This window comes from Cupressus sempervirens, chromosome 3, assembly GCF_028749045.1.
Source record: "Cupressus sempervirens isolate cs-2001-9-10 chromosome 3, ASM2874904v1, whole genome shotgun sequence".
In the NCBI taxonomy this organism is placed as follows: Eukaryota; Viridiplantae; Streptophyta; class Pinopsida; order Cupressales; family Cupressaceae; genus Cupressus; species Cupressus sempervirens.
Genome location: NC_143120.1, coordinates 63,931,351 through 63,994,547, shown reverse-complemented (window position 1 = coordinate 63,994,547; position 63,197 = coordinate 63,931,351). Strand labels below are relative to the sequence as shown.

Genomic DNA, 63,197 nt, shown 5'->3' with positions numbered 1-63,197 from the left:
GTCAAGGAGGGAAAATTTCTAACAAGAAGAAGCATTGGAAGTAGAAAACACAATCTGAGATGCAATAGTCTTCCTCACAGCAAGGCAATTCTTCTTCCAACAAGAAGGGAAGTAATGAAAAGAAGGACAAACTTATTTTTGCATACTATAAAAAGCCAAATCATGATGAGCATCATTGCAAGACTAAAAGAATTGATGAGTTGGAAAACCTACGTAGGAAGAACAAAATTCAAGTGCCAGGTACTTCCAAGGATTCAAATCCAACCTCTTCAAAGGGAAAAGGGCAAGCACTTATAGCAAACACAAGTTCTTCTTCGGAATGGATACTTGACTCCAATACCTCCTATCATATGGGTTCTTCAAAGAGAGACTTTTCTTCATTGAAGCAGTAAAAGGTAGTGCACATCCTCATGGGAGATGACACCCAAGTGGAAGTTGAAGGGAAAGGACATGTGGAAATGGAAAATGGGGAATTTAAATATGTTCCAAATCTTAGCTCCCATATCCTATCAGTTTACCAAATCACTCACCTTGGAGATGGTCACAAAGTTGAGTTCCTTCCAGATTTAGTGATGGTGTGCAATCTAAGAGATGATTCATTGGTTGCATTGGGGAAAGTCAATGATAACAAGAGGCTTTATTCCTTCTCCCACTTTGTGCCCAAGTCTCCTTCTCAAGCCTTGTTGACTAGCATGAGTGGTTTGGTCACCTTGCCTTCTGCTCTCTTCAACAAATTTTCTCAAAATACATGGTCAAAGCTCTACCAAACATCAACTTTTCTAAGGGTGAGTGTTCATCATGTTCTTTGGATATGCATCTCAAGGATAAGTATGATAAAGGGAAGTCTTCTAGAGCACTAGTTGTTCTCTAGTTGATTCACCTAGTTTTAGCAGGTCCTTTTGCAGTGACTTTAGTCAGCCAAGGCTACTACATCCTTACTTTTTTTGATGACTTTTTAATATTCACATGGTTCTACTTCCTTCATCATAAGAGTGAAGTGGTTCATAAGCTTCAAGCCTTTAAGACTCATGTTGAACACAAATCAAGGAAAGCCATCAAGGTTCTATGGGTGGATAATGAGAATAGATATATGGATAGAAGACTTAGAAACTTTTGAAAACTTGAGGGAATTGATCTTCAAAATCCACTAGCATTCAGTTGGCATAAGATAGATGTTGTAGCTATGAGGATTAGGGCTCTCAAATCCATGAAAAAATGCATGATAAAAGCCAAGTCTCTTGATCCAACACTTGAAGTTGAAGCCATTAGCAGTGCTACTCACATACTTAATAGGTCTCCTCATAATGCCCTAGACAAGAAGACTCCTTTTGAGGCATGGTGTGGTAGAAAATCAGTTGTGAGTCACCTTTAGAGTCTTCAATTGTCTCACATGGTCAAAGTTATCTTCCAGGGGTTGTAATCCATTGGCACTTAGGCCTTGTACTTTCATAGGATATAAAGACAATGTGAAGGCATATAGACTTATGGATCCTGAGACACATCAATTTTTTGTGGAGAAGGATGTTCACTTTGAGGAAAGTTCACCTAGCTTATCCTCTACTCCTCTCCACACATCATACATAGTGGAAATTTATAGTGATACTAGCAATAGTGCTTTGATAATTTAGACACATGGGGTTCTATCAACAGTTCTAGTGAGAGGTCATGTCATCAATCTAGTCCACATGCTTATATTGTCATAGTGATATGTCTAGCATAGTATGGTACATCTCATCTTCCAACTCTAGCTTCACTTGATGACTACATGGTAGACATTTTAGGTTTTCTCATGGAGTCACACACCACAGACTTAGGAGACAACCTTGAGGACTTACATCTTCTCTTTGATGAAAATGATCCTTCTATAGTTTTTGTGAGGGCTCACTTTGACCCTCATGTCCATTCTCTACACGATCAATCTTCACAGGTTGGCGTGATTGTGGGTCCTTATGTACAGTAGTTGCTAGAGGTCTCTTTATCAATTTAGGAGACAGATGGTTCATTGGAACAGGTTCAACAGACATCCTTACCACATCTGTATTCATTCTTTTCAGCACAATTGGAAGGGGAAAGCATCAGCATCAACAGAGAGATACTTGAGCAGGTTTTAGGACCAACATACATCTTAAGGATTGCACCTTTGCCATTGTTTCTTCCAAAGGGGAGCAATGTCATTCTGCACTCTTAGACCACCTTCTTCCTTCAAGCGACTTTCACTGACAGGCATTGTTCATTTGGGGGGAGGGGGACTTTTTCCTCTTATGAGGTTTTGTCTTTCTCCTTCTTCACTATTGTATATACTAGATGTATGTCATAATGGGGGGATCTTGATTACTGCATCCATCTATGCATCCCCTTTTATCTCTCTTTTTGGGGGAGCATTTTTGCCATGAGGTTTTCCCTCTTTCTCCACTTTATGAGAGATTGCATTTTCATTATGTACATGGGTATGTAACATGGCCTAGTAGTCGGGACCCATCATGCATTTCATCCTAGTTTTTGTAAGCTTAAGGGCATTCCCCTAAGTTACACTTAAGGGGGGGTGTTGGTGTAAATACGTATTCACTATTTACACTTACTTAAATTTACTTAGGTTAATGCATTATTTTATTATTTTATTTTGTGAGACACTTAGGAGTTTGCGCACCTTTTTGAATTGTAATGTTAGCAACACAAAATTACACAATTCTATTTCAACACATGGTGTCTACAACACTAGAGCTTGCATCATTCACTGAGTTGTCATGTAGACAACACAGTTATTCACACTCCCTTTTTAGCACATGTTGTCTACAATACTGATTTGCATGTTACACCCTTGTAGGTTTATCCTCTCATCATCACACTTACTTCCGTGCTTAATGGAGGATAACCCATTTCTGGTGGACATGTGCCTGGTTGTATGACTTATCATGATGCTGATTTCGAGGCATTCTAGATGTACCTTAGAGGCCTTTATATACAAGCACTCCTAGTGTACTCTCAACACATATTGAATGAATATATTATCATTCTGATCATACTCTCTCTTTCTGATCTACAATTGTGCTAGTGTTTGAGTTCTTAGTTCTTGGGTGAATTTTTCCCTAAGGAAAATTTGTACAATCCTCATATAAAGTACATCATAATAAAAAATAATAAGTTCTAACATGAAATTCTTAGAGCTCTTATGTAGCTAATATGTAGTCCTCTTCACTCCATGTGAAGATGATAGGGATCCATTGTCTTGTTGGGATTGCTCCTAAGATGCATCTTCATGTTGTTTCTTCTTATGAGATGTCGTGTCTCCACCCTCCTATATATTATTAAAAAGTAAAATGTGAAGAAAATGTGTATTTAATCAAAGTGATTTTCATAATATAGTTTACAAAGAAATTAAATAATAAACATTTTAAAAAAAATTCCATGTGACTATGCTTGCCTTCAATGAGATGAAGAAGTGCACTCTCATGGCCACCAAAAGTAGTAGAAATCAAGTCCTGTACAAATAAATATTATAAATTTTTGATAAGATCCCTGTAAAATAAATGTACATGTGATCTAGACATAATACTAACTACAAAATCAATTTAATAATTGGGACTTCAAAAGATGATGTGGATGGCTGCATTTGGCTCAATCCCATAGTCGCACCAAGACTCATGTTGATATCCACCTAAACATCATTTATATAAACCATGAATCAAACTTGTATATGCATAAATTATAAAGTGCATAAATACTACAAATTTATGAAATTAAAACATAGATATCATACTTGAAGTGTATCCACAACCACAAATAGGTCGAGATGTATGCTTGGTGCATCATCATCTAGTCCAATAGCCTAAAATTGAAATAAATAACAATGAATAAGAGTTGCACATACATTAGTAAGAACACACATATAAACACTTAGAATTAATGTTCTTGAAAAACATACAATGGGTATTTTAGGTTGAGCTTCACTAGTGGATGGACTAGTGCGCAAAGAAGTGCCTATCTCTGTAGCATAATGAGGAACCCTACAAAATTACACAAAAAGAATATATTAGTGCATGATATTAAATTTAAGATCCAAAATATTTTATTTTAAAGTTAACTCAATGTATTTACATCAAAGTGCATATCGTGCAAGGGATGCCAACACCTCTGGATGTCAAGGTAATATGATGACAATCCCTAGAAGGAACACTATCATCCATCCTCTGTTAAAAAATCAACATGTTATGGTTCATATGTACAAATATGTGGGATGTAAATAATTATACTCTGAATTATAATTAAATTTATACATCTTCCTAAATATCATCCTCTGTACTAAGAAGGTCAACATATGAGGTCATATCAAAATCCTGACCAACATCACCATGGGAAGTATATGGATCATCTAGATCACTCTAGGTACCCCTAATTATATCCCCAAAAATCATGAAAATGTGTGATGTGTTGGGAATTGACCTCACCTGAGTCCATTTCTCTAACAAATTGCTCAAAAGGTCACTCAATGAAACAAGAGTAGATGTCACTACTTGATAATGGACAAGTAGAGGAACAAATCTTGTAGGAAGAATAGAAAGGGATTTTAGAAACTAATTTTTTCTATTTGTATCACCAATTTTTACCCCTAGCCTATCCTATGGCATACCTCTGTCGAGCCCCTGAAATGATTTGATGTCAAAATAATTGGGCTTTTTACCAAATTCAAATTCTACCCATAAATTTTTAAGAAAATAGAGGGGCACCTCATGATTAATATGTAGTGGATTGTTCAATATCATCCACCACCACTCCCCAAAATGCTCACATATGCATGATTGTTGACACCATCTTATATATATATGGAGTTTCTTTTCATTTATAGTTTCACCCATCTTTGGGTTCTCAAAGTACCTTTTCAAATAATATTTTGAAACTTTTAAGTCATGGAACTCTTTAAGTGATGTCATCAAAATAATAAGTACACATGGAATCCTTCGATGCATGAAATCCATCAATCTCACTTCCAAATGTTTGGACAAAATCTACAATACCTTGCATACTATCTACAAACAAAGTAGCTAAGGAGAGGGGTGATGATCGTGTCTAATGGGGTCAATGTCCCACATGAGAGAAACAATATTAAACATCGTACTTTCTCTCAACTCCTATGGAGCAGGTAGAGGAGGAGGTGTAAGCTCTTGTGAAGATGGGGGCATGGATAGAGGGCATGGAGGTGGGGGTGGCTCCTAACCTAAGAGGTAATATAGATTAAAATTATCCATCACTATAATCTAGATATTTATACAACATAAAAAAATTTAATTACTATTTAATTGAAATAAATAAAAAACATAAATATAAATACATCTTTAAAACATCTAAACATATAATACATCCAATCATACATTACTTTAATTACAACAATGCCACATATAAACTAAATACATCTAAACACCTAAAACATAAATTAAAATGAAAGTTTAAATATCAAAAAAGGGAGGAGAGAGAAATAGAAAGAGAAGAGAATGAAAAGGAGGAGACAGAAAGAGAAGAAAGAGAAAAAGAGAAGAAAGAGAAAGAAAGAAAGAGAGAAGGGAGAAAGAGAGGAAAGAGAAGGAGTAAGGGAGGATAGAGAAAGAGAGGAGAGAGGAAGAGAGAGAAGAAGAGTGAGAAAGAGAGAGGAGAGATAGAAAGAAAAGTAGGAGAGAGAAAGAGGAGAGAAATGGAAAGGGATGAGAGGAAGTGAGGAGAGAGGAGGGAGAAAGAAAGGGATGAGAAAGAAAGGGATGAGAAAGAAAGAGATGAGAGAGAAAGAGGAGAGAGAAATGGAAAGGGATGAGAGAGAAAGAGATGAAAGAGGAAGTGAGGAGAGAGGAGGGAGAAAGAGAAAGGGATGAGAAAGAAAGAGATGAGAGAGCAAGAGAGGAGAAAGAATGAGAGGAGAGAGGAAGAGAAGAGAGAGAAAGAGAAAGTAAGGGAGAGAAATATAGGGATAACGTGATAAGAGAGAGAAAGAGAAGAGAGAAAGAGATAGTATAGTAAGGGAAAAGAGATGAGAGAGAGAGAGAGCCATCTAAGTTCATCTAAAATATAAATTAAATACATTTCCAAAAATCTTAAATATTATTTTTATTTATTTAAATATAGCTATAAAATAAATTAAATGTACATACATTATATATATATATATAACTTGAGAGGAGAGAGAGAGAGAGAGAGAGAGAGAGAGAGAGAGAGAGAGAGAGAGAGAGAGAGAGAGAGAGAGAGAGAGAGAGAGAGAGTGAGTGAGTGAGTGAGGAGATTGAAAGAGAAATGAGAGAGAAAGAGAAAGAAGGAGAGAGTCAGAGAGAGAGATTGAAGAAAGAAAGTTGTAGGGGAAGAGGAGTGGAGACAAAAGAGAGACAAAGAGAAAGAAAAGGGAGAGAGTAAGGAGAGAGAAAGAGAGTGATGAGAGAGAAAGAGAAATGAGAGAGAAATAAAGAGAGAGAGAGAGAGTGAGGATAGAAAAAGAGACATGAGAGAGAAAGTGAGGAGAGAGAAAGAGAGAGGAAAGAGAGATGGAGGAAAATAGGAGAAGAGAGAGGAGAGAGAGGAGAGAGAAAGCTAGATGGAGGGGAAGAGTAGAGGAGAGAGTAAGGAGAGAGAGAGAGGATAGAAAAGAGAATGAGAGAGGGAGAGGAAGATGAGAGGATAGAGTGAGGAGAGAGAAAGATAGAGAGGAGAGTGAAAGAGAGGGAGTGAGTAAGGAGAGAGATAGTGGGGAGAGAGATGGAGGGTAATAGGAGAGGAGAGTGAGGAGAGAGGAAGACAAAAAATTGTGAAAGAGAGGAGAGAGAAATTAAGGAAAGAGAAAGAGAGATGATGAAAGAGGAAGAGGAGAGATAGAGAGAGAGTGAGGGGAGATGAGTGTGAGTGAGGAGAGAGAAAGACAAAGAGTGAGTGAGTGATGAGAGATAGTGACGAGAGAGAAAACTTGAAATTATGAGAGAGAGAGAGAGAGAGAGAGAGAGAGAGAGAGAGAGAGAGAGAGAGAGAGAGAGAGAGAGAGAGAGATAGTGTGTGAGAACATAGAGAAAGAGAAAAAAAAGCAAGTGATGAGAGAAAGTTTCAAGTTTTTAATTTTCTAATTCTAGAGTTTACTCTCTAATTTTTGTTTTCAGTAGGTGTACAATAAGTTTTACATTTTTTTGGGATTTGTACTCACATTTTATTATTTTTTGTTTTTTGACCTAGGCTTGACATTATTATTATTATTTTACCTAATGTTTATGTTTTTGTATTCTACCTACAGTTTACACTTGTGTTAGCCGTGGTTAGAAATTTTAACAATCTTTGAAGTTTTATGTGTTCTACGTACTATAAAATAATGATTTCTGACAAAAAAAACATTTTTTTTGGATCTGTAAAAGGTTGTAGCCAAGATTAATTATTATTATATATTGTGACTAATAATAATTATTTATTTAACTCCTATTGCGTTGTAGACTCTTGCTTGACAAAATTCATTTTTTAAACTAAATGAAAACAAATTATATGTCTAATACAAAAAAATATTATTCAAAGGGAAAAATAATAAAATAATACATATTTGTTAACAAAATAACTCAAATATTACGAGAAAAATAAAATAAATAGTTGAACATACCTTGTGAGAAAAAAAAAATGGGTAGAGGGGTTTGACAAGGCAATGGAAAATGATCACTTGTCACCTACATATTGTGATCCCATTTCTAGTGAAGTGAAAATGAGCCAAAAAAGGGTAAATTCTTTTTACATAATTTTAGAAAAGGGTGCCCTATTTTTACAAATTGAGTGCCTTCGTTCAGGCACCCAATTTATAAATTGGGGGTCTGATTTATATTCACAAATCAAGCCACCAAATGTAAATGAGTGCCCATTTCTAGAGACATAATTTCTCAACCTGGGAACTTCCACATATTTGAGACCCATCTCCTTGATTCCACCCAAAATAAAATAAAAAATAAAAAATAAGGAGGGTTAATAAACATGTTAAAATCCTTACTTTATCTTCTAGGGGTATATCTTGTACTACTAAATCAATGCACTTGGAACCTTTAATTGGTAAAGTATATAACTGCAATATTAGGAAGTTGTCTATATAATGTTGGAACTAGATGTCTATGATTTCAAAACCGGTCAGCTAGAAAAGATGAAAGATGTGAACTATAATTGATGTTCACTTTATGGTTTCATACCATAATAAAATCTTAATGCAACTGCTAAGATGTTGAACTGGAAGTCGTCCATAATTATGAAACTAGATATCTATGATTTCACCGCTAATCTTCTAGAAAAGGTGCAAAATATAGACAACTTACTGAAACTAAGATGCTAAATTTGAATGACCACATGCATATGGTCTAATGTGACCCAAGCATCAAATATAATTTTATGATAATGCTCAGATAACCTATGGATTCATGCATTCTTGCATCAATTCAATTCTTGCAAAGTGGGACCATTGGCCTAAGAATAGTTTTGATAAGGTTCTCTTCCTAGTTATAAATTCTCCCTTCCAATCTTTTTGAACAAATTCTTATAGTACTTAGTTTGAGATATAAAATTTCTATCCTTATTCTAAGTGATTTGCAAACCCAAGAATTATTCTTTTCCCCTATCATTGACATCTAAAATTCACCTTTCATCTCATCAACATGTAATTCATATCATTATTACCACCAAACATGATATCATTAACACAAACTTCAATAATCAATAGAGGTAGTCCTTAAGAATAGATCTTTGAAGATTGATAAGAAACCATCGGTGCATTGTCACTAAGTATAAGGTATTGTTATGGCTTGATTGTGTTCCTTTTTGATAAATGGTTTGACTTAAATAAATATTAGGAATTTTAATATTGGTTTCTTGGATAAGAAAGAGATAGGATTTCATATATATTATTCTACTACTAAAGAAGAATATTTCATTGATGTAATTAATTGTACTCAGTTTGTACGTATGAGAAAGATGTTGAAAGATATTGGCATTGTAATTAATCGTCTATTGTTATTCATTACACAATAATACATGTATAATTAGCATGTCAAAGAATCTAAGAAAAATTCACTGTGAAAATTGTTGACAATTAGGAGGATCTTGGAGATAGTCAAAGTGGATTGGGTAAAAGGACTAGGTCCAACATCGTGAAATTGGCTTGTATGGCTATGGAGAAGTTCAAGAAAATTAAAATGGCTATTGAAAATATTAATCAACTTGAGTTGTAGGTGGTGGAGCTTCTAAAGAATGTGCCCTAATCGACCCTTTCATGTTTTGCGATCCATTCTTTGTCTTTCCTTCGTTTGGTTAAGTGTTGTCTTTTGGTTGCTATCCTTTGTTGGCTAGATTTTAGTTTCTATGCCAACTCATTCTATTTTGTCTAGTGGGCTCAATGGTTTAAATATTTAGCTGATTGGTACAAGGTTTCAAGGCCCTTTCAAAACCTATTTGGTTAATAAGAAACACGTCAAAGATTCCTTTATTGCATTCAAAGACTAAACATGCATAAATCAAGTATCATTTTTTGAGAGAGAAAGCTACAAAAAAAGAAGTGAAGTTAGAATATATAAGCACAAAGAAATATATATAGTAGATATTTTTACTAAGCCTTACCTAAAGAAACCTTTTATTATCTTAGAGGTACGCTTGGAGCAATGGCCCCACCTTGCAAGCATTAAACTATGTAGGAATGCATCAATACAAAGGTTATCAAAGAATTATCATAAGTCTGTATGTGATGCTTGGGTGTTTCTCCTCAAGGGAGTAGTCCTTGTGATCAGAGCTAAGCCTATAGAGCTCTTTGAATTTTTTTAAGGAAAGAATATTTTGTGATCAAAGAACTTGGTTTGATTTGTGGCACTTGATTTTCCTTTGGGTAGAATGAATGTATAATCCAAGAAGTATTTCTGATTAGAGGAATTGTCTAAAGCTGAGATTGTTTTAGAGTTGGCATTACTCATAACCCTTTACCATTGATGTGAAAGGGGGAAATACTATGTGAAAAACCTCTATTTGAGGGAAGTATTTCCTTGTGGGGGAGAGTTATGTCTATGGAGGAACATTACTAAGGATATTCAAAAAGTTGTGTTGAGATGCTACTTTTTGATTGATAGTTTTTCACACATATGTTTCCATCAATTCCAAAGCGAGAGTTTGTTGGTTATTGGGGGGGATTGTTGAATATGTAGATATTGGGGAGATTTCTAATTGAAATTATTGCTATACGACGTGTTGAAATACAATTTTTATTATTGATGTCAACATATGTTCATATAGGTTTCAAAAATGAGTTAGATAGATGTAATTTTGCATGTTATAAGTCGTTGAGCAAGATAGAATAGATAGTGTACAATATTCCTAACTAGTTGAGCTTGGATTTATTTTTTTGATTGAGTATAGACATTATTTCTATGATCATAGAGCTTCATGTGTTGATATAAGATAGTTATACTTGATTTAGTGAAGAATAATTGTAGATTTGTAACATGGAATTATGCCATAGGTAATTTTTATATTTTGAGTATAAGTTTTTGGTGAACACAAATCATTTTATACAAGCATAAGACATTGTAGAAAACTCATTCTAGTGCATGCTTTAGTATTTTTGGTTAATTTGGTTCATTTTGTGATGGTCATTTGCATGTAGCATTTGGATAATGTCTTTTAAGAGCCAACTGGAAGGTATAACATGTATTAAGGATTGGTGAGTATTGTTCATGGATCTTGACATATATTTTGATACTTGTAATTGTAATATACTTGCAATACGTAATGTGTGTACCTTAGCAATTTTTAGTGAAATTATTTTTGCATTGGGGAAGTTCTGACAATCATACCTAATTTCTCATTTGTAACTTCTATAAAGGAAAGTAATTTCTTTGATTTTAAGGAATGTGAATGTGAATGTTTGTACATGCAATCCTAGATGTTGGATATAGAGTTGATGGTTAGTTAGATGCTTTGATAGAGGTATAAGTGGAATCTATAACCATTCCTTGTGCACTTCATTGGAACTATAAAGACAATTGAATTGTCATTTACTAAGTTCATCAAAGGAATGTTTAACCTTTATCATTTCATATAGTGAGTCCTCTTGAAGGTGGCTTTAACCTTTAACTTTTGAAGAGGTGTGCTCAAGCAGTGAGCATTTTGTCCTCCATTGACTCCTAAAAGGTTGGGAACCTTTTAGTAGGGGGTATGTCCTTTAAAAGGGACCAGTGTACTAAATGATTTGCATTCAATCCTAACAAGGAATAGGGATATTTTCATATTAGTACAGATCTTGTGGGTATAACCCCCACCACCATTTTTCCCTTAATAGGTTTTTTCTCGAGATCAAAAATATTATCTCTTTTGGTGTTGACTTATATATTGTTCATATTTTTTGCATTGTTATAGCTTTCATTGGTAATTTGGCTGACGATTTTAAAATTTATAAATATTACACACAACTGATTCACACCCCCTCTCAGTTATGTTGTGAGAATTATTATTTCTAATAGATACATTGTATCATACAAACATACAAGAGGATTCATGAAACATATTACAATATGGAACAATGAAACATGCATATTATGTGTGAATCTCCATCACAAGTTTCATCTCACCAACCTGGTTGTTAGAACAGGAAAGTAAGAATAAGACCAAATCAGTCTTAAGTTAAATTAATCAGGAATCATTAGAAGACCATGCAAATCTATACATGGGAATTCCATGATTCTTAGACCATGTCATAAGGATGACATAATAAAACAAGTCCACTAGATTGAGTGCAAGATAAAATAATAGAAAAAATGATCAAATAAATGGTAAACATATAAATAAAGAGGAAATATTTTTCGGTGATACAAGATTGCCAATGACCCAAGGATGTGCTTGCTTCAAAAAACCATCCAACCGTATATATATGTAGTGTGAAATGTAGGGAATAATATAATAATATCATATCAAATCATCACAAGGTAAATCATCTTTATAAGTACACATTTCAATATTAATATAAAGCCATCATTTTGTCTTTCTATAAAACTTGTGGTTTAATTATTATATTGAATTAGTTTTTTGTGATTTCAATTCCTAGAATCGGAAGCAATCTGGTTGTCATGTAGAGAAATTATTTTTGAATCTTATACCACAGTTTGATTATTAGAGTTTATATAGATGTGCATATTAACTCTATCTTATTCATATTTTCCCAGTAAAAGTTGAATTCACTAAGACTAGTTATAGTATGGTTTAATAATCAAAGGCATAGAAAGTTATAGTAGTTGACAAATCCATTTAACTAGTGGTAGTAAAAATTGTCTCACAAAGCTATACATAGGATAAACCATAATATACTAACTCTATTTCCTAATAGAAAGAAGGCATTGGTATAGTATTATATAGTAAAGTCTCTGTGTGAAAGAAAACCACAATCATAAAAAACAATCAACGTATAAAACATTCAATATTTTTAACATAAGTTTAATAATTAGAGGAACAATTATAATTATGAAGCACACAATTTGATTGTTCTCAAGACATTAGTGTCATCTTGATAGATCACACAAAAGTTCAAATACATATATAAGACAAATTGGTATGAATTTTTTTAACTAGGAGACAGTGACAAAGTATAGGCCTACTTACCTTGGTTTTGTAGAGCCTAAAAAGAAGGGGAAGATGGCCATAATAATTCATCCTTGTTAGTTGGCTAAATCCTTTGGAAGATTTGAGCATTGAATTTGACATATAGAATTTTCCATTTTTTTGATTTGGGAGCCAACACATAATTTTTTGGTCATGTGTTATCAGTTGTACTTAATTATATTTTTGGTGATGACATGGTGGTTCCTTTATCTTTTAACTTTGTTGGACATGGAGACCATCAAAGGGTTGTGGAGACTTGTTGAGGGAGATATTTCTTGCAACATTTTTGTTAAAGGAATTGCATATCTTTGTGGATGGTCCTAGGTATTACATGGTTATAATTTCAACATGTTGTGATTAGTAGACTTGGTATGCCTTTTATCTTCTAGATCTAACATTAACCAAGCAATAAGTGTTATTTATCAAGTGGTTTGCATATGGAACTTGAGGTTGTTGTTTACAGGTTGGTTATATTGGTGTCATGCGTTTGTTAATGTTAGATATCTTTGAGGTTTGTGTGATTAGATGGGTTAGCATTTTATGTGGATGTTATTATATAGTTTTGTGGATTATTTTTTGGGTTGAAACAACTAGTTTTTGAGTTGTTCTGGCTGATGTTTTTTCTTATTCTTTGGAGGATTACTTCATAGTTCTATTGGATTTAAAGTTGATATTGTTGATGCTTTTGTACAACTCATAAGCACAATGAAGTGGTGATAGTATTCTATAGCCTATTTTATCATTGGAATATTATGCTTTTGTTGTTTGTATAGGAATCCAGATGGAGCACAAGAGCACATGCTTGAGATTTATGTGGTTTCATGGATGATTTTAATTATATAGTTTCATTGGTTTGGCTACTAATAAGTTGATGTTGTAGATTTTTGAAAAGTGGGGGAGTGTAGGGATTAAGATATCTCAACCTTGGAGTCCTAACATGTTGAATTATTTAATTAATTGGTTTATCTTAAAACAATAACTTCCTAAGTTGTCATTCACTTTGTGGGACCTCTTGGTGAGGTGACATTCTACATGGTAGGTAATAAGATGACATATTTCTCATTAATAGGAAGTTGGCACCTACTTCGAAGATGTTAATTTTTACAAAGATCTTGTGATATATTTATGTTTGGATTGGTATTGATTTGGAAATTCCCAATGTTGACTTATCAAGGAGAAAATAATGTACCCCCTTCCCCCCCCCCCCCCCAAAAGATTGATACATCACACTCTACAAGGGTGGACAAGGAATACATTTCCTGATTAAAAATTATACTTGGGATTTGACTTCACTTCCTAAGGGAAGGAAGTTAGTTCGTGTAGGTAGATATATCAAACTAAATTGTTGTATATGGGATAATAAATAAGTACAAAGCACTCTTGGTTGCAAAAAGTTTACACCTTTACAAAAATAGCTAAGATAGCTTCAATTAGACCCACATTAATTATATATGCAACACATAGATGGGTTATACATTAGATGTATGTGAAGAATGCATTTCATCATGAAGATCTTGAGGAGGAGATCTATATGGAATAACTACCTGGGTTTGTTCATGACTCATCCTTAGTTAGTAGACTAAGGAAATCTAGATCTATCACCTAAAATAAAACCCTAGGGCTTGGTACGCTAAGATGAATATTTATCTTTTATCTTCAAAATAATGACTAGGTGTCACTCATATTCTAATGTGTATCTTTTGTGGAAGGATGATTCTTTTTTGATATTGGCACTTTACATTGATGATCTTTGATTACTAAAAGTTATTTATCTATGATTGCAACAATGAATTCAACACTTTATGATAGATTTCACATGATAAAATTATGCTTAGTGCACCAATTCCTTGGTATTAAGATTTCACAGTCAAATTTAGGGATTGCACTTTTCTTATCCTAAGTACACTCTTGATTTACATTCTTAGTTTCACATGACTATTTGTAGACCATCTCAAAACTCCTTTCTAGTTGTTGTCAAGCTTGAGATTTTTTGTACTACACCTTTGGTTGATGCTACTTTGTATCGATAACTGGTTGGTAGTCTTATTAAATACTTGACTTGAGTATGTTAGGACAAACACATCATATGTAGTTTGCATTGTTTCTGTATTTATTCAAGAGTCTCATGAGTTGGATTGAAAAATAACTAAGAGGATTATGTTGCAGTCGATGAAAGATCAACCCCACAGCTCCCAAGAATCACCTGCATGCAAACATCTGTCATAAAAAGAGAGAAACAAAAGCTATGGAGGTTAGAATTGCCAGATCCATAGATGAGACATTCTTGATGAGCAAAAAAGAGATTGCTATTATAAAAAATGAATTGGTTAATAATTATGAAGAGAGATCATCCTTATAAAGGAGATCAAAACCCTAAAAAGGTCTATCCTAGGTTACATAATAATAATTAATAAAAAAAAATATTATTATATGCCTAAAGTTTAGGTTAAGTAGATTAGAGTTAATTAGAAACTATCTAATTACTCTAACACTCCCACTTAAGATAAACTTAGGGAGTAGCTAAAAACCAAGAAAATATTGTACTTAAAGTAGATTTGGGTCCTGGCAACAAGGCTTGATGAAGTACCCAAGCACAATTAAATCTCTAAAAAGAGGAGAAATAGAGAAAACCACACGGGAAAAACCCTACTTCAAAAAAAGATGGAAAACATGCTAAAAGAAACTAGTGAAGGACTAAAGAAGCCTCCAAACTAGGGAATGCCCTAGAAGATAGGAGCAAAAGATGATCATCTAGAATACCACTAAAGCATGTAGAAGCTACAAAGCTTTGTCAAAAAGTAATTGCTAATCTGAAGAACCTCCACTGAAATAGAACTTGACTACGTAGAGAAAGGAAGATGGCAAACAAAGGCAAAAATGTCAACCCACCATGGTACTTTAATAATGAGTAGTGCATATACAATTTAAGGCACAAGATATAGTGAATCCCAAGAATACAATAATTTGTACAAGTTTCCTTAGATGAAACTACTCGAATCAAAAAGAAAAACAAGGCAAAACTACTAACACAAAAATACAGACACAATATGGCACTTTATCTTAGTGTGTGTGGAACAATGCATACAAATGATGTCTAAATAGACTAGAAGAAACATAAGAATAATACAATAGATAGTAAAAGTCATGATGAATCATCTGAAGCAATAAAATTGATCCTTGCTCCTGAAACAACCAAGATATCCACTAGAATGCAAAAATGCAAAAGAATGAATAGAATGTGCCTAGAGAAAAATCTGGGAAGACAACCAACATCACTAGAAAGAGCTCAAAAATACCTTTCCAATGATATAAAGAAATTCCAAGGCAGAGATCAAATGCTCAAGATAGGTCTCCCTGAGTGCAAAAATGTACCCTTGACTTTGATAGCAAAAAATGCCATAAAAAATCATCAAAACTAAAAACTAACTATACCACTCTGATGACTTCAAACCAGCTTTTCGACGATATCTCATTTTTGGAAAATGGAGTCTATATGCCCAAGATATGAGAACAAATGCAAAGGTAGGTCCAAACGGAGTTTGAAGAAGTGAAAGGATATGTTGATGTAGTGCTAACATCAACAAGTGACAAGCATAAATTTGATGGGCAAATAGTAATCGAGGTAAAAATATGCTTGAAAAATTACCCTTGATGTTTGAATAAAAATATCCAATATGCTAGAAAAAACTAGTAAGTTGGCAAACAAAGAGTCGATGTTGGAATAATCCAATGGCCAAGATTTGACATGTGTGCAAATACCCACCAATCAAGGGAAAAAAGTTGATCAAAAAGGCTTAGAACACCAATCGTACATCACTAATTGCAATCTAAAACTATCATTCTACAAAAATTAATGCCAAAAATCATGGCTTAATTGTGAGCCCATAACTAGAGGTCAATGCTAAAACACAAGGAAGGCCAAAATAATGGTCCCACTGATGTCATGGACAACTAGTGGCGCAATGACAAAAAAAAACCTTATGCAGGTCCTAAAAATTATGGAGCCAAAGTCCAAGAGGGCATGTAGATCAAAGTAGTCCATCACTGAGGCACTGATTGGAACAATTAACCATCCATGCTCCTAGGCCGATAATTACGAACCTAGGTGTGTAGATATTTGGAGGGAGCTGGGTGTCAAAACCAAGGAGCATGGGGACCACAAACAGTGGTTTAAACTCCAATAAAGGCACGTTACCCAAAAGAAAAGCCAAAAAAATATCAAAATTCCATTCCATTACATCTCCAAATTGTCGATCAAGAAAAACATTTCACTGCTAAGGTAAGACAAATACATGGCCCAATAAAATCTAATAATAAATAATCACAACCTCAATAAACTGTATGTGGGAGATTGACAAAATTGGTAGCAATCACTAAGTAAATTTCATAAACTACCATGAAGAATCCAAAAATTGCCTTGTTAAAAAAAGAAATACCACTGAAACATGCCACTTGTTCGCAAAGTGGGCTGGAGTGTACAAAACATCAAACCTGGCCAACATAGAGCACTTTCCCAAAAAAAACTCTATCTCAAAGAACTATCAACTCCAAACAAAATCCAATGGATGATAGAATGCACAGGATCACAAAGCCGCAGTCAACGATGGCGTTGTCCCATAAAAAAGAAGGTGGTCCCAAAAATCATGCCACTGTCCAAATGAAAAAGCCTCCCCCAAAAAATTGCATAACCAAGGCCACAACACATGGAAGAAGGAGCAATAAAATAAGTCCTCCCAACACATAACTGAAAGAGGACTGCTTGGAGGAGCCCTCAATCATGAGAAATGACCACTGATCAAGGCAGGTTTGTGGAACAAAGAGAGAGGCATTGACAGGTACTTTCCAACACACAAACCATCCCTTGATGCATGCAAAATGCACACTTTCAAGCCACCAAGGAAAACATTGATTCACAATCAATCCCATAGCGTATAAATATCATAGCGCTGATTTGTGAGTGATGTGGTAGGAGTCAAAGGTGAGGTCTAGGGAAGGAAAGGTGGGTTGGTATGCATTTCCATAAACCATGCACTGTCGATGTTTCCACCCAGCTCGGTGGTGTGACCAAGTTGGTGGGACTCTATCAAAAAGAATCCACACCAAATAAACATGTGATAAAGAAGACCAAGCTTGGGCACAATGAGTATGGTGCCTCACAAAATATTTCCTTCTTTGAAAAAATTGTCCTAAGTTATGGAGAGAGTCTATGTTGGAGATCATAGACAGGCCAATAGGTACAAGTGTAACTGAGAAGGAGAGTACAAGTGGTGCCTAAGAACATTAAAAAGCCACCTCCTCCAATGTGAGTCCCCAACACCTTTAAAATACACATGCACCTTTTCCAATTAAAATAACACATGCACAAGAATTTTTTTCACAAAATGAACAAACAAAAAACTAATCCTCCAAATTATCTTTTGGAAAATAAGATAATCGTCGCCTCATTTTGCATGCCCAGGTCAAAATGACCTAGGTGCAAAAAAAATGCCTCAAATTTTAATAGCATCCAAACTAGACATATTTTATATAGAAATGGGGGCCCTGAGCACTCTAAGCTCAACAGTGATGTCCATTTTTGCTCAGAGTGCCTTGAAAATTAGTGACCCCAGATCTAATAAAAAACTTCTGAAATCTCAGATATGAAAACTAATGCTAAATCTCTCAAGAACAAAACAAAGGCATGAAGATCTAGAGCTCTGATACTATATTGAAGTTGATGAAAAATCAACCCCACAGCTCCAAAGAATCACTTGTATGCAAACACATGTCACAGAAAGAGAGAAGCATAAGCTACAGAGGTTGGCATTTTCAGATCCATAGATGAGACATTCTTGATGAGCAAAAAAGAGATTTCTATTATAAAAAAAGAATTGGTTAATAATTACAAAGAGAGATCATCCTTATAAAAAAGATTGAAACCCTAAAAAGGTCTAACCTAGGTTGCATAATAATAATTAATAAAAGAATTAATTATTATATATACCTAAAGTTTAGGTTAAATTGTTGAGTTGTTATCCTTTCCATCAAGGTTCAAATCTCACGGGGATGAGGTCCCCCATTTGTGGCCTCACTGGTTCATAGCTCCAGGTCAAAGCGTTTACCCCTCTTTAATTAAAAAAAAGGTTAAGTAGACTAGAGTTTAATTAGAAATATCTAATTACTCTAACAGATTCTTCGCTAGCTTCATGGTACACATGGGTTTGGGATTCAATAAAGAGTTATTTCTCAGTCGACTTGGTTATGTCAACTTGACGTGCAATTTTCAACTTGTTATGAACTTTCTATCAAAAAATTGATAGAATAGAATCTCTAGGAAATTGAATTTAGTTTCTAAACTACTAGGTCTTATCTGAAAGAAAAATAAAAATTGATTGCTCAATTTTTTTAATTTTAATGCAATAGTACAAAAATTTCAGAACAAAAATAAAAAGTAGACGTATGTTTGACCACCTTAATCAAAATCAAATTATAATATTTTTTCATAAGATTCTAGATATAAGAATAAGACTCATTCATGGATGTGACACATATTTTTGGATATTTTAATTTTAAATAAAAAATTAATTATTAATTTTCTACCATAGTATTTTTGGAATTAAAAAACTCTCGTGTCTGGCCACCTTAACTAATTCAAAACTCTACAAAATTTTAAATCAATTTGTCAATCAATTCTTTATACATAACTTCATTAGAAAATAAGTAATATTTGAACTCATAATTTGACAGACATTACATTTATGGAAAACTAAGAACATTCTTAAGAAGCCCTTTCTATTTCATCAAATTTGGGTGAAAAAAAGTTGTCAACTATATGTTTAAAGTAAAAAAACATACAAGAACAGGCCAAAAACATGTTTTTGGGATATTTTTTAAGTTGACCATGTAGGGTTGCTATCCAAAGATATAATAAGCCTTATAAAGGTATTAGTTTTTGGGTTTGGTATTAATATGGGTGGGGAAAAAGTTGGAATAGATATTAAAATAATTTGAGGCATTTTAGAACTACATAATTTTCAAGTCACCACTTTTTTGCACACAATGATTCTGCACATACCTAATAGTCTTATTTACTTGACTCATACGTTAGGACAAACATATCATATGTAGTTTGCATTGTTTCTATATTTATTCAAGAGCCTCATGAGTCACATTGAAAAATAACTAAGAGGATTCTTCACTAGCTTCATGGTACACATGGGTTTGGGATTCAATACAGAGTTAGTTCTTAGTTGACTTGGTTAATTTACAAATTTAGACTAGGTTGGTGATAATGAGTATCACAAGTCTGCTTTAGGTTATAATTTTTCTCTTGGTCTAGGTCCTATCAACTGGTCTAGCAAGAAAAAAATCTATTTCTATATCTTCCACAAAGGTAGATTCTAGAGGGGTTGTTAATGCAGCTATTGAGGCCATGAAGATTGAAGGCATACTATTTAAGTTTGGTACTCCTTTCAAGAAGCCTACAATTACCTATTGTGATAACTAGAGTACTATTTAGCTATTCATGAATTTGGGTCATCATGAACCATTCGAGTACACATAGATTCATAAGCATTATATTCAGTAGTCGATTCATGGCTAGATACTTGACTTATTCTTTTGCCAACATTCAAAGAAAATTCATTCATCTCCGAGCTCTTCTTGGTGTGTTGTCTACATTCACACCATCAACCTTCTTTGGGAAGGCTTTCTAGTCTTCTATTTTGTCTCTCTTTTGGAGGATAGCTTTTTCCCTCTAGAATTTTTATCTTTCTAATCTGTATTATTAGATATTGTTTTTTACATGGATATTTCATTAGGTTTTGTAGTTGGGACCCTATTTTCATTGTACTCAACTAAGCTATGGTTAATGGGGTTTAATATACATCTATATTTCCACATGGCTTTGTTAAGCCTAGCTAGGTGTCCCAATTTGACTTGTTCTAGGTGAGGTGTTTAGCTGGTTATAGGTTTGTATTATGTGTCAAATTGTATTTGACACATAAACCTATTTCCTTGGGACATTTTTGCTACGTCTCATATCTGAGGAGTCCATTCCTCATTTTATGGAGGCATTCTTAGCTATATATGTACACTTCTTTCTTCTTGATATTTTTTAGCTCTTAGCTCTTTCTTCGCTCTTTAAAAATAAATATCTCAATTGTATCAAATGAAATGTCTATGAACACATATAGACTCAAAATGAAAATTATAATTTTACACATATATCACAATAACAACAACTATAGATAAATGAGTAATTAAAATAACAAAAAAGAAATATAATATAATATCATCAAAATTTACATTTATTAAATATACATATTGATGAATATATTACAAGCAAAAGGTCAAATGTATATAGATTTGTAAGAGCCTTATTACTCAACATGATCTCATGTTTAAGAAACAAACGTTCGAGAAAATGGAAAACTCTACACAAAATCCTGTAACTTGTATATCTACAACAAATTAATATTGAACAAATAGCGAACTTCGCAGTCTGCTCATGCTTGATTTTTGACAAACAGAACGCCACAACAGAGTAAATGATGAATGAGTCACGATGGAGCAACTGACTAAAATGACTCTCTTGGAAAAGAAAAGGTAGAAAATCTTCTTTGATACTTGTTGTTGACACCCTGAATACAATAGGGATGAATAGATCATAGTAGTCAAAGCTGTAATACTATAATACCTGAAATCAAAGCAATCAAAGATGCAAAATGTAAGGAGTGGGACCATCTAAAGTAAAACCAATTCGAAACAACTTAGTGAAAAGAAATCAAACTCTACATAAAAATACAAAACAATACTCAAGTTGAAAGAGCATGCTCTCTTTGGCTTACTGTTATTGTTTTGATGGTTCAACAGATAGACTCCTGGTCTTCAGCAACTTATTTGCTCCCATTGTTCATTCGGTCAAATGAAAAACATGTGTTCTTTCAACGAGGATAAATTATGACAAGATCCCAGACAATGAGATCTTGTGCAGTATCTCGTGTCTTGGCTGTAGCAATGGCTTTGCTGATTTAAAAAACTATAATTTAGAAATGCATAATTGTAATAGAATAAATATTAAAAGCACTAAAATTTTGAATGTTAAAAAACATACCAGATTTATCTGGTATGTTTCTGTTGTACTTCTTTGGCCTTGGGATCGTAAAAGATCTTTCCATAGTGGTCATATTCATATTAAGGTATAATTAGAGCATTTCTTATGTTCAGTGACACCAACATGACTGTAAGGGCTACTCTTTTTCTTTCCTCCAAATATATCTTGCCTTGAACCTGCTATTCCAGCATGTCCTAAATCAGCCAGTGGAATAAAAAAACATAGTTTTTCTTACTCCTTAGTTGGACATCATAGATAGATTATGATTGCAAATGGAATTTTACTAAATATTACTAACATTCTCATATATAAACCTCCAAAAAAAATTTAGCGAAAAACAATTTGAAATTCTATGATAGGCTTATGTTAAATTTATGTTTGTTCGTATGCTGAAAGTTTTGAAATCAGCATGCCCATTTGTGGCAGCCACTATTAGATTCATTATAGATATGGGAAAAAAATTGATTTTCTACCTATACTCTGAAGTGCCAACATAACAAAAATTGTTGGGCGTCGCTATTTTGAGCAAGAACATACTGCTGACTTGCAATTGAAACCTGGTCAGAAGATGCAATAGTATCATCTTGGTAAAGCTATTGTACAAAATCATCAACATGATCTAAGGAATAAAGCGATTTAAAGCAAGTTCATTATCAACATAGAGAAAATTTGGGAACTAAACATCTTTTTTTCTTACTGGTGATTTGAGTATGGCCCATTATGCTATGTTGAAAAGACGTTTATTAGAGATGATGATCACAAAACATCTTTAATTTATATGATACGATATATGTACAATCATCAAGAGTCCAAATACTAGAGATTTACAGATGAAAATTATATATATTCCTTACTATCAAGAGAACTTTCTGTTGTTAATTCTGTACAGCCAACCAAGCCATAATTAACATTTTAAATTTTATATATATATATATATATATATATATATATATATATCATTTTGTTAATTTTGTATTAACTCTGTATTGCATCTTTTTTATCATTTAAATCAATTTCAAAAATACCACTAATTTTGTGATTTCTAAGCCACACAATGTTAAGTATAGAATATTGTGCACTGCCATGTTCTTCTCAAGTATTCAACAAAACATCTGTTTAATTTTTTACCAATTTCTTTCAGGAGATTGCACAATAATTATCATTGAAATACATGCTATAAATTAAACATGATATTTCTATAAATATTGTTTACTTCTAAAAAATAAAAACTTATTATAAAAGATAACTTAAATAGGACTACTCTTAAATAAGTTTGAAACAAGTTAACTTTGACTATTTAACACTTCTAAATTAAAAATTGAACCTTACTATATGATGTTTAAATCATCCCCTAAACTAGAATACTAATAACAATTTTCTTCACTCCTTATCAAAATTAATATATATGGATAACAGAAATACATGTTTGTTCAAATAATTGAAGTAGAATCCTGCACACGAAAAATATAACAATTGATTAAAGTAGTTACTTATTTAGTTGTATATTAATATACTTCAATTTACTAAAATATTCCACTTTAAAGAAAACGGAAAAAAAAAAAAAAAAAAAAGATTATAGAAGTCAACCTTATTTGGTTCTATGTACAACCTTTGGTAAACTATCCTCTAAACTATAATACTAATAACATTTTTTCCTTCACTCCTTCACCAAAATCATTATACATTGATACAGAAAATACAAGTTTGATCAAATAATTGAAATAGAATCCTGTATACCAAAAACATTACAATTAATTAAAGAAAATGTTTATTTAGTTGTATATTAATATATTTCAATTTAATAGTAATATTCTACTTTGAAGGAAAAAGAGACAATATTATAGTACTCAACATTATTTAGTTCTATATTTGTACCACTAATATACTCCGTGTCATTTCATATCCACCAGATCCAAATGGTCCTTTTAAGGACTAGTTTGATTGTTCTTTCTGTATTGCCAACACACATTACCAAACATTTTATTAAGGCTAAAACAAGCATTACAAAACATTTTATTAAAGCTAAAACTTTTAAACACCAAAATAGTACATATCAAAAGTGGAAGCATTCTTACGAGCATCTCAACACTTTCAAATGCTAAAAATGGTAGATTCGCCTTTTCCCCACAAGGGCAAAATATTAATGGACTTTGTGCTCATGCGACTCTTGAAAGTGCCAACATGATAGACCTACTTGCATTTCTCTATTTGTAAAATGAGGATATTGCTCCACTTGAGATATCGCTGGCTTGTAATTGAAATCTGGGTTGGAGAGCATGACGATTAGTTTCATTAAATTTGCACCAAAATTTTAAATTTTTTTAAGCTAATGTGTGAAACTATCAAAATTATAAAGAAAAAATATGTTTAATACAAATTGTTAGTAAAATAATATAAATTTGTAAACTAGACTTACTTTTCTTGTCTGGTGGGCTGAAAATCATAACTAGACTTACTTTTCTTGTCTGGTGGGCTGAAAATCACCATTTCTGATCGGTTGAACATATAGATTTGTTGGAGAAAAAGATAAGATAATATCTTATCATGTACACCACAATTTTTTTTTCAATGTTTGGAAAGAAGAATCAATAATATCATCCATAATATTAAAGGATTTTGCACTCCAAGATTTGGAGAAACACAACACCCAAATCAAAATTGAAAACCCAAATGCATTGCCCATTCCTATTCCGACATACCACCATATATCCTCCTGTAGCTCTTCTTTATTGTCTTCATCACTGGGAGAAACAAAATGATTTCCTGAGCATGAAACATTTATTTGCAGGCCACACAAACCCGAATTGTTGGAAAATGAAGAGGAATCAAATGTCATCATTTGACCTCCTTGTGGTATCATTCCCCGTAACTTATTATGAGACACATCGAAATAACTCAAATATGTGAGATTTTGCAGATCAAAAGGAAACATCCTAGACAAATCATTTCTAGAAAGATCAAGTGATTGTAACTGTACCATGTCTCCCAGAGTTTTTGGAATGCCACTACTGAAATGATTTCTTGAAACATTGAGAATTATCAATCCTTTGAGAGATTCAATCTCTGGAGGTATTATACCTGACAAATTGTTATCTGATAGATCAAGACATTTTATCAATCTCAAAATTCTACCATACTCCATATCTTGTCCTTTGTTCTTGATGATTATACTATCTATATAAGTCACATGAGCATTTGTAGAATTTAGTTCAAGAGCCTCTGTACTTTCTGTTTCATTTGCCATTGCAGTCAAGTTCATAAAGCCACTAGGAATACCACCTTAAATTTTATTGCTCGATATATCCAATATTTGAAGATTTTGCAAGTTTGATAATTCTTCAGGTATGTTGCCAACTAGTTTATTAGATTTTAGTATTAGGATGCGGAGATTTTTCAAGCTTTCAATCCAAGTAGGAATGCCCCCATGAATATTATTATTTCTCACATCTAGGATCTCCAAAGAGCTGCAATTCACAAGGGATGATGGTATATTCCCTTTTAACCCATTCATAGCCAATTTCAATGTTTCTAGAAAATTCATATTCCCAAATATATTTGGAATTATGCCCTTGAGATTATTCCTTTCTAGATCTAACATGGTTAACTCAAAGCATTGATCTAAGCTCAGGGGAATCTTACCACTAATCTTATTATCTGATAAGTCGAGAAAACGCAAATAATTTGACTCACATAGAGAATGTGGAATGGGTCCATCAAATAGATTCTCTGAAAGATCCAAGAAGTTCACATTTTGTAAAGAAAGAGGAACATTTCCTTGTAACTCATTATTGTGCAAATCAATAACTTCAAATTCAGGCAACCTAAAGGGTAAATTACCCACAAAATTGTTAGAAGAGAGGTTGAGATAATTAAGGAGCCCAGATTCCCAGAGCCAATTAGGAATATTTCCATCCAGAGAATTTTGAGACAAATCTAATGATTGTAAGGAATATTGAGTTGAAATAAAAGATGGAAAGTTCCCTTCTATATTACAAGATCCCAGATGTATGGTTTCAATTTGAAAATTGGGAATATAAGTGGCATTGAAGTTTATAGTGAACTTAGAAGGGTGAGTGAATAGCCGAGTTGGTGTGAAGGCGAGTCGTGAGGCGTAGTGTTAGGCTAATGATCCCGGTGCTACGCATCAACTCCGGTTCGAGTCACACTAGGTTACCACAAACCCTTTTAGGGCGGGGGCCCTAGCTCGGTTGGCTAAATCTTTCCTGTTGCAGGAGGTTGGTCATGGGTTCTAGTCTCCCCCGTCCTCGTGGTACTGGTGGGCGTGTCGCGCCAGTGCTACCAGTCACATTAAAAAGTTTACCAGTTGCACTGTAGTTTATAGGGGGGTCGTGTTGCACCGATTCCTGCAGTCTAAAAAAAAAAAAAAGTTTATAGTGAACATATTCCTTGAAAGATACAATTCTTGAATATTAGGAATTTTGTCAAAAAAAGACAGTGTGTAAGTTCCGCTTAATTGGTTGTTACTAAGATCAAGTTTTGTGATTTTAGTGAGGTTGCTTAAGAATGTTGGGATGGTGCCATTCAATGAGTTAGAACTCAAGTCAAGATTTGTGAGTTTTGACAACTTACCCAAAGATGTTGGGATGGTGCCACTCAACGAGTTAGAACTGAAGCCAAGATCTGTGAGTTTTGTTAGCTTACCCAAAGATGTTGGGATAGTGCCACTCAAAGAGTTAGAACTCAGGTAGAGAAGTGTGAGATTTGACAACATACCCAAAGATGTTGGAATGGTGCCACTCAATGAGTTAGAACTCAGGTCAAGATATGTGAGCGTTGACAGCTTACCCAAAGATGTTGGGATGGTGCCATTCAAAGAATTAATATCCAAGTGAAGTACTGTGAGCTCTGCTAGCTTACCCAAAAATGTTGGGATGGTGCCAGACAAATAATTAGAAGTTAGATAAAGAATTGCGAGCTTTGATGACTTACATAAAGATGTCGGGATGGTGCCACTCAAATAGTTATCCATCAAGTCAAGCTCTGTAAGTTGTGACAACTTACCCAAAGATGTTGGGATGGTGCCACTCAAAGAGTTAACACCCAGGTTAAGATATGCAAGCTTTGACAACTTACCTAGCGATGTTGGGATGGTGCCACTCAAAGAGTTAGAACTTAGGGAAAGTTATGTGAGCTTTCCCAATTTACTTAAAGATGTTGGGATGGTTCCACTCAAAGAGTTAGAACTTAGGGAAAGATATGTGAGCTTTTCCAGTTTACTTAAAGATGTTGGGATGGTGCCACTCAAAGAGTTAGAACTTAGGGAAAGATATGCAAGCTTTGACAACTTACCCAAAGATGTTGGGATGGTGCCACTCAAAGAGTTAGAACTCAGGTCAAAATTTGTGAGCTTTCACAACTTACCCAAAGATATTGGAATCGTGTCACTCAAATAGTTCCCACTCAGATCAAGATATGTGAGATTTGACAGCTCACCCAAAGACATTATGATAGAGCCACTTAGATAATTAGAATTCAAATCAAGATATATTAAGCTAGACATGTTACCAATCTCTCTTGGAATGTGGTGAACAAAATTAGAATGGTACAAGCTTAAATACCTCAATTTTTGGAGCTTGTGAAAGTGTGAAGGGATGGCAAGAGGAGGGAAGAAGGCACTCTCACTCAAGTCCAAGTGCTCCAGATGTTGAAGTTGGAATAGTCCCTCACGAAGCTCCCTCCAAGACATGAATGGCCAGTCACTGGGATTGGGGACTGAGATCTAAGGAAATGATGTGGGCAGTGATTGGGTGGCAGGTGACTCCTTCCCACGCGCAGCAGTTGAATCCCTTCCATAATTGCAGCGTGTTATGAGAAGAAGTGAAGCTGAGACCCTCTTTCAAATCTAACAAGGAATTCCTCTCATCTGTATGACATGCGTAGGAGCAGGGCATGCAAGGCGTCATTGCTATCGTTACTAATAATAACAACATCTTCATCACCATCTTCATTACAAATTGCACAACACTTTTCTGCTCTTCCTTCAGTCTCTCTCTCTCTCTTTGTGAGAAAATAATGGTGAATACAGATTATTTATAATTGTGTCTCTCGGCTGGGCGAAAGTGAGGAGAAATCTCCGCCATTGAAAGTGGGGAGAAACTCCGCCATTGAAAGTGGGTACATTTGTGGCGTTTACTAAAGTCATGCTTATTTTCATGCACTATGTCGCGTAAAGAGGGGTTCCATTTAATTTTCCACACAAATATTGAGTCCTAATTGAAGTCGTTCAAAGTCTTTTGGACAAATACAAAGTCTGCTCACTGGATTGAATTAATTTTTCCAGACTTTATTGAAGTCGTTAAAAGTCTGTTGGATCAATACAACGATTACCGTGTGTTTAAAGATTTTCATCGAATCGTTCACATAGTAATTGTAAATGTTTTTCCAGTTGTGCCACCAAATTTCAATCTTTTTTCATATTCAATGCACCTTTTCTCCATCATGTAGTCGCATCAAGTTCTTACAAATTGACACAAGATCCTGTTCTAATGAAATTATAAAGATATATTTGTAACAATGATATTTTATTTAAAAGATATATTTGTGCTGTTAGTATTTGCCCAAAGTTATATATTATTGTTGCAATGAATTTTAACTAATTCATTATTAGATTTTTCTATTTCTATCAACTAGTATAGATATCTTATATGAATCTATCTAAAGAAATATGGATAGATATCTACCACAAAATAATTATAATTTAATTTACTACATGATCTAAAATCATTTATATTTCTTTTATCTCCATTTATTTAGTTTTCTATTAACTTAAGTTTTTATTTTACTTTCTTAAAAAATGAATGATTTATATCTCTAAACTTTATAATTTAAACAGATATTTTATGTGCTATTTATTAAATTATTTTTAAAAGTATATTCTATTTATAATAAGATTTAAACTTTTGACATGTAGATGGTTGTCAAATTTAACCTAAAAGAATAAAAGTTAACATTGACACGCTCACACCATCCTCATTCTGCCATTATAGAATGTCTATCGACATTTATTATACTTTAATCTTTTTATTTTCTAATTTCTACAAAATAATTATAATTTAAACAAATATTTTATGTCGTATCTATTAAATTATTTTTAAAAACATATTCTATTTATAATAAGATTTAAACTTTTGACATGTAGATGGTTGTCAAATTTAACCTAGAAGAATAAAAGTTAACATTAACACATTCACACCATCCCACTCCACCCATTCTACCATTGTAGAATGCCTATCGACATTAATTATACTTTAATCTTTTTATTTTCTAATTTTTTAAAATATTGTTACAAAGTCTAAAAAATATTATAATTTCTAAAATATTTTCTATTGATTTTCTTTCTAGAATTTAAATATGATTTATAAAATCATTGAAACATAATAATGATCTCCAATTATTAAAAGAAACTAAAGCAATTCATTTATTATAAAATGATCTACCATAACTTCTTTTATTAACTTTTTAAATCTTATTTAAATAAATGATACAAAATCAAAATAGTTGTCTTTATTTTAAACTTTAATAAATAATCATAATTATATAAAATATATTAAAAATTCATTTACAATAATATAATATTTAATTGAAGCTACATTTTAGATACAATTTTAAAATTAAAAATATCTATTATTACTACCATATAACTTAATATTTTTATTTAAATTTCAATTGTTAAAATTTTAAATAGAATTAAAAAATATAATAAGAGTGATCTACTATATCATATGAGAACATCTCTTTATTAACTTTTTAAATTTTATGTTTGCATGTTATTGTAGTTAGTTTTGTGTGTTGGAAATATGAGAGGAGTAATTGAGAGGGGAGGGGTGAATCAGTTACCACTAAAACAATTTCAAATCCCTTAGATTTCAATGCAAACTTCTTATTTACTCAAATCATTGCACAACTTGGTTAGAACTAGATATTCATGGTAACTCGGTTAACAAAGCAATCTTGAGATATTAATGTGTATTAACCTTTAGTAACTTAGTTGCAGAAAGATAAAGTAGTAAACAAATAACATGTACACATGAGACACCAAGATTTAACATGGAAACCCAATTTGGAAAAACCACCAATGCAAGTAGTTACAACTTTTCACTCTTCTAAAGTGAGCCCTATTAGGAACCAATCCTGTTAAAGGTTACAAAACACATTGTTATGTGTGACCCTATTAAAGGATTTGAATCACCCTATTAGGAGTGGCCTTGTTAGAGGTCTTAAGACACTTCAATCTAGAAATGTCACCTTGTTAGAGGATTTACAAAATAATTGTTAAGTCAACTATGTTAAGAGATTTCTTCACTACTACAATAGTTAGAGAGTAACAATGATTTACTTGATTGATGAAGCAACTAATTTGTAGATTTAGATCATTGTTCTAGTTTATCCTCTAGATCCGTCTTGATCATAATATTCTTTGCATCTCCTTGGAAGTTCTGCCCTTAATCAAATATCCTTTTTTATTCACATCTTAACTTCTCTTCCACAACTTCATATCCACAACTTGACCTTTCATATATATGAAACCCAATGTCAAGTCGGCTTGAATGCCCTTTCAAAAAAATAATTAACATCCACTAAGTCAGCTTGCATAAACCAAATAATAAACAAAAGAATTCTATTGTCACTTAGATGACATTGAAACTAAGTCACTTGGTTAAAACTAACTTCCTTTGGTAACTAACCTGACTCGATTTACACTGAACTCCTTTGGTAACCAACCTAACTCAATTTACATAGAACTCCTTCATTAACTGACCTAACTCAGTTTACACTGGATCTCTAAACTTGGTTACTTCTAAATTTCTACTCTCTCTCTCCCTTGTACTCTCTCTCTCCTCACTCTCTCTTCTCCTAACTCTCTCATATCTCTCTCCTCTCACTCTCTCTCCTCTAGCTTTCCCTCTCCTAAGTATCTCTCATCTCACTCACTCTACTCTCCTCTCTCTCTCTCTCTCTCTCCACACTCACTTTCTCTTCAATTTCTCTCTCCTCTATTCTCTCTCTCTCCTATGTACCCTCTCTCTCCTCACTCTCTCTTCTCCTCAACTCTCCTATCTCTCTCCTCTTACTCTCTCTCCTCTCACTTTCCCTCTCCTAAGTATCTCTCCTATCTCTCTCCTTTGACTCACTCTCCTCTCCTCACTCTCTTTAATTTCTCTGTCCTCTCCTCTCTCTTCACTATACTCTCTCTCCTCTCTCTCATATCTCTCCCCTCTCAATATCTCCTCTAAATTTCTCTCTGCTCACTATCAATCTCTCCTCTCACTCTCTTCTCTCCCTTTCCCTCTCCTAATTCTCTCCTCTCACTCACTCTCCTCTCCTCACTCACTTTCTCTTTAATTTCTCTCTCCACTACTTTCTCTCTCCTTTGTACTCTCTCTCCTCGCTCTCTCTTCTCCTCACTCTCTCTTCTCTAAATTTATCTCTCCTCGCTATCAAGCTCTCCTCTCACTCTCTCTCCTTTCACTTTACCTCTCCTATCTCTCCCTTCTCACTCTCCTCAGTCTCTCTCCTCTCACTCTCTCCTTATTTGTAGATAACATTTAATTTATTTTTATATGCACATTAGCACCTAATTTGACCTATTAACCTATAATAAGACATAGATTAAGATGTAATATACCAATTGTGTCTTAATAGGATAGACCTCTTAGGGCCTAATAGGACCTCTTAATTTAAATAACATATTAACATATCTAATATAACCTATTAACACCTAATAGGACACTATAGGATAGGTATTAGAATTTAATAGTACCTACTTAACATTTAATTTGAACATATTACCCATGTAGATGGCATCACAAGATAGAGATGAGGGTCAAGGACTAGATCATGGGAAGCCTCGGGATTAGGGACTAGGACATGAGCAACCTTAGAATCATGGGTCGCCTCAAGGTCAGGGGCAATGGTACAGGACACCCATGTAAGGACAAGGAGAAAGGGTCTACATCAACCACCCAAGAAGATGGAACCATGATTAGATCATGTTTAGACATGTTAGATATTGGTCTTGGTCACTTGTAAAGGGCATTGCATTAGGATGTTTTATAAATCCTGCTTGCATTAGTCCTATATGACCTTTAGTTAGGATTCTTTTCTAGTTTTGGATTAAATAAGGCCACCATGGTTGAATAACTAAGTTTTATTTATGTTTTCATCTTATATTAAGGCTATAGGAAGTGTAGAAGTCAATTTTGTTTTTATAAGGCAAAGTTGCACTTTTTGCAAAAGTTGTTAATTAGCAACTTTTAGCCAAGAAGTTGCAAAACTTGAAAAACCACCTCCAACAGCCTAAAATGTGGTTTTATCCATTAGAGGAAGGTTTTTTAAGGTTATTTCATCTCTCTCTAATCAGAGAAGACCATTGTATGAAAGGGTTTACTGATATAAATAAAATAAACCCTATTTTGTGCAAAAATTTGCTGTATTTATTGTTGGTACATTTCTGTACGGAAGTTATGACATCTAAAAATGATATGGTTGGATAGGGGAAGGATTTAACATGCTTTAGAAGTTTATTTGAATTCATTTCATCAAGGAGGGAAAAAGTTACATTCATTCTTGCAAAACTGGTCTGCTAAACCCTTAAAACTAGGGTACCCATCAAAGATAGAGCCCCAACTTGACTTCCTACTAGTGGATTTGTACGGCCACTTGCGGGATCAATTTAGGATTATGTCCAAACAGATTTTAAAACCACAGACTAAGGGGGTGATGTTTACTATTTTCCCTTCCTTGCTCGAGGCTAAATATCCCTATGTATTTAGCAACTAGGAAGTGGATTTGAATGATTAGATGAATAAGAAGTATTGATTTAGTAAAATAATGATGAAACAAGTGTGTTTTGGGGTCATAGAATCCATTAGTATTAGTGATTCAATCCCATGTACCATTCTAGAGTAGTTCCTTAAGAAACCACATCCAATTAGGCCTATTGGGTTTGTGAGTCTTGAGACCATTTTGGAATGTTGGAATAGGATTGGAGCCTATAACTTTGTAGTACCGAAGAACTTACAAAAGGGTATTAGAATCCCTAATATATTTTCCAAGTACATTGGAGGAATATCAAGTTATTTGAGAAATTTTGAGTTAGGAGGGCTAATTAGGCTTTAGGCCTAAAAGTGCAATTTTCTGAATCTCATAGTTTGGAGATTGTAGGAGGAAAGTTATTGTAGGATCTTGTCAAGGGTGATCCATTGTTAGTGTAGACAAGGAGTTGGACCTTATATGTCTTTGCATATACACCTTTGGTATATCAAGCAATTTCCTCAAGAAGTTGTGCAACACCCCAATTTTGGGCAAAACCATCTTTTTCTACTAATACTCTGCATCAAGCAGGGATAGGGACAAGGACATGGACCACACGCTCACCCTCACACTCTTGATATGGATAGCATATCCCATTTACTCATAGATTGAGATCACATACTACATTCACAACATAGTCTATTGATAGGATTTTTGTAGAGCTCAAAGAAGAGGTCTTTCATGATATGTCCTTAGCCTAGGTTTAGACCTTGGTTTCTAAGGAAATTATCAAATAAGAGTTTTTCCATTTTATGAGGGTCAGGCCCAGGTGAAGGCCTATTAGGTTACGAGATGTATTGTGCCACAAATTGCATGCATGATATATCCTTCTAGTAACACATGGTTGTTATCCCAATAATGACCAAATACCATTATATTTTGCCCAGCAATTGTACACATAGTTCCATTTGGGGCACAACATCAACTATTGAGATCTTCTAGGATATTATGGCCAATGACGTGGAAGAGTTGCAAATTGTGATGAGTACCATTCTACTAATCAACCTCGACATGATCCTTGATAGTTAGTGGGTCAGACGACTCCAACTATGACCCTAGTGATGGCCACTACTGTAAATAGAGTTTTTATTGCTTCCCAAAGAGAAGTAATTGATAGGATAGGACACATTGTAGTTACTGCTAGTAGCATTACATCTAACACTCTGGGTAGATATATTATGAGCATACCTTGTCGACCTAGATCATCTTCAGAGGCATCATCTAGTACTACACCTACCATATCAAGTGATGAGATTTACCAAGTTGCACATCTTCCTACTCTAGGAGATATACACAACCTTAGTGGGGAGGCACAAACATATGGATATGACATTGTTTCTTTTTAGATGATCTATTATAGGCATGTTCATACATTGTCAATATTTAGAGGATACCTTTACAGAAGGTTACATATAGGATTAGAGATACACAAGAGGGTGCACAAGACTTTGGTGATCAACACTCATTACAACACCCAACACATATGTCATCTTGACACTTAGCTCATCACTCAACTCAATACCTAGCTCAACACTCATCACAACACTTAGATATGAAATGGTCTACTACAGATCTAGTTGAGGGGATATGAGTTGCAGATTTTATTATTACTACTGATGGACTAGATATTCTTGACGAGAAGCTACAATAATTGAGTCAGGTTGAAGTTGGCACTAGGGTGGGATCATACATGGAGATGATATTTGGTCATAATACCAATGAATCTACACAACTTCCATCTCAATTGGTCAGCGCTTTACACTGTTAATTATTACAAAGGATTGACATAATTAGAGATGAGGTTTATGTTGATGACAATGTAACACATGTCATATATGATTCTCTTGCTCCTCAGGCTCAGTGCCTCTTTTTAATTTTTTTATTTGTACAATAGTTCAATTATATACACAAGTGTACATATACATGGATTGATATTTGTCAATGAATAATATTTTTGGGCACAAGTAGAAGAGCCTACCTCTTCTAGTGTGGGATCTGATCATGGAGAGAGGAGAGACATTGTCGATATGACACCTACTACTAGTGGGAGTACACATATGAGAGATGTGACACCCACTAGTGCTCAGATTAAATTTAAATTTAGAATTTAGAAATAATTTAATTTTCATATATATATATATATATATATATAGACACACCCATATATACATATATGTATAAACACATATAGACATATATGTGTATATATGTATATATGTATGTGTATATGTATATATGTATATTTGTATATCTCTATATGTATATATGTATATATAAATATATAGATGTGCATGTCTACCGAATTGTTGTGTACACTAAATTTGCAAGGGTTGGTTGATACTTCACAACCACATGATGCTCATTGGTCTCGCTTAGAGGGTTAGTTTGTTCACATGTGCTTGGACGACTCTCTAGTTAAGGATGTATGCATGATATGTTTAGTTTATCATTTATCTTTTGAGAGAGACATGTACATGTTTATGGTCCATTTATGATACATGACATATATTTATATGATTCTTATGATTAGACATTTTATATATGTTTCTACTTTATACTCCATGTGATATATATTGTAGTTTATGATTAGACATGTGTGATCTAGATATATGTTTCTAGTTTATGATTACACACAAATTTGATTTGTTCAATTTCTAAGTGATTTAATTTCTAGTTTTTATTGCGTATATGTCATTGATTGAATTATATAGTAAATAGATATTAATTACATGTGATTGATTTATTTTCTAACTGATTTAATTTTTAGGTTTATGATTATATGTGATAGATTGAATTATATAGTTTACATATTAATTACATATGTGATTTAATATGTTATAATTTGCATGCCATGCATACACAATATGCGATTCAACATGTGATTGATTTAGGTGATTCAATATGTTATAATTTAGATTTAAGTCATAAAATGAGATAAACATACACATGTATACAAGTCTAGACATAAGTTTTTTTAAATATAATTTCATTAAATGAACATACACATTTATAAGTGCTAACTTCATGAAATAAACATAAACATATAAGGACCTTAAACATGAAATTAAATATATCACATATGTACTAAACATGAAATGAAGATATCATATATGTACACATGTAATATAAGTGGAGTAAAAATAAAATAAAAAATGAAATGAGCATGCATATATATGTATATAAGTCTTAAAAATGAAATGAATGTATACATGTGTCCACACATACACATGTATAAGTCCTAGGAATGTGTTTAGATATATTAATGAAATTAATACATCTATTCATGTACATGTTATTAATCTCTTTACAAGATCTATTGTCAATTAGTGTCAAAACACTTAGTCTTATGGAAAGACAGTTGTAACCAAGTTCCCATCTTATAGTTTTAACTGAGCTCACAAAGGAACCAATCATATAGTGTTAATCTTATAATCTATGTCAACTAAGTTGTAGTGGCAACAAAGTTAAGAGTTCACACTGAGTAGGTTTGTCAATTGAATTGCAGTGTCTATCATGCTCCAGTGGAGACCAAGCCAGAAGAGTTTTCCATAACAATAAGGAAGCTGGTAGAAGTGGTGCAAACTAAGTCAAATATGTATACCAAGTGATCGATATGAATTGAGAATATAGTATCAACGGAGTGCCAGAGTATCTTCAACATCACTTGAGTAAGTTAGTAGGACCCAAGTTCCAGCATTGATTTGACTTGGTAATTTTTTTTGGAAATAATCATGTTGTAGCTGACCTATGTGATATCTATTTGAATGGATACAAGTATAACATGTTTTGGTTATCCAAAATATATAGTAATGTATTGAAGAACATCATTCAAGTGAATATGGAAGAGAAAATTGTCTAGAAGGCTAAAAACATTACAAGTAAAGGAAGGGACTCATCTATTACAATCAAGTGATCAATTTTACTTAAAAGGATCTTCATCAGCAATCAAAGTTGCATTTTAGAGATCATCCATTGATTCATCCTAACAAGTGCATCAGTCCCAAATCCTTTAACAAGGTGGACCTAATAGTCCTTACATAAACTCCTAATAGAGTACATACTTCATTGTATTGTATAAATCCTTTTACAAGGTGGACCTTATAGTCCTTATTACTCCTAATAGGGTAAGATCACCTGAAGTGATTAATTATAAACCTTAACATGCCAAATTTATTACTATAATAGTGAAGCATTATGGGTGTCATCCCCACCTAGTTTTACCTTCTACATGGACGGTTTTTGGGTTACCAAATCTTGTGTTATGGTGTTGTTACTTTACTGCTTTATATTTCTTGCATGCAAGTATATTAGACAACTTAATAAAGTGGTTTTAGTAAAAGAAGTTTTAAGTGGTTCTTGATTTACCCCTTTTCCCCTCTTAGACACCTAGTTTGCATTACATTTCTAACAATTGGTATCAAAGAAAGGTTCTCTTATCAAAAATTTTAGTAGCTTGAGAGAAAAGATCAAAGATAATAGAAGTATACAAGCTAGAAAAAACCATTGAGAATGAAAAGATGGATCTAAATGTGGCCATGGAAAAAATCAAGAAACTGAAGGAACAACTCTCTCAATCCCTAAAAAGAAGAAAAGAATTGGCAAAAAGGATGAATGACAATCACTACACAAGAAAGAATTGAATATATTTGCAAAGAAAGAAGTTTAGATGAAGTAGATGTTGTAATAGAAGATCTACTTGGAAGGAACCATATTCTTCAAGAAGATGTCAAAAGATTAAAAATAGAATAGGAGATTCATTCAGTCAGAATATGTGAAGTCATGGAACAAAAGAATCAAGCTAAAAGTGATAAAAATATGGCACAAGAAGGTAGAATATTACTCAACACCAAGTTAGAAGAAAAGGATGATGAAATCCACCAGCTTTCACTATATTAGAAAGACATATGAAATTAGTTGAATAATGAAAATCAAGAAGTCATCAATCTTAGGACATAAAATGAAAGGCTTGTGAATAATCTGAGAGAAGAAAGGAAAACCAATGAAAGAATGATGAGATCACAAGCAAGCAAGGATCAATTAACTAAATTCTCTCAGAATAGACAAAAAGGAAAGACTGGATTGGGCTACACTGAACAATAAGAGTCATCACAACAAGGAGCTCAAAAGAATAAAAGACCTACATGCAATCATTGTGGAAAAATAGGGCATACTTCAAAAATTTTTTGGAGCAATGGAAAGTCAAAATTTAATAAAAAATTTTACAATTGCAACAAACATGGACATAGAGAAAGTGAATGCATCGAGAAAACCAAGTTTGAAGGAAAATGTTTCACATGCAACAAGAAAGGTCGTAAATCTTTTAAATGCAAAACCAAGAATTGGAATCCTACTAAAAAACTTGCCAAAGAAATATTTGGATGAGAGTACAAAACTTGGTGCAGATGTTATTTACGTGGAGAGTTTGGACACATTAGAGCCAATTACATGAGGACTCACTTCAAAAAGATGAATCCTACTGCAAAAGATGTTATGTATGCAAATAATTTGGTCATCTAGCAAAGAACTACATGAATAGATGCAAAATTGAAGATGAGAAGAAATTAAAGGCTAACAATATCAGGACTAAAATGAAGAAGCAATGGGTGAGGAAGTCTGCAGAGAATTCAAGTAAAGTTAGTGAAGTCATTAACATCTAAGGAAATGAATTGGGTGATTTAATCATCTCTACATAGATATGCAAGGAGACTACTAGAGTTGTGATAAAACTCATATTATACATTAGTTCTAGTCATCCAAGAAAGATAGTCTAGATCAACATATCAGATGCACTTGGATAGAAGAAAGTCTTAGACCAGATCGAGCAATTAGTTCTAACTGAGTTACTCCTTTGGCCTAGCCAAGCTGATAGACCAAACTGAGTCACTCCTTAGACCTAACCAAACATGGATAGACTAGACTAAGTTGTTAACTAAAACAAGCATGGATAGTGTTTTCCAAGCATTGAAGGCTTTAAGACCAAACCAAGTATCTCTTACCTACCTAGGTATGGAATATTAAATGGAACCCTAAACCAAAAAATATGATAAAAGGTAAATATTGAAGCTTTGTTTTCACTACAATTTCAAATCTCTTTAAGCTCAGTATTCATTAAGCACCCCCAGAGAAATTTTAGTGTAAATTATTGGAGAAATTGGTAAGGCAAAGTCATCATAGTGAATTTTTTCATTAACTAAGTAGTATAGTAGTGTCTTTGAGTTAAAAGGTTAAGAAATGGTCAGAAATGTTGATAAAAAGTTTGGACTATATTCCTCCCAAATTCTAGTTGTATCCAGCAATTGTAGAAGAAAAGGATCCTCAAGGTGCTCACTCTTTGATTCCTCCAAAGGTACTTCTTATCCATGAAATTAGGTCATTTTATCATTGTTCAATTTAGAAGTTAGGGAATCTCGAATTGGACCAAGCATTCGCAACACTTTGTGAAAATGATGTGTTGAAGTAAAAGCATAAACATTTGGAGGTCAAGGGCTCGATCCAACTCATCCATTTGTTGAGGAACTTTAAGATCAAGTGGATTAGGCTTATTCTAATCCAATTTCATCACATGTCATTTTGGCTAGAGAAGACCTTGTTATAAATGCTTTAGAATAACTGAGAGGGGGGGCGGGGGGGGTGGGCGGGGGGGTGAATCAGTTATTCAAGGTCCAAATGTCCAATTAAAACTCTTTCATCAAGTAAAGTGAGCCCATTCAAACTATTCATTCATCCAAGCTTAAACTTTCCTACTTAGCAAGTTACTGTAAATCAACATGCAATCACAACACATGAAGAATCAACACATAACATAGTGATTTACGTGGAAACCCAATTTGGGAAAAACCACCAATAACATGCTACTCAATTTTCACCCTTCTGAAGTGATGCCCTGTGAAAGGCCTACCCTGTTAAAGGCTACAACACACTATTAAATGTGACCTAGTTAAAGGATTTAACCACCCTGTTAGAAGTGGGCCTGGTTAGACGACTTTAGAACATTCACTTGGAATGTCACCCTATTAAAGGATTTACAAATGGCTATTAAACCAACCTAAGTCCATAGGATTTTACCCTAACTGATACAATTTCTAGAGAGTAACAATAAGGGGTTTTGACCTAATTACAATTCACTTGTCTTGCAAAATTTAGATCACTATTCAGCTCATCACATTGCCTAGCTTTCAGTCTCTGCAGCTCTAACAACTTGTTCTCCTTTCAAGCTTTGTCTCCTTGAGTCTCCATGCTTGATGTACTAGTGCAATCTTCTTTCTAACCACTTATTGAAGTAGAGTCTCGGTGCTCTGTTCTTCCTTCTCCTAGATGCCTTCTCTTTGACACCCTTCAACAACTTCACAATTTGGCACTCCAGCAACTATTGCTTCTTGGTCTGTGACTCCTTAAATAGAAGTCTAGAATTTTTTTTCCCCTTGATTCTCCCCTCCTTTAATTTCAATTCATATGGATTAGGTAGGATTCATTAAATCTAACCCATATCTTGTTTCTTCTATAAACATCATGAAGAATCCTCTTGAATTCGCTCAAAAATGATTTACACAAAATTCTGTGCCACTAGCTCATCATCTTTATCCTCCATCTGGTTTACAAAATTCAAGGTAACAACTTTGTTGGCTTAGATCTGACAAATCTTTGACTTTTCCAACTAATGCAGTAGCTCAACACTATTGAAATTCTAGTGCTCATCACATACTATTTTACTTGGCATCAACTACGTTTTACTGATGATCGGCACCTAATGTGGATTCACTTGGCATTCACTAAGTTTTTCTGATGCTTGGGACTTGTTACTTTGCTCGGCACCTGAACACACTTGGCTCCTTCTATATCACTTAGCACACACTAGATTTTGCATTTTCTCAGCACTAACTACAAATTTGCTCGGCTTGAACTAGCTTGCTTGGCACTCACTAATGAACTTAGTTAAGCTTTGTAGTGAACCTTGTTTCAACTTATTCCTCCCATGTTTCTAAGTGTGACCAACCTCTATATCTTCAAGTATATTATCAATACATCATTTAACCATTGTCTTAACTGATCCTTTCACTTCATTAAAAAACCATAACTCAACCTTTCCCTTAGGTACTCTTTTTACATCTTGTTAATTAAATCATCTTCATCAATCAACTAAGTGATAGTACTTGGATCTTATAAGAAATTGTCATTCTAGCAAATAGTAGGTTTAACACCAATGAAAAAACAATGATTGAAAAAATTCTTTAACAACAATCTCCCTCTTTGCAATCAATCTTCTTCAATGATCTTTTTAATTAGATTTCCAACAATCTCCCTCTTTGGCATTGATGACAAACCAAACTGATCAACTATTAGACCAAACTATTCAACCAAGTTATCAAAATGCTAACTAGGTTAGAACAGTAAGTCAAATACCAAAAAGAAAGCTTTATTCAAAACTATTCATTATTAGCAGCATAAACTAGCTTATGATTCCCTCTGAATTCTTTGCTAATAAATTATCTTCTCCCTCTTTGTTTAGCTATTCCACTGATTGATTCTTGTTTGCAATATTTTTCTCCCTCTGAGCTACTATTTTCTTTTTCATATCTGTATATTCTTTATCTTTCTACTACACCTAATTCCTTCTTACGTTATTTCTTCCTCTGTATGCATTGATCATGTTCTGGTATTCTGGTACTTCTCTTTTTGTTCATAAATCTGATCTTCTTTTTTTTTTTGTTACTTCTCCCTTAGTTGTTGATCAATCACCTACTTCTCCCTCAAATGTTGATCAATTTTATATTACTTAAATCTCCCTCTTTGGCATTGATGGCAAACCAAACTGATCAACCATCAGACCAAACTATTCAACCAAGTTATCAAAATGCTAACTAGGTTAGAACAGGAAGTCAAATGCCAAAAAGAAAGCTTTATTCAAAACTATTCATTATCAACATCATAAAATAGCTTATGACTCCCTCTAAATTCTTTGCTAATAAACTATACTCTCTCTCTTTGTTCAACTATTCCTCTGATTGATTCTTGTTTGCTCTATTTTTCTCCCTCTAAGTTGCTATTTCCTTTTTCATATTTGTACATTCTTTATCTTTCTGTTGCAACTGATTCCTTCTTACATTATTTCTTCCTCTGTATGCATTGATCATGTTCTGGTATTTTGGTACTTCTCTTTCTGTCCATAAATCTAATCAATTTTTTTGTTTTGTTACTTCTCTCTTAGCTGTTGATCAGTCAGCTACTTCCTCCTCAACTGTTGATCAGTTTTATGTTACTTCTCCCTCTTTGACAACAATGCCAAAGACATATTATCTCAGCATCTTATCATGCAAGTGTAGCATTTTTATGTACTTCCAATTTCTCCCTCTGTCACCTTTCTTATGATTGATTTGGAACTACAATACTTTAATTACTTCAGTCAAAATCCTAAAGTAAGTATCCTTTTCATCAATGTGTAATATTTCAACAATAAACTCATTTGATATAGGTCAGTCTTGCTTTTGCTTCAAGTAGCCTTGGCTAGAGGTATCACCTTTAACTTACCTCTAAGATACTCAAATGCATCTTTAGGTAATGCTTTTGTAAAGATGTCAGCAATCGATTCCTTTGAACTGACATATTCCATTCTCACTTGCTTGTCTTCCACCAATTCTTTTACATAAAGATATGTAATTGCAATATGCTTTGTTTTGGCATGCATCACAAGATTCTTTGATATGTTGATGACACTTGTGTTATCACAATAGAGTATCATAGGTTCAATTACCTCTTCATTCATACCTTGCAACAGATGTTTGATCCATACAATATTAGTGCAGTTGATAATAGTAGCAACATATTTAGCTTCTGTTGTGGACTATGAGGTACAAATTTATTTTTTGCTGGTCCAAGTAATTAGTCTTTTAACTAAGTGCTCCTCCACTAGTGCCTTTTCTGTCATCAATATTACCTCCCTAATCTATATCAATGTAGGCTCTCAACTCAAAATTTTCACTCTTCTTGTAATACAAACCAAAGTCATCAGTTTCTTTTAAGTACCTCAGTATTCTCTTCACTACCATCAGATGATTTTCTCTTGGGTCAGCAGAAAATCTTGCCACTATTCCAACGGCTAATGCAATGTCTAGTCTATTATGTACAACATACTGCAACTTTCCAATCATTGATCTATACATTGTCTGATTCACTTTAGCTGACTCATCATTCTTGGATAACTTATGTCCTATTACCATTGGTGTACTAACTAGTTTTGAATCTTCTAATCCAAATGTCTTGAGTATCTTCTTGATGTATTTTGATTGGGTCACAAATATGCCATGCTTCAGTTGATGTACTTGCAATCCAACAAAGAATTTGATTTCCCCAAACATTGACATCTCAAACTCATGTTTCATTTGATCAGCAAAATCTTTGCATAGAGCATCTTTTCCTCCAAATATTATATCATCAACAAAGATTTTAGATATGAAAATTGTTTTACCTTTTTTAGCTTTGATATACAAGTTGTTGTTGTCATCTATTCTCTCAAATCCTATCTTCACAAGATATTTGTGCAGTATCTCATACCATGCTTGCTTCAATCCATAGAGTGCTTTATGCAATTTGCAAACCATATCCTTGTTGCTATCACCAACAAATCCCCTAGGTTGTTCTATGTAGACTTCCTCTTCCAGTATACAATTCAGAAAAGTAGACTTTACACCCATCTGATAAACTTTGAAACCTTTATAAGTACCATATACAAGTAGTATTCTTACTCCTTCCATTCTTGCAACAAGGGAAAATGTTTCCCCATAGTCCAGTCCTTCTTCTTGTGCATAGCCTTTGCAAACTAGTATGGCCTTGTTTCTTGTTATCTCACTGTTCTCATCAAGCTTGTTCCTAAATACCCATTTGGTATCAATTACATTCTTGTCAGCTGGTCTAGGAACTAGAGTCCATGTTTTGTTCTTTTCAATTTGATCTATTTCCTCTTTCATAGATTTATGCCAATTATCATCTTTTAGTGCATCTTTCATTGTTTTGGGTTCAATCTTGCTCAGCAGATATGATTCATTCCTTAGTTTATTCCTTTTCATTGGTCTAGCTTCCTTGTCTCCAATGATTTGTTCTGTAGGGTGATGTCTTCTCACATATTTGGCTAGTCTTTGTTTCATCCTTCATTCCATGTCTAATCCTTCAGCTTCAGAGTCACTTTGCACATCACCATCTGGTATTTCATTTTCTCTTTTATGTGTACTAATTTCAGAGTCAGAATGTGCATTTTCTTCATTTTGCAACTCAGCTTCTAAATGCAACTTGACATTCACTGGTTGTGACTCGGTTGATACTAAAATTTGTTGTTGATTCCCAACCTGATTAGCAGCATTATCTTCAATAGGCATTCCTTCATAGAAGTATACAAAAGATCTATAATCTTCTGATTTCTTGGATTCATTAGCTTGGACTTCTACATGCTCATCAAAATTTACATTTGCACTCTCCACAATCTTGTTAGTGTTAGTATTCAAACACTTAAATGCTTTACTTGTAGTGGAGTATCCAAGGAATACGCCTTCATCACTCTTTGCATCAAACTTGCCATTTCTAGTATCCTTAATAATATAGCATTTACAACCAAATACTTTGAAATTTTTTACATTAGGTGAATGACCATACCATAGTTTAAAAGGTGTTGCATTGGTACCTTTCTTTACTTGTACTTGATTCAGGGTGTAAATAATAGTACTTGTAGCTTCTCTCCAATATTTTAGAGCAACATTTTTCTCCATCATTAATATTCTAGCATAGTCTATTACTAATCTATTCCTTCTCTTAGCAATGCCATTCTGAGGTGGAGTTCTTGGTGCTGATGTTTTTCTTTTGATTCCTTTATCATTGCAAAATATCTCAAATTCTTTTGATGTAAAATCTCCTCCTCTATTTGATCTCAAGCACTTCAGACACTTTCCTGTTTCCTTCTCAACTATGGCTAAATATAACTTAAACATTTGAAATGCATCAGATTTTTCCTTTAAGAACATGGCAGTCATCATCCTAGAGTAGTCATCTACAAATAGTATTATGTATCTATCTCCTTGGTAGCTTTGTACTTCTATTGGACCACATAAGTCAATATGCACTAACTCTAGTACTTCTTTGGAAGTGTAGGTTTTGCTCTTGAAACTAGACTTAGTCATCTTTCTTAGTTTCTATTGTTTGCACATTGTATTTTCAAGTTTCTTTAGCTTAGGAAAACCTTTTACTTTCTTCTTTTTGTTGATGCTAATCAGATTATCAAATTTGATATGACACAACCTTTTATGCCATAACCACACATCATCAAGTCTAATAGTAAGATAGGTTGCATCTCTCATATCTAGGTAAAATAGATTACTCCTATTTTGTTCACCTTTTCCTATCAGATTTCCAACAGTGTCATAGATTTTGGTAGTTTTGTTTCCAAATTCTACTTTGCAACCTATATTGCCTAACTATTATACACTCAACAATTTGTAGTTTAGTCCTTCAACATATTATGCATTATGACATGAAATTTTCTTTATAATTTTAATAGAACCTTTTCCTTTGATTTGACATGGAGCATCATTAACAAATCTAACTACTACTACATTTGATCTTATTTTTCGACCAAAAATTTTGACCATCAATTAAAAAGGTTTACGTTGGTCGGATTGGAGAAGGGAAAAATCCTCTTTTTAAAAATCTAAGCCCGTGTTGGTCAAAATTTCAACCAACATGGGCTTAACTTCAAAATGAAAAAACATTTTTCATTTCATTGATGTTTGAGAGCGCGCGAAGGAGCTGGAGTTGTGTAAGGGTTTTCTTCTGCATTATGGTAGGAAAAGATATGAAGTGGTAGTCCATATTTTCAAATCTTTAATCCCATTCAATAGTTTAAGAAAGAGTTTCCCCTACCTCTCAATCCTCCTTTCCTACTCGACAAACTGTTTCAATCCCCAATTGGTGCTCGCTGTCGATGAGAAGATCGATCAGGGAAGGAGGGAGACAATGATATGATTGGTAGGTAACGAGATTTCTTGTCCCTGGCTTGATGCTAAAGCTGATTGAAATTTTCTTTCCCTCTCTCCTCACACTGATTTTGGGAGGTTCCTTTACTTGGATTGCATGGGTGGTGTTCTACAGTGACAAGTTAAACGAGTGGGGAAAAGCTAATTTCTATAATGAAGTTTTGGATGTCTCATACAATACTTGAGGGTTTTCATCTTCTATTGTGTATTCATTTTTTGTGTAAGTTCTTTATGAGCCATTATAATACATTTTTCTACCTGAATTTTAGGATTGGGAATTCTAGATTCATTAACTAAAATCATCTTCTAGTATTGTAAGTGGTTCTTATCTACACCATTTCTCACAAGTTTTGATAAGTGATGAATTTGCACACCTCTGAACTATCTCTGAGGTCTTAGGATTCATAAATAGCCCATATGTGTAAGCATTTGACTATACCAAATCTACTTTACTATTTTGAGGCTGAGTATCATCTTTTGGCAATAACCTATCTCTACCTACAACAAAACTAGCTTTATAGGGATTCATATCAGGCCCACCTTTAATCCTTTTTTCAAGATTAAATTTTTACAACCCCTTACACCTTGTCCAAGAACTGGTTGCCTTATCACTTCTAGAGAGAAGCATTTTGTAGTAAAGTAGAGGAGCCTTTGGGCCCAACTCCTTCCTTTTTTCTTTTGTTGTTCCTAGGTGTTTAAACTAGAGAATGCCTAGATGCTTCCAAGATACTTTAGGAACTCTAGAGAATTCTAAGATGTCAAGAATCCTTCTATTTTGGGGATGGTTGCACATTCCCAGCTCTGTTTACATATGGCTTGAATCACCCTAACAAAAACCAAGCACTCTTTAAAAATGATTAGATGCCATAATAAATTCACCATCACTATTTGGGGATAGATAGAAGTTCCTAAAATATAATGAGGGATGCTATACCATGAGATATCTAAAGAAATATTTAATAAAATAGGGTTGACTTGGGTGCCTAAGAATCTTAGAATGGGAATGAAAAATGGGGGTGTGCCACAACAATACCAAGATGATATATAGCTTGGATTTTTTTCTTAGATTTCAGAGACAAAAGTGGGGCATTTTATACCCAATTCATTTGGAAAGTTAAATGATGCACTAAGTGATTACACAAGTTTAGCCCATCCTTAATCATTTCCATAACAATGCCTTACCTTGACTTGCCAAGTGTTTGGCCACTCTAGATGTACCAAAAAGGGCTTAACTATTTGGGAGTTCAGGGCTCCATTATTATCTTAAGCCATATGTTATAAAGAAAACTGACTATAACTTTGTATGGTGCATCAATTGACAAATATTCTATGCTACTAAAACTCAAATTTGTTTGGAATTCTTAGAGGCCTTTCATGTGCCTTCTCTTTTTTTTGGGCTCTATTAGGGATAACATAAAAAAATTAGCCAAAATTATGCACTAATTGACATAGTCTTTCATCATCTAATCTATAATTTGTTCACCCTCGAGTGAAAGTCCAATAATAAATCTTGATTTTTGTGTAACCTTATGATTCTGGACTATGGGAATATTGCCATTCACACTTCTATACTCCAATGCCAAGGAAAAGATAGAGAATCTTAACATTCACATTCAAGGTTTGCATTATTTTCCACATTTGAGCACTCTTCTATGCATAAACAATAATCAAAATCTAAATATTTTGTGATGTAGACTAAGGGAAATACAATGAGTAGCTAGGCAATATTGTAGGTTAGTTGTGCATGTCAAAAGTGCTCTCCGCATTAGAGTTCCAGATTTTCAAAATATTTCCAAAAAAAAACCAAATATCTAACTTGTGGCTGCAAACTAGAATTTCATACCATTGAGTAATTTTTTGCATCTGATGCAATTTTACATGCACAAGAAAAAATTGGAATAGAGTCTTCCATCACTTTATGGGCTACTTCACCAACACCAATTGTTATTGCTAGCGACCTGAAAGAATTTATAAAATTCTTTCATCTCCCAAATTAGAAAATCTTGTGGAATAGCAATAGAGCTACTATGTAAAACATTTCTAACTATAATTTACATGCAACGTGTGTAGCAAGAGCCACCTCAGAAGAAGACCCTTTTTTTATCGATTTCATAAACATATTGAGCAAAGTTTCATTTCTGCAAGAAAGCTGATGGTTTAGGCAAGTATCCAATTTACATAACAATTGTCCATAATTTTAAATGTGTAGTATTTTTAAGTCCATTGTAAATGCTTACAATGTTTTTGAAAATCACTTATTTGTAATGTTGTAGTACTATAATTTTGAGTATTTGCTCAATTTAACATTTTTGGTCTATTTTGTCCAATTCTGATTGTTTTAGACCCTTGTATGTCATGGAAAATAATAATTTTGGCAATGTTCATAAGTATATCAATGGGCATAAAACATAGAAGTAGGAATATTATCCAAATAAAGACAAACATAAGAATTAAACATATGCCATATTTCACAAAGATGATATTCTTACTTGCTTTCTACAAATTCATATTGAAAATCATTCATGAAAGCATTGATAAAACCTTTCAAACCATTTTATCTATTTGATATTAAAAGGAGAGAAAGTTTTTTGTATTAGATATCCATATCACAAAACTACCATATTTTTCTCAGTGTATATAGCCCCTTTTGGATAGTTCTGCCTCATTTTGAGGCAACTATACTCAAATGTTAGTTTGTTTCTTGGATCGATTTTGTGACAATTTTTAGCATCAATGTTTTGGATTATCCTACGTGATCTATCAATGTTACTCTCCCATATCCTGATGATGGATCATGTAGTATGATTCAAAACGTTGATGCTAAAACCTGTCACACAATTTATCCCAGAAACAAATCAGCATTTAACATGGATTGTGAAGATCTAGTAGACTTACCTGTATTTAAGTCATGTCAATTATTCATGATACATTCTTGGACATTTATTATCATGGAATCTGCTTCTACATTAACAAGATAGGAAAACATGGCTTCATGCCAAGCAGATCTTCATGCTAAATCTTATAGTTTAAATCTCATTGTGATGATAAAATAGAAAATGTTAGTGTACTTCAACCATGAACTTTACATTGGTTAGCATGGAGAATAAATAGAAAGCAAGCACAAATTAGTAATATATGCATACTTTTGATTTGTATATTTAGCAAATAAGAAAAGAACATAGATTAAATATGAGGGGTTCCAAGTAGGTTGGTTAATACCAGTCTCTTTCTAATTTATTCCTCTGATACAAAACTTTAGGAATACTCAAAAAATTGTTCCTTCCTGGTATCCAATTAAACATCTTCACATTAGTTCAAAAACCCTAGGTCTGAAACTGAATACATGCATGCTGAAGAAGTTATAAAAAAAATTAGATAGAACTCAACATATCTTAGGAAATTAAAATATACATCAATCTAGTATATTTGAAACATGATTGAATAATTTCACAAACCTTTGTAACTACTCCTCTAAAACCTCGCACTTGGTAATGGCATCTTTGCATTGCATGTGCTCCTCCTGAAGCTCTAGCTCCAAAGCATCCACTTTTTTAGAAAACCGTTTCATCTCAGTTTCTGTTGCCTTGAATTGAGATTTAATATCTAATTTATGTGAAATCATGGCTGCTAGTTCATTCTCTAATATCTGCTTTGATTCCTTAGCAGATTCAAGCTGCATTTGCAAGTTTGCCAGCATTTGTTCCAATTTAGTAAGTTGACTTTTTGTGTGTTCAAGTTTCTCTTTAGTTGCAGCTAGGACTACCTTTTAGATTAGCATTGTCACTCTTCAAATGCATAAGTTGTTCCTCCAACTCTGTAACTTGATGTTGGGTGTGATCAAGCTTCTCTTTTGTTACAGTGAAGACTCCTTCTAGATTAGCATCCTCACTCTTGAGACGTATGAGCTCCTCTTTTAACTCAATAATCTGATACTGTGTCTGTTCAAGATCCTCTTTGGTTGCAGCCAAGACTATTTCTAGATTTTCATTCTCACTCTTGAAGCAAATAAGCTCCTCTTCTATCTCTCTAATTCTGCTTACCTAGGCCTTCAACTTAGATTCCAAAGATGTTTTTTCTGCTTGAATGTTGTTAAGCTTCCTAATTATGTATAAATTACCTCCAGCTATTTGAAAGCGTAGGCTATTAGCCTTTTCTTCTCCTGAAAGATCCTGAGCACTTTCTTGTCTTGTGAAATTATCTGTACTAATCGAATTACGAAGAAAACTAGACTGCATCAGGTTGGGCAATTGGTTGCCAAAATCTGTGGCTTCATTTTGGAAGATTTCATTGAAACCAAGAGCAAACATTTTTCTAAATTGAGATAACAAAGATATCAGTTCAACAATTAACTCTGTAATGTTTTCTTTGCACTACAAAAAGTAATCCACTAATTGAGAAAACTCTTGAATTCTAAAAACTAGTTTATCAGTATCTGATGATTTAAATTTTTGATTCTTTTCAGGGTCTTGGGCTATAGATTGTAAGAAATTAATGACGTTGACAATAGCAGTTGCAAACTCTACATCAATAGAACTAATTCTAATCCCAATATCAGAATGAGAAGTGAAGTTAGCTTTCATAGAAGACCAGATATGTGTTTGAGAATCTCTAGTACTTTTAGCATCTATTGCCATGGCATATTTGATCTCATCTAGTATTTTGTGTAGGTCTACACCCTCAACATCAACAACAAGGATCATATCATGCTTTTCTTTGAGACTAACTAGGGTAGATTCATTCCAAGTGTTTCTAGCTTGCAGAACAATTAGATTTTCTTGTAAATGGTTAATTTTTTTTAACAACTCAGAGCATTCCTGATTAATAGTTCGAAGCTTTGATTCTTTTTGTGCAAGAGCTTCTTCTAAGAAAGCTCTATCTTCTTGATTAGATGAAATATCAAAACTTCTTGAAACATTCTTGTTATTTATTTCATCTAAATTTCCTACTTTTTCCTGATCCAATCCAGTTGAATCCATGGAAGCCAATCTCTCCATCTCAAGGAAATCATCCATCAAATCTACCTTGGACACATCACTGAGCTTCTTAGCTTTGCCAATGACCTTTTCTATTTTGATATGATCCAGCTCTGCAATCAGTGTTGAAGCCCATGACTCTGCACTAGGGTCACCATCATTCCTGTCCTCAGAAATGGAAGACAAGCTTGGTAGATTTCTTGTGTTTTCATTTCTTGATCCTTCCAAATGCAACTCAAGTGCAAGTTTTCCTTGCCTTCACCTCAAAGATTCCAACTGTTGTTTAACAGTGGAGAGTTTGGCAGTTTTTCTAGCAAACATGACTCTTTAACAAAAATACTACCAACTCTCCCTTGATCTTGTTTCAAATTATTTGATCTCAAACTATAATTATTTCTTACCCGACAAACAACTATCACAGTAAGATGGCCTCCTCAAAGTATTTTTCCTTTCATATGAATCAAGAATATTTATGAAAGCAGTCTACTGACTTTCTTCATAATAAATGAGAACTTGTAGGGGGCGACCCCTAGTGCACACGGTAGATAGATAGGCTTGAAGTCGTGGGTCACCCTCATGGTCTTGAGTTTGATTCCGCCTTCGGGTTCAAATGGTGAGAGTGGCTTGCCTATGGCTGCTCTGCACCCATGGGGGACTAGTCTCACCCTAAGCTTGCACCGGCCATTGGTCATTGCTGGGTTAAGGTCACAGGGACACCCCCATGTAAAAATAAATAAATAAATAAATGAGAACTTGCTACTATTAAATATCCTCATGTTGTTTGTGTGATCTTCTATATCATTATCAATATGATCTTTTGAAGAAGAATGCCCTCCCTTTGCAAAGTGTGATGTAGTAGACAAAATATTGTATTTACATCTTCTCTTATTTATAGTCTATATTATTGGGATAATCTCCCCTCTAAATTTCATTTGAACAAAATGAATGTTCAAAGAACACCATTTTATACTTTTTTGGATCTTTAAGTTACCAAGGGATCAAGTAAGCAATGCAGAAATGCATTTAAGACACCTACCTACAAATTATCCCAATAAATTTGTAGTCAACCTACCATTTGAGGATTACTAAGGTCAAGAAAGATGAGTACTAAAATGTATGAGGTGGAAAACATTTCATACACTCAGTAGCTAAATCTGAGGTCCTGCTCAGAAACAATGGTTCAAAAAACTATCACAAAATTATCTTCACGTCTAGGAAATTGCTTTATTATTTCGACTTTAGATATATAACTTCAACACCACCCATGAATGGTTTCAAAACTTCTGGAACAATTATAGACCCATCTTCCTGCTGATAATTTTCAAGTATGGATATAATCATTCTAGGTACAACACAAGTTGTTGCATTTAATGTATGTACAAACTGCAATGGTGGCAATGGGGTTTTCCCTTTCTTGGTCTTGACAACCACTGAAAGAGTTGATTCTGCACTTATAGATTGAAATCGAATATTAAGTCAATGACTTTGGTAATCTGTGCAGTTTGATGCACTGGATATCTAAAAATAAGAAAATTTGTATAATTATTACATAGATATTTGTAGAGGCATATATTTTTTTCCTATCTACCAATCAAATATTTTCCTCGCTGAATGGCATTACAGTTTAGGGTATACCTCACCATACCACCCTAGACCTGACATCCATGCCTCTACATCATACTTGCAATATTTTAGTGCACCTAAGTCTTCAGAAGGCATGTCTAGAGTCCTGGAAAAAATCAAAAATTGTAAAACAAAAAAAAATAAAAAATTATGCTGTATAATCAATTAAACAACCAAAGATTTCCAACTCACTTGAAGTGTAATCCAAGTGAAGAAAAGAGATCTTCCTCAATGCTAATTAGCTCCTCAAGGAATAATTCACTTTCCTCTGGATGACATATCACAAACATTTCAACCTTACTGAATTGATGGACATGTTACAAACCCTTGCCCAACAACCTAGAAAAAATAGCTATACTTTAGGCAATAGAAATTCAAAAAAAACTTAGTTCATTAATCACTCACCAAAAGGAGCTAAGGAATCTATATAACATAGATCTATTTTTTTCAGTTATGAAGCATTTCAAACAACAAAGCATTGTGCAGGCATGGTATCTTCTCATCATTATGGCTTGGAGTCCCAATCATCTGTCACCAATATTCTATTTTTGGATAGTGGGCACAACTTAGTATATAAATAAATAAGAATGAAGGCATAAAACATAGGTATGTCTGATTACAAAACTAATTGTTTTCCCTAAAATTGAATGACTCATATATCCAGACAGGTTAAGGGAAAGTGATGAATGAAGAAATCCTCTTGCACTTTTAACTAGTTATAATTGCAAGAGAGGATCGGGTTCAAACTCAATGAATGCACCTACCATGTAACTATAAGAGAGCTAGAACACATTGGCACTCTCCTCCAAGCACTAATATTTTAGTCTAGTGGAGTAGAGGCAAGTGAATGGAATCAAGAGGTTTCACTTCATAGGCTAAGAATCCATTTCCATTGCCTTTGTCTACACATTAAAGAAGCTATGGGGGGAACCATGTATGGGGGATGAGCTCACAATGACATGCACACAACGATGTAACCATAAAAAATCCTACCCCACTACAAGATAATAAGTCATCGTAGAAAAAAAAGAATAACAATTTAGACCAAAATGATTGCATTAGTATATAACAATTAATGCCTTATTCCAGAGGTTTCCATTTACAATGTAAGTGATACAGGGAGGGTCTTTCATAAATGTGCCCTTTCTGTGAAAACATTAGTACCATTTTAAGGACCAATAGTTGTCAATTAAAACCTAACCATTTCATTTAAAAATGTATAGTCATTTGATAAAATACCTTAGCCACCAATTAAAATAATAAAACTAGTCAGCACAACATGTATTAACATAACAAAGGTCACTCTTGAAATTGAGTGAATATTTTTGACAACCTTAATGACCAATGAAATACACACATCAGAGGGATATACTCCTCAAATAATGAGCCCAAAGATTAACTTGAAAACAAAGATTATTGACACTCATCCAAAAGTACTACCAACCTCCATTAAAGTATACATGTAAGGGTTCATCGGGAGGGAATCAAGTCCCTTACAAGAACTAGGGACCTCAACCTATCCTACCAAGAGAGATCAGACCTTCAGCCAGGGAGGTTTATTGACATTTACTAACTTGAAAGCATGTTCTATTTTCCAATATGAAATATAGTTTCTTTTGAGCATGCATTTGTTTTCAACTTGACATAGTTCCAGGATATTAGTAGAATATAAGCTGATCATACATTTTATGTAGTATTATACAAATCAAAGTACTCAAGAAATTGTTGATTTTACATGTTCAATGGTCTCCATTATGTAGATAATAATGATTTTACAAAACATTTTGCACACCATTCCACATAGCATTATCAATCCTAAGTAGCATTAATGAGTATCTTGTAACATACTGAATCTAAACATTGGCCCTTTCAAGAACCTCAAACCAAATTTCTTATTAGTATGGAGTGCATACAAGTTACAAACATTTTTTTTAGTTGAACAATTTTTTCATATTTCAAGAAACGTTTGTTGGATGGAATAGATTACCTTTTATTTAATGCAATCATAGTTTCCAATGTTGATGTTATTTATTTTATTTTACATCTAGTTATTTATTTTACAGTTCTACAGCATTGGTGTTTGGTACGAAAAGCATTTAGTTGGAGTTTCATGCAAGGTAATTCTTTGATTCTCTTTTCTTTGGTATCAAATCAGTTCTGAATGGCTTTGGTTGACTCATTTAGGTGTTTAAGTTTGATATCTTCCACAATACTATCTTCTTGAATAGCTCTGAGTTGATTCCCTATAAGAAGCTTGAATAGGCCTAAATGCTTCCACAATGCTATCAAATCAGTTAAGCCTTGCATTTCCTTAACTATTATTCCTCTTTGGGAGACAAGCTTATTGTGCCTTATCAGGTTGCTGCTCTGAGTTGATTCGAGCAGATGTTTTCTTCATAATCAATGTTCACATCCAATCTCCATTCAAATTATCTTGATAGTAAGGACCATTTCCAAATCTGTATCAATAGCAGATATATGAATAGTTGGAACACCTAGCTTATTATTGAATTTTAAGGCAGTAATGTAATCCCCATGGCTCCATTTCTCATGATAGGAAACTTCTGTGAGTATTCACTTAATTAGAGAGGCAAGGGAGGACTTGAAAGGGACTATCTACTAAAGCGGGAATAGCATTGGTTGAGTTCTCTTGGAATTTGAAGTAGGACGCAAGTGTTTCTTGAATACATTTCTTGGTTGGCTCAACTAAATTCCTTATTTGAATACATAGAAAGAGCAATATTTTATTTGTTGCAATCAATCAATTGAAAATTGGAGGATCCTGTGTGCAACTTAATACAGGGAATAACCATCATTGATCCTATATTTCTTCAAGATTAGCTAACCCCCTCAATGGAACCACTAGTTAACACTGCACACCAAAAGACACTGAAGCATTTCCAACTTGGAGGATCTTGTGTGCAACTTAATACAGGGAATCACCATCATTGATCCTATATTTCTTCTAGATTAGCTAACCCCCCCAATGGAGCCAATAGTTAACACTACACACAAAAGACACTGAAGCATTTCCAACTTGGCCAAAAATAGCTTTGTTACTATTGTCAGCCGAAGCCAATTTTAACCATATCTTGAGTGTCAATATGCTATTTCCCAGCAATAGAAAGCAAAAAATGTTTGATTACCTAGTATGTCTTAAATCCTATTGAATATTTTAATTAAAGACACACTAATCCTAAAGACAATGAGTTTGTTGTAGAAGGAAAATCTACCCATATGTTATCTTTTTACATAGTAGAAGTGCAGTTGGGCAAGGATGTAATGCAACAAACTCATAGTAATGATTCAGAAAACTTCTTAAATAAGGTATGCTTTTGAAATTTTACTAAATTATCACAGTGCTAGCAATTGCAATATATTAGGAAATCCAACTGCAACCAGACAGATATCATTGATCAGAACCACACCAAATAGATTTCAAGAAAAATATTTTTTTTAAATGTGCTACTAAGGATCCCTATAAGAGTAAATATACAAAAGAAACACCAAATTTCAGAAATCCAGGTTCTAATGGAAACCCTGGCCTTTGCTGAGTCAATGGCCCTAAAATTTTAATAACCATTTGTTATCTATCCAATATATATTCCCATCATAAGGATAAAAGGAATCAATACATTAGAAATGTTGAAAATGTATTTATGGATTTTTTACATTCAATAGAGGGCTGGATTGGTACACTTGAAGCAAATGCTATATTACAAAAATGATAGAAGCAAAGGGTTTTGCATATGAGTGAACAAATTTCAACCATTTGGCAGAACACCTTTCTAGAGTCCATGCAAGGTGCAGAGAAAGTGTTGTACTTTTAAGTCCATTTTACACTTTGTTGATGTAGACTAAAATTATTGTAGATTCGTGGCACTTCAAAAAATGTGTGGCCATGCACAAAATCTTCAGCTACTACTGCCACAAACATAATTTGATGCTGCAGGTTCTCACTGTTTCAAAACTATGATATGGATGATTGTGGGTTTTGTGCCAACTCCCATGGCTTCAGAGCTTAAATTGGTAGATGTTTCTATATAACCCCAATTTCATTTTGCACACAAGCTTGATCATATACGTTTATGGGTACTTTCTCATGATGACTGATAGGTTTTTTAGCAAGACAAAGAATGAAATAGAGCTTATAGGATCTTTTTTATGATAAATTGAATTATTTATTACTTATATCCAGTTTACTCTGAGTTCTAGCTGGTTTCTCTATTCAAAATGTATTTATCATTGTTCAGATCTTGTTCATATCAAAGCATAAGCTTAAAAAAAATTAAATTGTTGTATTTGATAGTCCTGAAGTTGCTACTATTTTTTATCTAAGTGGCCTCTAACCATAGGATGAAAGTACTAGCTTCAAGAATTCTAAGAAGTTGAACAATTCTCGAGAGCTTAATTTTAAAGAGCATATAAGGCTTGCCATTAGCACTGATTTGTTATAGTATAGGATAATTTGGAGGGACTCAGATATGAAAAAATCAATTTCATAAACTATATGTAGGGTAGCTCCCAAGTCATAACAAGTACGAGTAACTTTATTCTTGCAGTAGTTCCCCCTTTTTGATTTTGATGATATGACCAAGCTTTGATGTGTATCTTAAATTCTTTATGGCTGATGTCAAGAAATCTCTTGAAGTATGGAGAAACTTTGGAAATGTAAAAAATATTCAATTTATAAGTAATATACAGGAAAGATAGCTACAAGTCGAATAAAGCACGAGCAAGTTTGGTCTTGCAATAATCTTGCTTTAGAATGCTGATGACATTATTATGCTCTAGGTTGGAATGTAATGGTTTATGGCCCATTACAAGAAACCTCTTGAAGTATACAAATGATTAAAGTGAGAACATCAATTTTTGTATACACTGTATACGAGAGTATTATTTTTCTTATTACTATATGGTAGGTAGGCAAAGGAGAGGAATATGATTACTAAGAAGAGCCTTAATTTGATATTAATATTAAGAAAATATCAATTTCCAGAGTGTAATATTTTTCCAAGAATCCTAGAACCATCTTTGAGTGACTTTGAGCTCCTTTTATTTTCTTTTAAATATTGCAATGAACAAATTGTGCACAGCATGGTAGCCTTACTTTGAAAAAGACTAGAAATGAAAGTGTCCCCTCACTACATCTTAAAAGAAATATTTTATAAAGTAAATTCAAAAAAAGGGAAAAAATGGTGTGGATTTTCATATAAGTGATATTGTTGTGAAGTATTGAATTGTATTTATTGAGACAAATCTCATGAGTAGTAGGGGTGAAGCACAAACGCTTCTTTTGAGGTCACTCATGTTAGCACTGTTGTTTCTCAAATGTGCATATCCATTGAGTTTTCCTCTCAATCAAAACTACTTGGTTTGTTACCTTGTTTGTAGAAGGTTCAGCAAGTGGCGTCTTGTGAACCATTCCTTGTAACTTCTTGGCATGTTACTACTTTGGGTAAAGCATATTAAACCATTGAATTTTCCCTGCAGTCAAGCCCCCTTAGCTTGCTGCCTATTTGTAAAATGTTTAGTGAGGGTGTTATACCCATTTATATTAAGTGAAACCCAGTTGAAACCAAAAATCAAAACCTTCAACAAGTTATGTTCCTTATTGCAAAATTGCAGGGTTATTCTGTGGGATGTGATGTAATAAGACCCTGTGAAGGTCCTTTTTGATATGTTTGTAATCATTAAAGTTCAAGTTTAAGCCATTCTTGGCATCAAGATGAAAGGACAAGGGTCATTTATGTAATGTAGTAAAATGTCATGGGAAAAGGGAGTCATAGAGAGTCATAGAATGTACTAGGTTGATAAATGAGGTCAAAGAGTCATAAAATGCATATCAAATGCAAATAAATGCAATGTAATTTGAAAATATGTCAAAATGTTGCCAAACAAACCACATATGGCACTATGGTAGAGTTATGGGATTAAGTGAAGGTTTATGAGTCTTTTAAACATTAGAAAGGTCAATTAGTCTCAAAAATGTCACAAGAATTGAGTCCTAAAGCCCGAGGTTATCATAAAGGACTGTTATTAAAGATATTAAAAATTGTTCTAAACTATCCCAAGACAGTTAAAGGGAATTTGGTCGGTTTTAGGGAGTTAGGCAATTTGAAAAAGGAAAAAAAGAAGCTTATATGAACATGATAGATGAATGTGTAAAGGTGTTGAGGATATTTCAATATGATAGCCTTGGAAAATCAATAAAAAAACTCTGTATTTCGTTGTTAAAACTGTCACAGAACAGTGACTATGCAATTTGGTTGTTTTTAATTGGTGCAAGCTTTATTTCACTTCAAAGCTTTTATTTGAATGTGAAAATGATCGAGAAGGTTATTTTGTAAGTTGATTTTATTTGTGAAAAGTCATTTGTAAAGGATTTTGCACAGGTAATAAGAGACTGTCATTGTCACGTGACAGAACTTGACTGTCTGAGGAAAACTCAATGAATTTGACCCCTCCCACTGTTGTATTGTATATATAACTCGTGGAAGAGGGATTGCTAATGTATTATGCACCTATTTGATATGATTTTGTGCAGAGATATGCAAGGAGATTAGAGACAAAGATCTTTGAATGTGACAGGGTGTTGTTTGAGGGTCACTAGGTGAATGGGACAGTTATGAGTTGGGAGATTCCATCCACATGAGGGGTATATTTTCTTGCATAGAAGGTCAAGATTGGACCAAGAGAAGGTGTTGGATCCATTGTAAGGATCAAGAAGTGCTTGGAAGGGTTGATGTTCCAAAGAATTTCAACATCCAACATTTATAGACATTTGAGTCCTAAATTCACGTCCCTTGATGTTAGCCCAAATGGTCTAAGGATTAAGTTTTTTAGAATTGTAGAACCACCATGAGGCCAAACTTGCATAAGCTAATTGATTTGTAATTAAGTGAAATCTGAATTCTTCTTTTGACCCTTAGGCCAACCCATTTAGGCCTATTTTTCAACAAATTTCAATTGCAATTATTTCATGGCTAAAATTATAATGATCTTAGGCTCACGAGTTTTTGAGATTTACCCATCTTTTGAGCTCACATGTTCTTGATTGAAGATTGCATTAATATGTTTCAATCTTTTAGTCATCTTCATGTTCCAATTTATTTGCAGGTATATTTTCCTATGAAGAAAGACCATGCCTGACAATATGAACCCAAAAAATAATAATGAGACAATGGCTGCATTGTGGGCTCAATTCCGAAGAAAACCTGATAAATGTTATTTTCCTTGCAAAAAGTGTAAGGGCTTAAAGAATCAAAGAATTCTAATCACAACAACCCAGAGTCATTGTAGGGAATATGGTCATGTTGAAGGGGACCATGATTTTCATCCATTGTTGAATGTGGATTTCCTACTAGAGGAACATGGAGGTGTGAATATCCAAGCTAAGGATAACACTCCCATGGAAGAAGATGATAATGTGCTAGAGGACATGATTGAAGAAGATGGTATTGAGGCAAGTGATGAAGAGGCTCACAATGATGGTACTAGCGAATCTGATGATAATGATGCAGATGGTCTTGATATACCTTTACTTGAGAAGGCACATGAGCCCTTATACGAAGGCTCCCAAACAACTCTACTGTCGGCTATAGTGTTGTTGGTGAACTTAAAGGTTATGAGTAGTATATCCAATGTAGCAATGTCATGTATGCTAAGGTATGTCATTTTTGTCATCTTCAATGTTAGCATACAATTACTATTCATTATATTAACAATGCATATTTGTTGTTGTAGGTTGATTAGTGAGTTTTTGTTACCACTATCAAACATTTTTCCTCGTTCATACCGAGAATTATCTAGCATTATGGATCAAATTGGAATGAAGTATCAGACAATACATCCATGTCCCAATGATCACATTCTATATCATAAACAACATGAATTTGCAACAGAATGCCCTGATTGTCATGTTAGTGGATATCGGTCAGATCAAATAACAAAAAAAGTACCTCACAAGGTTCTTCAGTACATTCTCATTATTCCATGTCTTGAACGGTTATTTAGGTGCACTAGCTTGGTACAATTTATGGATTGCCATGCACGCAATAGAAGTCAGGATGACATTATGCGAATGCCTGTTGATGGTTCTGCATTTAAAGAGATAGAAGAAACATGGTCACACTTTAAAAAAGAACATCATAATTTGAAACTTTCATTGGTGGCAGATGATGTCAATCCATATGGAGATATCAGATCTGTTTACTCAGTATGGCCTATTTTTGTTATTAAAAATAACATTCCTCCTTGGATGTCCATAAAGAGGGAGCACATAATGTTGTCAATGATTGTGCCAGGTATTTTTTTATTTTATAGTTATCTAAATTAATTTATAAATAGTGCATGAAAATGGTTATAATAATTACGTAATGTTCATGTTCATTCAATTGCTAGGTAAATACCAAGTTAAAGATATGAACGTTTATATTGAGCCCCTAATTGACGAGTTATTGAAGTTATCGAATGGCATCACTATGTATGACATCTCTAGATCGATAGGACATCGACAATTTCAATTCCATGCAATGCTTGTATGGACACTACATGATGCCCTTGGGCTAACTCATTTTTGCGGTATGTTATATTGTTAAGATCACATATTTTTGGTCTATTATAGTGCTTACACATTACTATTAAATGCTTAAGTTACGCATGATAATTGTACATGATCCAATTATACATGATCTTTTAGGTCTTCAGACCAAGGAAAAATTTGTATGTCCAGTTTGTGGTCTGAAGATGAAATGTCGTCATTCAAAAAGTTTAGGAAAGCAGGTGTTTGATGAGTTTAGACACTTTCTCCACAATAATCATAAGTATCAAATTGCCGAAAAACATCTTTTCAATGGGAAAGAAGAGACATCATCAAGGCCACGAAGAATGACACCTCATTTATGGAAGTTGGAATACGATCGACTAAATTGTTGAGGTAATGTCCAATTTTTCATCTAAAGTTTACAATTTTTATTTTGATATTGTCTTATATTTATTATTGTTGTTATTGATGCTCGTGAAGGTCATCAAAGCATCAATGACCAACTTCCTAGAGGAATGAAAAGTTATCCTACTCAATTTAGTAGGTTACCATACTACAAGGATCTCCCAATCGCGCATTTGTTTGATGCTATGCATATTAGAAAGAATGTAACAGAGACAGTATGGAAAATGTTGGATGGAAGGCATGATAGAGAACAAATTGCTAAAATTTGTATTGACATTCATGAATCCAATCATGCACTAAAATTTTTCATTGAATCAAATAGCAATGGAGACCACATTAATACAAGTGTCCTTCCTTGGTTATTAACGGAGGAAAAAAGTGATGCATTAAAAGAAGTTATCAAAAAAAAAAAATTCCAATAGGATTTGCTGCAAATATAAGCACTCTTCTATCAAAGAAAGGTGATTTTGGGCCAGGGTTGAAAACACATGATTGGCATACCTTCCTCAAGGTAAGTCATATTTTCTATTTACAGTATATTTGTAAGATTGAATGTAGTACCAATTACATTATTTAATAATATATTGAAATGATCATTTTTTAATGATTACAGTTCGTCCTACCTCTATCCCTTCCACAACAGTTTGACAATAGTATTAAACAAGTTATATATGATCTTGGAAAATACATGAGGTTAGAAGTTTTTTTTCTTAGATTTGTAGCTTTTTATTTGAAATCTATTGTATAATTTGAATTGAAATCTCCTTTATGTGTTTTTGCGTGTTGAATCTCTTTTAGGTGGTTATCATCTAAAGAAATTGATAAAAAAGATATAAAATATTGGAAGAGAAAAATTCCATAGCTTATGTTTGAAATGAAAAAGTGTTTACCTCCAACGTTTTCCAATGCTCAAGAACACTACCTCATACATCAAGTTGAGGAGATTGAATTGTGTGGACCTGTACAAGCTAGATCAATGTGGATGGTTGAGAGGCACTTGAAATTTATGAAGGGCTTGGTTCAAAAAAGAGCATGTCCTAAGGGTTCTATGATAGAGGGATATATGATATACCGGACCATGGTGTATATCAGTGAATATCTTCCAAAGTTTGCAGCAGGTATCCATGTAGATCACATTTGGGATCCCAACTGTAATGACAAATTCAAAGGGGAGTACTTGACGGGGAAAGGTAGATTGAGGAGGGTGAGAGGTAATTATAAGGTTTTTTTTGTAATTTAACAATTCTTATCCATCATCAATATATATATTTATAAGTTTTTTCTAACTGGTGTAATTGTCTTCTTTATAGTTGGTCATGAGTAGGATGCACTACACTTGTATATTGCAAACAATCTTGATTGGATGATAGTATGGGTTGAACAGTCTCAAGAAAATGGTCACTCATTAACATGGGATGGTGTTGCATCGTTGGTTAAAGAAGCTCATCATAATGGAGATCCCAATGTTACACCAATGGTACTTGATCTAATATATGGCTTAAGAGATACAAAGGTATGCATAAGATTACTAATCATGAGATATAAGTTTAATATCAACTCACAGATCAATAAGAAGATTCTTGACATGTTTTAATAATTGTAGGTCAAACACCACAAAGCTATGTACTACCATGGCTATAAATTCCACACGAAAAAGTTAGATGAAATGAAGAAAATGTGTGATTTCAGGATAAGTGTTGTCTTCGCGGTCACCAATATTTCATCTAGAACTAACCTACATCCTCAACAATCTGAAAATTGATACTATGGAATTTTGGATGATATACTTGAGTGTGACTTTAATTCATTCAAAATAGTTCTATTTGTCGTCAAATAGTTTAGGTTACGACTGAATCAAAATGATCCTGATAGGACTGTTATTGAACACGATAGTGGATTTACTATGATTAATAAAAGGTCATTTGAGCCAGTCAGAGATGAGCCCTATGTTCTTCCAAGCCAATGCGAGCAAGTGTTTTACTTTGGTGTTCCACATAAACCAGGTTGGTCATTTTTTGTTAGACATGACCCAAGAGGAAGGCCAGTAAAGTATAATGTGATTGAAGAAGAAGATATTGAAGAAGCACAAGAGGAAG

At 33.7% G+C, this 63,197-nt stretch overlaps 2 pseudogenes; both read right to left on the bottom strand.

Moving 5' to 3' along the window:
- Window positions 1-24,173: 24,173 nt before the first annotated feature.
- LOC149564796 (uncharacterized) lies at window positions 24,174-26,539 on the bottom strand (annotated as a pseudogene).
- Window positions 26,540-26,946: 407 nt separating this feature from the next.
- Window positions 26,947-27,709, bottom strand: LOC149564795 (receptor-like protein 31; annotated as a pseudogene).
- Window positions 27,710-63,197: the final 35,488 nt, after the last annotated feature.